The sequence below is a fragment of the Castanea sativa genome, chromosome 6 (genome assembly GCF_040712315.1).
Source record: "Castanea sativa cultivar Marrone di Chiusa Pesio chromosome 6, ASM4071231v1".
NCBI lineage: Eukaryota > Viridiplantae > Streptophyta > Magnoliopsida > Fagales > Fagaceae > Castanea > Castanea sativa.
The window spans coordinates 35,101,915-35,171,726 of NC_134018.1; the positions used below are offsets into that span (position 1 = coordinate 35,101,915).

General features: G+C 36.5%; 2 protein-coding genes across 2 annotated transcripts; both read right to left on the reverse strand.

Moving 5' to 3' along the window:
* Positions 1 to 10,020: 10,020 nt before the first annotated feature.
* On the reverse strand, positions 10,021 to 11,593 carry LOC142641202 (transcription factor MYB102-like). Its single transcript, XM_075815606.1, has 3 exons — positions 11,341 to 11,593; positions 11,109 to 11,238; positions 10,021 to 10,900 (listed from the first exon to the last, which is right to left on the reverse strand). The coding sequence occupies exons 1-3, from the start codon at positions 11,471 to 11,473 to the stop codon at positions 10,129 to 10,131; spliced, it is 1,035 nt and encodes a 344-aa protein (XP_075671721.1). The 5' UTR covers positions 11,474 to 11,593; the 3' UTR covers positions 10,021 to 10,128.
* A 30,666-nt stretch (positions 11,594 to 42,259) lies between these two features.
* LOC142639855 (coumaroyl-CoA:anthocyanidin 3-O-glucoside-6''-O-coumaroyltransferase 1-like) lies at positions 42,260 to 43,657 on the reverse strand. Its single transcript, XM_075813991.1, has one exon. The coding sequence runs from the start codon at positions 43,655 to 43,657 to the stop codon at positions 42,260 to 42,262; it is 1,398 nt and encodes a 465-aa protein (XP_075670106.1).
* Positions 43,658 to 69,812: the final 26,155 nt, after the last annotated feature.

The window sequence follows — 69,812 nt, forward strand, 5'->3', positions numbered from 1 at the left end:
CGGCCACGGCTTCTGCCGGGCAATATTCTAATCCTACGTCGCTGGGAATACGGTACTTGGCCCTAAAGCCTTCCATCCCAGCGACGGTATCAACTAGACACTTGAATCTTCCCATTATAGAGGAACGAAAGGCTAAACTCTAAAGGGGAGAATATTCACGAAGACAGCCGAGGACTGTATCCGAGGAGAAAAGGTTAAGAATTGAGAGAGCAAGAACTTACAAAGTTGAAGGTACAGGTTTCCACGGTTTTCTGCAGGTAAAGTATGATTGTTGATGTTTTGATGGGATTAGCCCCTGAGGAATTAAATGAAGGCCCAGGTTCCCGAAGCGTCACGACGTGCGAAAAGGCGGCTTCGAAATTATATTTGTCCCGCCTAAAATTTCGTGGAGTAACGAGGGCCGTTGGATGCCTATCTCACCGTTGAACGTGAGGGACAAAGTGTAACTGGCAGTAATAAATACGCGCGTTGTTGAAAATAAAACCGCCAAGTGGCATCTTCTGGGACGCGAAACGATTTCCACACGTGCCATCACTCACAAAGTGAGTGGAGTAGGTTCTCGTCGGATCAAAACCCTATTTTTCTCCTCGGACGTTGAAAAATAGAGTTTTGAGGGGCTATTGTGGGGGGTAAAAAGATCCTGATGGGAATGTGGGCCTTTTGGGCCGTGTTAAGGAAGGCCGACCTGCTCCTGGGTTTAGAATTTGTTAGTACTATGGGTCGGCCCATACGCCAAGGATCCAAGGATCCAGCCGAGAATGAGCTTACCCTCGGATGAACACCGAAGAACTCGGGATTTCATAGTAAAGATTAGGGGATGACACGGTTAAGGCCAATGGTTAAGAGGGGTGAACCCTAGAACGCCCCAGAAGCACCGGTGTTGAAGAAATGTCAAAGATAAAGGCTGCTACCTCCACATTAAAGACCCTGCACCTACCACCCTGGCCGCATTTATAGGGAAGTGACACCTGAACAGTGGAAGAGAAACTTCTGGTTACTATTCAAAGGCACTGAGAAAAGAAATATCTAGGCTAAGGGGGAGGTGAGGCAACACATGTACAAAGTATTCAAAAGAGTAGTATTTAAAAAGCAATCTAAGACAGAAAAAGGGGACGGACTTTTTGTAACCTAAAAAGAAAAAGAAACAAAGACAAAGATATAATATAAGAACAACTCTCGGTTTACATCCGAGGAAGCTGATTTACGATATTCTTTGTTGTTTCCAATTACTTGCAATCTTTAGTTTGTCATTTAATCCTCACACGCTTCTAACCTGGGTTTCAAGCCCACACTCTACAAATTCATATTGTTTAAGGCATATTGGGCCTGAGCCCATAACTGTTCTTGGGACCAGGTGCAATTGTGCACTTACAGTGCACATATATGGCGACAAAGTTAAAAAGATGCCAAGAGATTGCTTGAATTGATGTGACCACACCTGCTACAAAACTTGATACAACTCACACAACCATAAGAAGATGATGAGGTGACGAAGGAATAGATAGGAAAAAACAAACAAATTTCTTAACCTAGGGGGGATTATATCAACTTATGAATCTCCACCTTAAAAGTTCAAACAAGATAGGATTTCCACTTTAAAGCAACGGTGGGCGGCATCATCCTCAAACCACACAAAATAGGATTTCCAGTTCGTGGTTCTCGCAACACCAAAAAGTTCAAAAACAAGAGAAATGATATATCCAAAATATTTTTATAACATTTTTACAACAAATCATTGGTGTCAGGTTGTTATTGGTTATTACTGTTGAGGCAAAAAAGTAATCTTAGTGTTAGGTTCAAATTTGAACCAATAACAATTCACCACCTATGATTTGTTGTAAAAATGTTGTGAAAATGTTGTGGATGTAGCATCTCTCCAAAAACAATTGATATTATTTTTTTTTCTAAACATAAAATTTGATAACTATGATAACTATAATGGACATGTATTATAATAAATATTTATCACACACACACACACACACACATATATATATATATATATATATCAAGATTCAAATGAAGGATCTAGATATGAGATTATAAAATTAAAACTTGATTAAAAAATTTATATTAAAATAATGACATGAAAAAATATTAAATTCAAAGTTTATGTAGCAACATTCAAAATGTAAACAAAAAGTGAAATGATTTAATTTTTATATATAGAGATTAATTTCTCATTATTATTTTCATTAAACTTCTATTAGATATTCTCTCATTATCAATGATTCTCATTTGTTCTTTCAACGAACTAATTATATTTTTTTCCTTATTAGTCATTAATAAAGTACATAAAAAGTACCATCAATCTCTATGTACCGATTTTATTTGTAAATCATAATATATAAGTCCTTCTTTTAAAAAAAATTCATACCTATCATTTTAAATTGGTATTCCCATTTAAATTGTCTATAAATATTAAGTATAATAAAAATCAATTGAATTTAATAAAAGTTTTGCCAATAGAAGAAAAGAGAAAGAAAAAAAAAAGAGAAAAGATAACGGTGCATAACACTGGTTATAGATTAGTTAATTGCTTATTTTAAAGTAAAAATAATGCTATTTTGAGAAACTTTTATTGAACATTTTCTCAGAAAGTGTAATTTCCAACCTTCCATTCTAAAAATGTGATAGAAATGGTGAAATTCGAATTTTGTAAAACATTTTTGGATGAAAATTTGTGAAAGCAGCATTGTTATCAAATAAAGGCAAAAAAACTATCTTAATTCAGTTATTGAGTGGAAAGTTTTTTTTTTTTTGTTTTGTTTTTTTGTTGTTGTTGTTGTTGTTGAAGAAACCCAAAAAAAAAAAAAAAAAAAGGGATGGCACTGCCAGACAGATGAGAATTATGGGGACAAAAATGTTGGCCATAGGAATACAGTTGGGTTCGGCCCATTGACAAATTTCTTAGATTTCTTCACTGTGCATGATTGGGTTAGCCATTCATAGGCGCACGGCCCCCCTTGTTTTAGCTGGACCTGGCCCATTTCTTATTCCAGTCAAGTCAAGTGCCATACTCTCTTTCATGGTATAGTCATTTGAAATTTATTTTTGCCCATCATTTGCTCGGGTAAAAACTATTACACATGTATTTTTTTTATGTTTTAAAATCTTATCTTCCATATAAAAAAAAAAAAAAAAAAAAATCGTGTCTTCAACTCATAATTTTAGTTCAAAAAATGAGTGTTTAATTAACAAACACTACCCTACATTCTATGCTAGTGCTACGTCCCTTGATGGTTAGCCACTGATTTTTTCTTCATTTTCTCAGGTTGTTGGATCTTTCCTATGATGAGTCAGTGGTCAATTTTGCAATTAAATATGATGGTGAGCTAAAAAAATTGAACTCCAATTCATCCATAAGAGGCGTCCAGAGCAGAAAATGCATCCCACATAAGAAGGTTGTCCATATTAGGATGACTGTCCATGGGAATGAGGGTCGTCTATCAGGATGGCTCCTGAACGACCCCCTAACACTTAGGACATGTTATCGATTCAAGGAATGAGGAAAACTCAGGTTCATTTCTACAACTTCTTATTAAATACTTAACTTCCAATGACAGTTATAACTCCCATGACGGTTGTGGAAATTATTCTTGAACCCTCTGACCTCCTAAAATACAGGGGGAGTTACAAATCTCATAACCGTTTCTAGGGCACACTATATAAACACCTATTTAGACTAGATAAATGTACGTTTTTATAATTCCTAAAAATTTAGAACTCCAGAACTTGAGAGAGAAACTAATTTTGGCATTGGAGGGTTCTTGGCCGGTCCACCCCGGTCACCTTTGATGTTCTTTCTTTTTCAGGCCTTTAAAACAATCGCTAGCCCTTTGAAGCTCGAAACATCTAGTCTACTGATTTTCTTTGCATCATCAAAATATATTATTCAATTAGCAAAAAAATATAATAAAAAAATAAAATAAAAGAAAGCAAAAACAAAAGAACACCTGCATGTATGGATATTCACTACAAGAAAAGTCCTATAGTTACTGTTTTTAAAACGCGGCTATAGCTCATAAAAACATGGCTATAGGACAATTTGGCCTATAGCTGTGTTTTTTTTAGCCACGTTTACAACCGTAACCTAAAACCCGTGACTATAGACTTAAGGGGTCTATGGCCGTGTTTTTACAAATGCGGCTATAGGAGCAATATTAGCTGCATTTGTTAAACGAGGCTATAGCCTTTACATAGGCCACGTTCAATCAACGCGGCTATAGGTTTGCAACCTACAGCCACATTTAAAAAACGCGACTATAGACCCTTATATATATATATATATATATATATATATATATTTTTTTTTTTAATTTTGATTACCAAAACTTAATTTTCGGTAATCAAAAGTTTTTTTTTTTTTTTTTAAAATTAAAATTAAAAATTTTCAAATTAATGCTTTCAGAGTTTAAAATTTCAATTTTAATTAAATTAAGAAATTCAAAAAAAAAATACAAACCCAGCAAATTCAAATTCAAATTCAAACAAAAACCCAAAAAAAATTCAAAATTAATCAAAACAATATGCTCACAATACTAACACAACATGCTCTAAAATACAAGAAAATAGTACAAGAACACAAATAGAACATCTCCTTCAACAAAATCAACCCAAATTGACACAATTTATTCAAGGAAAACAAAAGCACAAGCTCAAAAATACAAAAATCCCCATAACAGAAACACATCCAAAAAGAGTCCATATGCTCAAACCCAAAATTAATCAAAACACAACCAAACAAAAGAAAATAATTTTTGGGCATGGGTAAGAGAAAAATAAAGCAAAGAGAGATAATTTTTTGAGGCAATTTGGCTTCTTTGATTCAAAATCTTCAAATCTAAAGCAAAGAGAGACTCAATCTTAAGATTTACTACAAAGAGAGACAGAAATTTAAAGGGAACAAAAATGAAAAAAACTCAAAGAAAAATGAACAAAACCCCACGTTTTCACAAACCCATTCATACAGCATCAGCGGGAAAGAGGGATCAGTAGCGTGGGTCAACACTTTTTGGATCTCCGGCGACATAGATCGTTGACAGCATGAGAGAGAGATTGAAAGAGTTTTGAGATTACTATTGGAGAGCCTTTTTTTTTTTTTTTTTTTTTTTTCTGAATGACTGTGAGAGAGCTTGATTAAAAAAAAAAATTAAAACTTGATTAAAAAATTTATATTAAAATAATGACATGAAAAAATATTAAATTTCAAAGTTTATGTAGCAACATTCAAAAATGTAAACAAAAACTAAAATGATTTAATCTTTATATATAGAGATTAATTTCTCATTATTAATTTCATTAAACTTCTATTAGATATTCTCTCATTATCAATGATTCTGATTTGTTCTTTCAATGAACTAATTATCTTTTTTCCTTATTTATTTTATACAAGATAGAATTTCTACTATAGTATAATCTAAGTGTATATGTGTGTGAAGCTCTCTTCTGGGGACTTGAACCCTGGTCCTTGTCCCCTTCACCCCACAAACATTTATACTTGTAGAGTGACCACCGCACTAAGGAAGAGCGGTGGGTATCTTTTTTCCTTATTAGTCATTAATAAAGTACATAAAAAGTACCATCAATCTCTATGTACCAATTTTATTTGTAAATCATAATATATGTCTTTTTAAAAAAAAAAAAATTCATACCTATCATTTTAAATTGGTATTCCCATTTAAATTGTCTATAAATATTAAGTATAATAAAAATCAATTGAATTTAATAAAAGTTTTGCCAATAGAAGAAAAGAGAGAGAGGAAAAAAAAAAAAAAAGCATAACACTGGTTATAGATTGGTTAATTGCTTATTTTAAAGTAAAAATAATACTATTTTGAGAAACTTTTATTGAAGATTTTCTCAGAAAGTGTAATTTCAAACCTTCCATTCTAAAAAAGTGATAGAAATGGTGAAATTCGAATTTTGTAAAACATTTTTGGATGAAAATTTGTGAAAGCAGCATTGTTATCAAATAAAAGCAAAAAAACTATCTTAATTCAGTTATTGAGTGGAAAGATTTTTTTTTTTTTTTTTGGTTGAAGAAACCCAAAAAAGAAAAAGGGGATGGCACTGCCAGAAAGATGAGAATTACGGGGACAAAAATGTTGGCCATAGGAATACAGTTGGGTTCGGCCCATTGACAAATTTCTTAGATTTCTTCACTTTGCATGATTGGGTTAGTCCTTCATAGGCGCACGGCCCCCCTTGTTTTAGCTGGATCTGGCCCATTTCTTATTCCAGTCAAGTCAAGTGCCATACTCTCTTTCATGGTATAGTCATTTGAAATTTATTTTTGCTCATCATTCTGCTAGGGTAAAAATTATTACACATGTAAATTTTTATGTTTTAAAATCGTGTCTTCCTTATAAAAAAAAAAAAAAAAATCGTGTCTTCAACTCATAATTTTAGTTCAAAAAATGAGTGTTTAATTAACAAACACCTTCATTCTATATGCTAGTGCTACGTCCCCTGATGGTTAGCCACTGATTTCTTCTTCATTTTCTCTGGTTGTTGGATCTTTCCTATGATGAGTCAGTGGTCAATTTTGCAATTAAATATATTATTCAATTAGCAAAAAAATAAAATAAAAGAAAGCAAAAACAAAAGAACACCTGCATGTATGGATATTGTCGGTCACATATATAATACTAATAGTCTCTCTCTCTCTCTCTATCTCTCAAAGTTGGCAATTTTGCACATCATATTAATTGACTACATCCACTTGCTGGCAATGTCAACAAAAACATAATCGGTTCCCTTTCCGCCACCAGATCAAAGTGATAGAGTTTAACTTTACTTGCGTTGCCTGTGCGTTTTTACTTTTTATTGTTAGGAATGAATCATTAGGAAAATAATGGAAACATATTATTGAAGAGTCCGATCTCACAAATCATAAACATATTCTAAATCGAAATGAAAATAATTATGTCATACCCAGTTTGTTTTCTTTGTGGAAACGTCAAACATGTGAGGGAAAGCGATGATCATGAAATCTTGTTCTTTTGGGTCAGTATGAAATGTATCGGACTTCCTTTTTGGTCCCAATTTTAGTAGAAAGAAAGGTTCCTTGGTTTGGAGTCTAATGATAGCATGTTGTTATTAGAAGAGCACCTTCTCTTATCACAATGTAGATGTAAACAAGTCTAAATTGGGTCTAGAACAGCTTGAGTACAGAAAAGAGTTAAGAGAGTCAAAAACATCATTCTTTACACTCCAAAACACGTTGAAATAATACAATGTAATGAGGTATCGTTCCCACTTCATATACCGAAACTCATCAGATCAGAACATGCGTATAGCCTTTTTCCCTTTTCCAATTGAAAAAGTTGGTCACTAGACCAAAAAAAGTGGCATGTAAAGACAAGAGAACCCTTTTTGAGCTTTGAAATTGAAACCCATGCCTTTTTGAATGAGAGTTGTTTGTGGCAAGGTGTTTGATAAAACAGTGCTTCGTGGATGCTTCATGTGCAAACTGCAAAGTGGTTGAGAATGAAAAGTAAGGTAGAGAAGAAAAGGGGAATAAGGCAGTGATGACAAACATGATGATGAAGAATGATGTAATCACAAAACCAAAATGATAAAAAAAACTAGGGGACCCTTTAGTTTCAGAACCGTATTTTTCTTTACTATGAATCATGTTTATATACGCAAACGACAATATATTAATGAAACAATAAAAAGTATAGAAATTTATGATGTGATAGTTTGAAGTGTTTAACAATAGGTTTGCGAATCTAAAAAACTCATTTCTCTCGGCTGGGCCATAGACATATACTAATTAATTAATTTTTATGACCTCATTTTTTGAAGCAGGGGGCAATATTGGTTGAGTTAGCCAACTATAATTGCGAACAACTTTCATACAGGTTCCTTTAGAAAAAAGAAACTTACGTACAGGTTTCAATTTTTGGACCAAAATCTTCTTTCATAAGATTTAATTATTGAAACCCAAAAATATTTATATACAAAAATTGCATATTAATTACTGATGATATTTCTTTTTCATCTGATTTGAAATTTTATGACCTTAGAGCAAAAGTCAGCCTCGAGATTAATTGAAGAAATAGATTGGGCCTGATTGAATTGGTTTTCAAAAAACAAAAATGAAAACTGTACAAAACGTGTCTAATTTAGGTAGACGTTTTACACAATAAAAATATATATAAAAACATTCTAGGAAACATTTTCTTAAAACTATTACTCAAATCTAAACCATTCCTTAATAACAATAATAATAATAATAATAATAATAATAATAATAATAATAATAATAACTAGCCTCTGAGCACGCGCACGTGCGTGCTCAGAGACTCTTTTATTTTTTGGGTAAAGATTAATAATTTGCATTTATTATAATTTGAGATTTCTACTTTTTCCAATCACCAAAAAAAAAAAAAAAAAAATCTAAAGGTGTGATGAAGACGTGGGAGTTTTGTAGATTGGAAGAGTTTTAAAACTAACAAAGGAGTGATCCTATTTTGTAGGAAGCTAGTGAGTAGAAGTAGGAATTTAAATCAACGTAAAAGTAGGAGTTTAGTAGAAGCAAGAAGACATTTTAATGTAGAAGTAAGAATTTATTATTTTTGTCAAGTTACTATTTTAACCAAATTTTTAAGTTTCAGGTAGGGGTATTTTTTACAGTAAAAAACTAACTTTCTTTTGTCAATTTACTATTTTAACCCAATTTTTAAGTGTTTGTTAATTAATTTAGGGATATTTTTAATAGGAAAAAAAAATAATAATTAACTTTCTGAATCCTCTTAATAATAATAATAATAATAATAATAATAATAATAACAACTAGCCTCTGAGCACGCGCCCACACGCGTGCTCAAAGGCTCTTCTATTTTTTGGGTAAAGATTAATAATTTGCATTTATTATAATTTGGAATTTCTACTTTTTCCAATCACAAAAAAAAAAAAAAAAATCTAAGGGTGTGATGAATACATGGGGTGAGTTTTGTAGATTGGAGGAGTTTTAAAACTAACGAAAGAGTGATCCTATTTTGTAGGGAGTTAGTGAGTAGATGTAGGAATTTAAATTTACGTAAAAGTAGGAGTTTATTAGAAGCATGAAGGCATTTCAACGTAGATGTAGGAATTTATTATTTTTGTCAATTTACTATTTTAACCCCATTTTTAAGTTTTAGGTAGATGTATTTTTGATAATAAAAAAAAGCAATAACTAACTTTCTTTTGCCAATTTACTATTTTAACCCTATTTTTAAATTGTTGATTAATTAATTTAGACGTATTTTTTACAGGAAAAACACCAATAACTAACTTTCTAAATCCTCTTAATAATAATAATAATAATAATAATAATAATAATAATAATAATCTGTAATTCAAAAATCACTTAAAAGAAAAATTGTAGGAACATCAAAATGATGTTCTTGGCTATTTCTAAGATATTGCTCCTGAAAATGGCTTGAAAATAAAAAACCAGAGTTAAAGTTTTGAGTCTTTAGACTCACTATCAGGTAGCAATTTCTAGGATCTGTCCTTCAGTGTCAATGCTAGACACATAATACATGCAAAAGTATTACTATCTTGAAAAAATTACAAATTTCAACATATAATTTTGGATATTTGTATATTGCTTGGGCTATTCAATTAATATACCAAAATATGGATGCTTTGAAGCAATTTGGACTATTTTTGTTCGAATCTTGAAAAACAATATGTTTCTCAATGTGGCTATATCACAATTATTGAAGTTTTATATTTGCGTTTTCACTCTATTTTATATATGACCGCCATTATTTCATTTCATTGACAAGCAGTTCATGTAAATGCTCATTAATTAGTTCCATTTATATTATCTTAAATAGCCTTCTACATGACTAAATTGTTTTAAAAAAATTAAGTTATATAATTATAATAAATCCCTGCTTTTTCTTGTAATTAATGAAAATATTGATGACGAAAATAAAAATTTACAATTTTGTCAAAAAAAATTTGGCTTGGGAAAGGAGGCTGCTTTTGTTTAGGTAGAGAAAGGAATAGATAAAAAAAAAAAAACAAACAAACAAATTTCATTATAGACATCAAATACAAATGAAACCCAACCAAAAAAAACAAAAAACAAAAAACAAAAAATACAATACATCTCTCATATTTTAGCTATATTAACATAAATTCATCAATGTCCAAACTCTCTGGAATTTCAAACTTCAGCAAGTTGCTGCAGTGGCTGTCTCTGTCATCTTCAGTGCTGCTATTAATGAATGTGGATGATGAATTTAAAGGAGTAGGGCTAGATTTTGGTGTTGACACAGCAGAATCAAAGGAGAAGTTCTGATAGCTATTATTTAGTGATTGAAAATTTGGATTTTCTGCTAAATCGGGAGCTATAGGATTAGAGCTACAATACGTATAGTTTGGCTGGCAAACAAAATCTTCATTTAGGTTTGAAGCTATTGAATTTTCTTGGGAATTACCAAAAGTAGCTACCTTTGACAAAAACCCTTCCACATTGGCTTGCATGAGTTGGTTTGACTCGGATGAAAATCCTTCTTGTATTGGGGCTTGATATTGATTGGGTTGTAATGGCTGTACTTGGTTTTGCAATAAGAAATTGCAAAGTTGGTTTTCTTGGAGATTTTGTGGGAAGGGTACTTGACTTTCTTGTTTTAGCGATAAGATAGTTGTGGCCAGCCTTAACAGTTCTGGATTCATGAGGGCTTGTGTACCTAACAAGTTTGACATATTAAGAATTGACTGGTTACACAAAGTTGAGCTGAGGATGGAGGACAGGTCAAGAAGATCTAGGCGAGGAGCATGAGTCACAGGATCAATTCCCATTCTTAGCAGCCTTTTTCTAATGTGGGTGTTCCAGTAATTCTTGATTTCATTGTCAGTTCTACCAGGCAAGCGAGCTGCTATGGCTGACCATCTGAGTTTTAAAAGAAGAAATTATTAGAAGGTACAAATAAACCAATCTAATGAAGATGAAGGAGAAAAGAATATATATATATATATAACATGAGCAATTGTTATGCTTCTTATTAATAAAAAATTCTCCTATAAGCATAAAGATGCAATATTAGGGTTATCTGAAAAAAAAAAATCAAATAAAACTTAGTGGAGAGTAATAATCATACTTGTTTCCTAAGATAGTGTGTAGTTGGATGATTGTCTCTTCTTCCTCGAATGAAAATCTTCCTCTCTTTATATCAGGCCTCAGATAGTTAGTCCAACGAAGACGGCAACTCTTTCCACATCTTTGCAGCCCTGTACAAGTAAAGCATTAGAACCAAAAAAAAAATTCATATGATAAACCATCAAAACATTGAAGCCTAAAAACAAGAAAGTGATGAAAAAAGTTTAACATACCAGCATTCTTTGGAAGGGTTCTCCAATTGCCTGGTCCATGGAGCTGAATATAGTTGATGAGATTATGATCTTCCTCTGGAGTCCATGGACCTTTCTTGAGTCCAGCTTTGTCACAACAAGGTGCTCTTCCCATTGGTGCTGTTATGTAATACAGGTAGTAAGGATGTAAAAGAGTTTCTAAGATAGTAGTGAACAAATTAAGGTTATAACTTATCAAAGATTGAAAGTGGCTTCTGAAACAAAAAGTGCACTTGTGGTTGATCCTAGTGGCTGTGGATGATCTCCATATATATAGTAGAGGGAGAAGTTTGAGCTATACATGGAAGTCAAAAGGATTTGGTGCCGCCCTTATGCCACGCGTCTTTCTCGTTATGTAGTATAATACATGTATGTACGTAGATGTCATGTATAAGACTTTGGGCACATATTATTTAATTCAATGGCACATATAGTTTATCATGTGTCTCATTGTTCACAATAAACAGACAGTATGATTGCCATGCATGTATTTTATGTATGTTAGATTGTTATCCATCATGCATGAATATAAGTTGACACGTATCCTGATAATGGAGCGATTATTGCGTGAAGATGCAAAAGAAAGCTAATTGTTTGACTGGGATCACAGTGAGAAATGAAAACTAAGTTTGGGTTTGACCTTTTTCATACATCTCCTAAATAAGAATGATTGGACGGTAAGGTAGTTCGGTTAATTTTCTTTCATGTCGGAGAAATCGTTCCATGCACTGCAGTTTCATTCATTGATTCAAATTGATGGGCTCTTCCCCATCAATTTCTTCATCTCTTTCCATTTTTGTTGGGATGAAATAACGTGCACACTATTTTTATCATTAACAACGAAAAGATTAAGAGCTATTACGATTTTAACTTTCTAGTCTAATCACATATTGAATGTTAAATCAATTTTGATTTAGAACCAACGTTGGGTCTAAATCAAAATTGATTATGTTGTCTTTACCCATAGTACGAATCACATATCAAGAATAATGATATAGTAGCAGTATGCTTTCGAGAATATATTATTTAGAAATTATCCAATGATTTGATGAATTGATACAAGTTCTGGCCTGAATCTTGCAGATAAGTCGATTCGATCAAATGAACATGGAATAGATCAATTCCATTAATTGTTAAGAACCTGGTAATTACAAAATGTCAGTGTTATATTACTAGGTTAATGCTTGAATATTAATACTCCTAACAAATAAGAAATTATTTTTGAACCCTACAAATATAAAAAATCTCTTACTTCCTATCAAAAAAAAAAAATCTGTTACTGAATACTGATTAGCTGACACAGTGAGCAATATATGATAGTTTGTTGGTAGTATAGGAGATGGGTCATAGTTTAAGTCCTATTTTTATGCGGAACATAACACAAGGATACGAAACACTTACTTGATGTATTATTTTAAGACATATATACGATGTCGATCACTTGGATCCTGTTTGCACAGAAACTGCACGTAAATCACACCAAGGAACTAAAATCATATATTTTCCTGGGATTTTGATTCTTTCACATTCATAAAGTACAATTATTAGTTTACCTTTTTTTTCTTGTTTATTTGTGATTATTAGTTTACATTTTTTGTCCATGTAAATTGTACACATATACATGAACATTATATAATATTGTATACTATTCATGCAAATATGTACAATGCTGTACATATTTATTTAATTTACAATTTAAAATTTATATGAACAATAAAATGTAAACTAATAATTTTTCTTTTTGAAAATGTGAACATTTTTGCGTTAATTGTGAATTTACATGTGAAAAGGTAAATATAACTTAATGTGAAAGAATACTTAGCCTATCTGCCTTGCCCTACCTCAAAACAAACAAAAGAATTCATTTCTCTTCCTTGTATCTTCTTTCCTTAATTTCCCACTCCCTTCCCCTAAGTCAGACAAATAATGCAAAACATGAGCTAAAATCAGGTACTACTATTATCCTTACCCCTTCTTGCATTTTCCTTTACTTTACTAACTTTAATAATTGTTTAATAAGTGAATGTGATGAATTGTCACTCTTTTAACACACGTCTTCCTATAGGCCGCAAGCTTTCCAAGCTGGAACCTTTTTGAATTGAGCCACTACCATCGAGCCACGTTGCTACTAGTGAAATGTGTCCTTTCTACCTCCAACAATAAAAGTCAACCAGCCTCTCTGTCTCTCTCTCTCTCTCATCTCAACTAAAGCTATCTCACTTTGACAATTGTCCCTTGCAGAAAACAAGCATGTTGCTTTATCTGCTGAAGCATAGAAGCCTTACACTCCATCTGGGAAACCAAATTCAAAGTCATTGGAAATCAGGTACTGCATCTCATCCACCTCTATCTAACAAAACAGATATTGGTCAAATACTATTATATTCAAAGACCGGTACTATAGAGATTAGCCTTACGGTAAAAATGGTGTTGTTTAATTACTTCTTCTTCTTTCTTTTTCTCTGACTAATGGTATTGTTTGCTTGCTTATCCTGCATTTGACCTTCAGTTATTGCTTCCAGAAACACTCTAGTAGACCACAAATACCAGGGACGAAAACAGAATTTCAATTTTTGGGGCAAAGCATGTTCCAAAATTTTCTTAAAGTTTAAGAATAAAAAGTCTATTAAGATTTACAAATAAATTAATATATATACATATATATATATATATATATATATATATATATATATATATATATATAATCCCCTCAGTGTTAACAAAATAAAAAACTGAAATAGTTGTTTTTCAATACATTTCTAATTAATCAACGATCTATCAAATATTCAAAATAGAACTTAGAAATCTTTTAAATCCTGAAAATCATAAATATTGATTATGTGCTAAATTTCCCAATGATTTCCATTTCAATGTAAAAATTCAGCTAGTCCCTTGAAAAGCAATTTCTTAGCTTTTGTTGCAAAGCCTAATTTGATCAATATGAATGGCTGAAAATACTCATTTAATAATGAGGAAGAAATGGTGGAAGAATAAGCACAAGGACAAACACTCATAATGAAGTTAGTTGGTTATTTCTACTAGGCAATCATTTGGCATAATTTTTTAAAAATGATTAATAAAAAAAACATATATGTTTATCAAATCTAGCTACTACATCCCTATTATTAATGGGCCATTAACATATATTGGTAAAGAAAGAGAAGCATATATATATATATATATATATGCATATTCAAAAAGAATAAAATATTATAGAAAATATATAAAAGAGTAGCATTGCTTGAAGGTCATTAATCTCTTATTTCTTTGTTGGTCCTTAATTCATCCTCGTAAGGATTTTTACTGACTAATGGATTTGAGCCGTATAAATTAAAAAAATACTAAAAACATTACGCAATTGTTAAGAAAATGTTTTATGATTAAAACTCTCTCTCTCTCTCTCTCTCTCTCTCTCTCTCTCTCTCTCTCTCTCTCTCTCTCTCTCTCTCTCAACGGACTACCTTTTTGGACTATAACTGAATTGTTGGGGTTAGGTATATTTTTGGAGCTAAATTTTATATATTTATATAAATATAAATTATAAAATATTCTTTGGGTTGGGGTTTTTGGTGTCCCTCCCAAAACAACAGACGTGTCTTATTTATACAGTTTAGATATTGCATTCTTAATATTATAAGCACATGTTTTCAAAAACACAACATCCGTACATAATATATATAGACACTAATATTAATTATACAAGCACTAAGTATGAAGCAAATCCTAATCTTTAACATGCATGCCTCCGTGTTTGGTGTACAGAAGACATCCATCTCTCTTTCAAATATCATCTATAAGACTTTAAAAATTAAAACTGTTATAGATTTCAAAACTGTTATGGATACGACGACACATATATGGGTGCATTTGAATATATATAAATAATTCAGTAGAGATTATGATTCTCTTTCTTCATTTTCGTGGCTGCTATACCTCCTCTAGAGCTTCGTGTGGGAAGTATTTCATGCAACGTTTCGTCAACATAATTGCTATTTTAAGTATTTGATAAAGAATTTGATATATGCTTACATAGCAATGCCAATTGAGGTAATTACTTGTCGCAAATCTAAGGTTTGATTGTGCATGGCTTATCCTATATAGTCATCAACGTCTGTAAAGTTGACTTAATTTATTTTATAAAATCGTGGTAGTTATATATTTGTTCATTTGTTGTTGTGAGGTGTCCAAAACTCGAACAAACTTTGAATATTACTGCTTTTGTTTAATATGAACATGGCGTATCAATGTAAGAGTTCACATACTCTAAGGTTCATAAGATACGTGATCTTAATATAATGTAGTATGTAAGTTCTTCATGCACATTTTATATACGACGTAGGTGGTAAACAAAGATTTAAAATCCAAAGTTGTACGACAAAATCTCCAATGTGTAATAACTAATAAGAGAATTATATAGTTGAGAAGAAAACCCAACTTGGCTATCCTGTCAGTTGTTGGATAAATGTAAACAGTGACAAGTGTTATAGTATTGTGGAGCTGATTTCTGGCTTGAATGGCAAATTTACACGTAGAGTTGTTGGTGACAGTATTGGCGGCGGCGATCCACTTGTTTCCTCAGCCATCATGCTGCCCCTTGATACAGTGTTAGGGATATTATCTTGTGTTTGATGATAAGCTTATAGGTTAATAGGTGTATTATCATATAGTAAATATATATTCCAACGATGGTAATTACACAAAAAATCTTTAATAAGTAACGAAAACTTCAAAAATTGGTAAATAATAATAATAATAATAATAATAATAATAATAATAATAATAAGTAAAGCTAAGAAAAAATTCAATCAGATTTCAAATTGAAATTCAATTAGAGTTTAATTTTGTACTATGTGTTCCAACTAATCTAAGTTTTTAAATTTTTATGTCAAGTGAGTTAATTCAATGTAAAAATTGAATTTCGATTAGAGTTTCATTTTACGACATGTGTCCTATATAATCTAAGTTTTCTTAATTTTTATACAAAATGAGTTAATTTAGTGTAAAAAACAAGGAATCCAATATAAGTAAAACTTAAAAAAAATAATTTTTGAATGATTTTATATCTATGGCCATTTTTTTGTATAATAAAAAACAATTCAAGTTTATAACTCATCTCTCTCTCTCTCTCTCTCTCTCTCTCTCTCTCTCTCTATATATATATATATATATATATATATATATATATATATATATCAATTAATAGGTAAAGTTGAAAGAAAATCCAATTAGATTTCACATTGAATTTAAATTAAAGTTTAATTTTACGGCACGTGTTCCATCTAATTAAACGTTTTTAATTTTTGTACCAAATGAGTTAATTTAGAGTAAAAAATGAGGAGTCTAATATAAATAAATCATAAAAAACATAATTATATATCTAACACTATAATGATTTTATATTTATGAGCCTTTTTTTTTATAACTAAAAACAATTCAAATTTATAAGTCATATATATATATATATATATATATATATATAGATAAAACTTAGAGAAAATTCAATTAGATTCTATAATTGAAGTTCAATTTTGCACCATGTGTTCTAAATTATTTATTTTTAAAGAGAGTTTTATTTCTTAATTTTGGAATCAAATGTGAGACCATATCATAAATATCCATTCAAGTAAGTTATTGTGTACAAAAATCAAAGAGTCTAGAATTAATAAAAATAAAAATATTTTAAAAAATGGACAATTAACATTTTCTACCTAATAACATGCTTACAAGATTTTTTTAAAGAGTTAAAAAAAATATAAGAATGACTTTTAATAATATTTAAATTATATATGTAAGAATTAAACTATGCATCTTAATGTGTATCTTTTAAGTATATCCATGCATATACATGGAGTTACAAGATAATAATAATAATAATAATAATAATAATAATAATAATTGTGGGGGTAAAATGATTAAAATATGTATTTGGGCGTTGGGCCTGATTTGGTGGTATAAGCCTGTTCGAGCGGGGCCTATGAGGCCCGCAAGCCAGTTCATGCTACAAGGGTTGGAGGAGTTGTCCGAGGATGAGTATCTCCTTGGATGGGTCAAGTAAAAGTCATAGGACATGTCAGGGTGTTTGGAGAGAGAATTCTGAAAGATCTGTTAGGTAAAGGCGTGATCCACACAGTTATTGGAAGGAAGAACTTATGAGAACTATCAGAGAGAAAAGGCTACTACCACCGCATTAAAGACCCTGCACCTACCTCTCTGGCCGCATTAATGGAGAAATGACCTCTGAATAGTAATATTAAGTCTTTCAACTATTGTTTGAAGACTTCAAGAAGGTGGCGGATGTGACAAGTATCTATTTTGAAAGATCTGTGTTACACGTGGAAGAAGAAATGAAGAATAATATGGATATAAGAGAACAAGAGAGGTATGAAGAAGAAAGAAGGGAAAAAAGAAAAAGAAGAAGGAGAAGAGAGAAAGGGTGGAATAGTTAAATTGTAATTGTAATATTTTTCTTAAAGAAAGAAAGACAATACAAGTGGTCCTCAGCTTACGTCCGAGGAGAGTTTTTTTGCTATTTTCATCTATTGAATACATGGATAATGGCAATCTTGCTTGTTTTTCTCTTTATCCAATATCCAGAACTTAGGTTTCAAGACCACACTTTACAAATTTTATTGTATAAGGCTCTTTGGGCCTGAGTCCATCTAGTGATTGGACCGGGTACAAATTGTGCACTTACAATTGGCGCCGTCTGTGGGAACTTAGTGCTTAAGGAATTGGAACATTATGGCAGACTTAGATTCGCATCATGTAGAGTCACAAGGGTCCCAACATGAAGATCATTTCGAACGTCTCGAGAGTCAGAGGGATTGAGAGAGAAGTGTGCATACGGTGCACCCCGGTGCAAGCCATTCGCGTGGTGGAGGCAGAGCCACCCATGAGGAGGATGCTAAGGCCATGCAGAAGGAGATTTACCACCTTAAGAAAAGTTACGCCGTGTGAGACGGAGGCGAGCATCATCTCTTTCTGATCCTTCTTTTGAGGGCTCCCAGGGAAGTAGTTACAGTCTAAGGTCTAGGACTCCTCCTAGCGAAACCTTCTCGTACGAGAAGGATGAGCTTTCGGGTTGTAGGCATAAAAAGTTTCCCTCTAGGGGCTTGGGAAACAATGCTATGAGCAGGATGTTGCACTAGATCTCCAAGTCCCCTTTCTCACGTAGGATCGAGAAGGGAAAGCTTCCACGACGGTTCACCCAGCCCATTTTCACCACTTATAATGGCAGGATAGACCTAGTTGAGCATATGAGCCATTTTAATCAGAGGATGGCGGTACATTGTCAGAACGAGACCTTGATGTGCAAAGTCTTCCCCTCTAGCTTGGGACCTGTTGCTATGAGATGGTTTAACGGACTGAAAGTGGGTTCTGTTGATTCTTTCATGGAACTCACTAGGGCATTCGCGTCTTGATTCATTACATGCAGCAGAATTCCTCAGCCTTTGGACTCATTGTTGTCTATGGCCATGAGGGAGGGTGAGACCTTGAAAACGTATTCTGACAGATACTGGGAGATGTTTAGTGAAATTGATGGCGATTTTGATGAAGTGGTGATTAACACTTTCAAGGTGAGCCTTCTAACTGATCACGACTTGAGGAAATCTCTGACCAAAAAGCCCGTATGGAGTGTACGTCGGCTCATGGATCGCATTGACGAGTATAAAAGGGTTGAGGAAGATAAACAACAAAGTAAGGGTAAGGCAAAAGTTATCACTCAAGACAGGAGGGATTTCAGGTTGGATAGGTACAACAACAACAGGCCGAGGAGAGATTTCTCTGGGCAATCTGGTTCAACCACTCCTCAAGTAGTTAGCACCGTATTCCGAGAACTAGTGCTCCAATTGCTGGAGAAAGTCCGCAAGGAATCCTACTTCAAGTGGCCTAGTAAGATAGCTGGGGATCCTACGAAGCGGAATCAGATCTTGTTTGCCAATACCATTAAGATGTAGGCCATACTACTGAGAACTACTGGACACTTTGGATGCATTTAGAGCAGCTGGTCAGTGAAGGAAAGTTGAAGCAACATTTATATCAGCCTAATGGGCAAGGAAACAATTCGAGTTCGATTAACCAAGGGAAGAATTCATCTCGGCGCCCCTTGGGAAAGATTAATGTCATCCTTGCAGCTCCAGGCAGGACCGGTTCTTGTCCTACTAGGGTGATGTCCGTATCACATATTCTCGCCGAGGAGTCCGACTCCAAGCCGAAAAGAATTAAAGGTGCTTCTCCGCCTATCTTGGGCTTCTTGGACGAAGATAAAGTTGGGACCATCCAACCACATAATGATGCCCTGGTGGTTACTCTAAGAATAGGGAACTACGATGTGAAGAGGGTGATGGTTGATCAGGGTAGTGGTGTAGATATTATGTACCCTGATTTGTTTAAGGGGCTTAATTTGAAGCTCGAAGATCTTACAGCTTACGATTCACCACTGATAAGTTTTGAAGGGAAGGCCTTCATACCAAAGGGACAAATTCGTTTGCTAGTGCAATCAGGTCTGGAAATGGTTGATGTGGATTTCATTGTGGTTGACGCTTATTCCCCATATACGGCCATCGTTGCAAGACCTTGGCTGCATGCTCTAGGAGCTGTTTCCTCAACTGTACATGTCAAAGTAAAGTTCCCGTCGGGAGGACAAATTGAGGAGATTCTTGAGAGTTAATCGGTAGCAAGGCAATGCATATCGGCTGCAATACTGCATCAGGCCGAACCAGAATCCTCGACCTCAATTGCGGAAGACTTATAGCAATTAACGACTCTAGATGCGCCTAGTGCAGTGACAGCAGAGGAGGCAACGTGTGAAGAGTTAGAAAGATTTCTTATTAATAATGACCCTGAAAGGTTCTTTCAGGTTGGGGTATGACTACCACATCGAGAGAAGATGGAATTGGTGATGTTTTTGAAAAACAATATTGATGTATTTGCATGGGATCCTTACGAGGCTCCGGGGGTTGATCCAAGTTTCATTTGCCATCATTTGAACGTTAATTCTACCGTTATTCCCAGGAGACAACCACCTCGGTGTTCTTCCAAAGAACATGCTGAGGCCGTCAAAGAGGAGGTGCTCAAGCTCAAAAGGGCTAGGGCTATTAAAGAAGTTTTCTACCCAGAATGGTTGGCGCACACGGTTGTAGTAAAAAAGAAGAACGGGAAGTAGAGAGTATGTGTAGACTTCACAGACCTAAACAAAGCCTGTCCCAAAGACTCATTTCCAATGCCTCGCATTGATTAGCTAGTGGATGCTACGGTCGGGCATCCTCGGATGAGTTTTTTAGATGCCTTCCAAGACTATCACCAAATACCTTTGGCATTGGATGATCAAGAGAAGACCGCCTTCATTACTCCTATGAAAAATTATCACTATAAAGTGATGTCATTCGGTTTGAAAAATGCAGGGGGCTACCTACCAAAGGATGATGACCAAGATGTTCGAGTCGCAGCTTGGAAAGACTATCGAGGTATATGTGGATGATATGGTGGTGAAAAGCAAGACGGTACCTATGCATGTGAAAGATTTGGATGACATCTTTCAAATGCTTAGGAAGTACAAGTTGCGCCTTAATGCCTCTAAGTGCTCTTTTGGGATGGGCTCTGGTAAGTTCCTAGGCTACATGGTGACTCATAGAGCAATAGAGGTAAATTCGGCGCAGATCAGGGCCATCCACGGCTTGCAACTACCTCAGAATCCAAAGGAAGTTTAAAAGTTAACTGGGATGACTACTGCTTTGAACAGGTTTATCTCTCGGTCGGCTGATAGGTGCAGACCTTTCTTCCAGTTGCTGAATAAGTGGAAAGGATTCAAATAGACTAAGAAGTGTGCTTTAGCTTTTCAACAACTTAAAAAGTATCTTTCCCGACCACCCATCATGTCTCAGCCAGAGGTCGATGAAGTCCTGTTTGCATATATAGTTATGGCCATTCATGCTATCAGTTTGGTTTTAATACAGGACGACAGTGGTGTACAGAGACCGGTTTACTACGTAAGCAAATCTTTGAATGAAGCTGAGGTGCGTTATTTACCATTAGAGAAAGCGATTCTGGTCGTAGTTCATGCTATACGTAAACTTCCTCATTACTTCTAATCCCACACTGTTGTGGTTTTGACTCAATTTCCTTTCAAGTCGGTATTGCGAAGTACTGATTACTCAGGAAGGATAGCCAAATGGGGAACTATTCTGGGAGCTTTTGATATCAAATATATGCCTTGTACCTCCGTGAAGGGCCAGGTCCTTACTAATTTGGTGGCAGAATTCGCCGAACCCTCATTAGAAGAAATTGCAAAGGAGTTGCACGTTGATGAAAAATCAGTTGGCATGATCATATGCAAGGGGCTTCTGGTCTGGAAAGTATATGTTGACAGAGCGGCGAACCAGAGAAGGTTGGGTATCGGACTTGTTTTGGTATCCCCTGAAGGAATTACCTTTGAGAAATGTTGAGATTAGCGTTCTCGGCCACTAATAAGGAGGTTGAGTATAAGGCTGTCTTAGTTGGCATAGATATGGTCCAGAAAATGGGGGAAAAGTCAATTCATATGTTCTCGGATTCTCAGTTAGTCGTGGGCCAAGTGATGGGAACAATAGAGGCTAGGGATCTAAGAATGCAAGAATATCTGACCAAGGTCAAATATTTATGACCCAAGTTTGATTCTTTTATCTTGACGCATGTTTCTAAAAGTGGAAACACACATGCAGACTCATTGGCCACTTTGGCAACATCCTCGGCTCAGGGTTTGCCTAGGATTATTCTCGTCGAAGACTTGTTGAAACCTGTTCTGACAACTGCAAGTGCCTTCCGTATTCATCAGGTAAGGCTCGGACCTAGCTTGATGGACCCCGTAGTTTCTTTTCTATAAGGCGATGTTTTTCTCGAGGAGAAGTCTAAAGCAGATAAAATTCGTTGAAAGGCACCTCGATTCTGGTTATCCGAGGATCAAAAGCTGTATAAGTGCTCCTTTTCCAAACCATACTTGCTGTGTGTACACCCTGAAGCCACAGAGGCACTTTTGGAAGAATTGCACGAAGGGATCTGTGGAAGTCATACTAGAGGGAGGTCCTTAGCCCATAGAGCTCTGACCTTTGGTGGCCCAATATGCAGTGAGAGGCTGAAGACTATGCGAGAAAATGTGACCAATGCCAGGGATTTGCTCCCAACATCCATCATCCTGGTGGTGTCCTTAATCCTTTGTCTAGTCCCTGGCCATTCGCTCAATAGGGACTGGATATTATAGGGCCTTTCCCGAGGGCTGTGGAAAATAAAAGGTCACTACTCGTGGGAACTGATTACTTTACCAAGTGGGTTGAAGCTGAGCATTTACCAAATATTAGGGATGTAGATGCCAAGAAGTTTGTTTGGAAGAACATTATCACTAGATTTGGGATACCTCACACACATATTTCAAATAATGGAGTGCAGTTTGATAGTAAAACTTTCAGAAAGTATTGTAGTGACTTGGGCATCACAAATAGATACTCCACTCCAGCTTATCCTTAGGAAAATAGGCAAGCTGAGGCCGTTAACAAAGTTATAGTCAGTGGACTCAAGAAGAGACTGGATGACGCAAAAGGTAGATGGGTAGAAGAGTTGCCACACGTTTTGTGGACATATCGAACTACACCACGAAGATCCACAGGAGAAACACTCTTCTCCATGACTTACGGGGCCGAGGCAGTGATACCTTTGGAATCTGGGTTTTCGACATTAAGGACAAGCTCTTTTAGCCTAGAAGATAATGATGGTTTGCTAGAGAAAAGCCTGGATCTGGTTGAGGAATGATGAGAGGTTGCCATGGTTCAACTGGCTTATTATCAGCAGAAACTCAAACGAGGATATGATGCTCATGTGAAACTAAGGCCACTTGTGCTTGGAGATTTGGTCTTGAGGAAAGTCATGGGTACTTCTAAGAATCCAGCGTGGGGAAAGCTCGCACCTACCTGGGAAGGACCATACCGAATCACTTTTATAGTGGGTATAGGGTCTTATTACTTAGTTGATCTAGATGAAAAAATTATACAACGCCCTTGGAATGTAAGTAATCTACGAAGGTATTACTATTAATGAAAGGCACTTTTGTCATTTTTGTTCAATTATCATTATGTTGCATTTCAATCTATTTATTTTAGATATCAAATAGAAACCTGGTCATGCATGGTCCTCGGACCACATACCTCGTGAAAATTGATATCTTATTGAATGTTAAACAGAACCTTAGTTACGTTAGGTTCTCAGACCTTCTACTTTGGAGAAATTAACATTTTGATTCATTATTTGAAATATCAAATAGAAACTTGGTCATGCATGGTCCTCGGACCACATACCTCGTGGAAATTGATATCTTATTGAATGTTAAACAAAACCTTAGTTACGTCGGGTCCTCAGACCTTCTCCTTTGGAAAAATTAACATTTCGATTCATTATTTTAAATATCAAACAGAAACTTGGTCATGCATGGTCCTCGGACCACATACCTCGTGGAAATTGATATCTTATTGAATGTAAAACAGAACCTTAGTTACGTCGGGTCCTCAGACCTTCTACTTTGGGGAAATTAACATTTCGATCTATTTATTTTAAATATCAAACAGAAACTTGGTCATGCATGGTCCTCGGACCTTCTACTTTGGGAAAATTAACATTTCGATTCATTATTTTAAATATCAAACAGAAACTTAGTTATGCATGGTCCTCGGACCACATACCTCATGGAAATTGATATCTTATTAAATGTTAAACAGAACCTTAGTTACTTCGGGTCCTCAGACCTTCTACTTTGGGAAAATTAATATTTCGATCCATTATTCTAAGCATCAAACAGAAACCATGCCTTGTGGTTACATGCCTCATGGAAATTGACGTATTGATAAACCATGGTAAGTTTGATGGTTTACTTTATGCCCCAAACTAAATACCAAGTTAAGTCTTAGATTGTGTGTTGTTTTACTTCATATATTACAGTTTCGATACATAATTTATCTGCTGATGATTAAGATAGATAAAGTGAATGTACTTTTATGTGGGGTTATTAAGGATTGAGGTGTTGTAAAGGCTTCACTGTGCATTGGGATATTGAGTTACTTGTTCCACGCATGTAATTTACATTATGATGAAGCGAATTAGTATTTTACTGTTGGAGATTGGAAGTCAGTTAAAGAGCAACCTTTCAAATTTCTCATTAATTCTATCAAGGGATACATTGGAAATAAAACTCTAAATAGAAAGGTTAAGGTAAAAGCCCTAATACAAAAAAATTATTACATAAAGAAAAGGGGTCCTAACTGGCCTATGCCTTAAGTCTTGGTGGGGGGGTCCTGCTTGGACTTGCTCGCAGCTTCTTTGGTTTTGTCATTCTCCTCTGTTTGTTTAAGCTCCACTTCGAATGAGGTTTAGACTTGTTTCCCTTTGTCCTTTGCCACTGGTGGAGGAACATTTGGCTCGCCATCCTTGCTCGGGCACTTCTTGGCTTCGTCACCTTGTTCCTTCTCTTTGTCAGAACCAGCAGGTTCTTTAGGAGTTGGAATGGGTTCTTGAATGGTGGATGGCTGTGTTGAAGGCACTATCTCGGGGGTAGGTGTGATAGGAGGAAGCTCTTCGAACACTTGGATATCCTGGGGAATCCAAATGTTCTCAAGTTTCCTCAATTCAGAAGTCGTGGGGATTCCTGCCACGTTTAGGGCTTCTACCTACACTTGTTGGCAATACTCCCTACATAACTCTGCCAACACCTCTATCAGTCGATTTTCTGTCACCTTGACCCCTTCATTGTAAGCAGTCTTCTTGGCAGCCTCCATGGTTTCCTTGAGGGTACGAGCCTCTTCCTTCGCTTGAGCAAGCTCCTTATTTAAGTCAGAGTTTTCTTGCTAAGCTTTGGACAAGTCCTCGTCCTTTTGGTGCAGGATTTTGCATTGCCCCTCCACCTGAGTTTTGGTCGTTTTAAGGCTAGCCTCGGCACCATTTCTCTCCCTCTTCTCATCTGCCAACTTCTTGGTCAGATCCTCATTCTCTGCCAAGGCTTGGCCTAAGGCCTTCTCGGTCTCGACTCTGACCTGGAGTTTAGCTGTAGCCTTTTTTCGAGAGTCTTCCACCCATTTCTCTGTAGCAAAGACTTCTTGAATGGCTAGCATTGAAATATTGAACAAACGCATTATTGTTGAAGCAAATTCAAAATGCGTATGAACGAATTTACGCTAAAGGGTAATGAAAGCAGTAAGATGAAGGTAATTGGAGGACACTCACCAAAGCCAAGCCCTTTTAAGGGAGAGAAAGAGATGTGGCTGAGTTATCTAGGGCTTCCATGTCCTTCGGTAGGAGAAGAGGCTACTCCAGAGCGTCAGCTAGGTGATGAGCATGTCCTTGCTAGAACGCCCTGATACTGGACTAGCAGGAAATGGAGGCCCTATCTAGTTTCAGTGCAGGAGATCAATTGGCCTGCGCACGGTGTACCTCGGCCAAGTCACGGCTTTCCCCACTCTCTACAAAAGAGGCACGCGTTTTTCCTTTGCCTACTTTTTGTTGTTGTTGTTGTTGCTTAAGTTTCTTTTGCCTCTCCATCTCTAACTCCTCGGCTTCGTTCTTCCTCTTCTTCTTAGTGTCCGGGGCGTGAATCTTAGGATCAGTGGAAGGAGGGGATGGTGGCAGTATAGAAGGGGGTTGTGATCCAATTGCATCCTTTTTAGGAGCCTGTATGCCTTTCCTGTTCATCAACTTTCTAAGGGTAGACATGTCGTCTTCCTTGGAACTAGTGTCAGCCTGTGCTATTACCAAACCCTTTATGCCAGAAGTTTTCGCAGGCACGTGTTCTTCGTCCGAGAGGATGACGAAGTGATCCTCTTGAGGTCTTTCAGCTTCTTCGAGATGAAACTGATCAATTTCCTCTTAGAGCGATTGTTGTGAGGATATTGATTCTTCTCGGATGGCTGTCGCCTAGGAATGCGCCGAGAGAGGAACTGCTGCGATAGGGCGTGAGTACAGGATGATGGAGGGGTCATCTGGAATTTCGTGGGCAGAAAGAAAGCCCTGTCTTGAAATATTTATTCTTTTACGTCTCTGGTCACCTGCGGTGATCGCGTTGCCAATCTCTTGGAAGTCATCTAATAAAGGGTCGTATCCTAATATCAGATGGGCTGCCCTCACTTGCAGATTTTCGCTTATGAACACTTCGGATCGAAGAACGTGATTGAAGTCCGCGACGCTACAAAGACTTAGACGAGGCCGTAGGTGTTGTTTGTCTGCAAAAACATCCGAGGAGACAAGTATGGTTAGGTCAGCAACGAATGCCAGCTCAAAATGTTATAACAAACAATGTAACCAGAAATGGTGAAGTTAATAAGACTAAGTCACAGGTTAGGGAATCTAACTCCTATGGAGTCACACCTGGGTCTCCCCATTTGACTGGGCAACGAGGACCGTCAAACCAGTTTCCTGAAGTGATTAGATAGTCATCTTTCATGCCTTTGTTGGATTTGGGAAGACATGATATGAGCCTAACAACGCTAGATCTGGATTTAAGGTAATACCCTACGTCTTTAAGTTTATGGCACTCGTACATGTAAGCGACATCGTGCCATGTGAGGTTCAAACCCTTTTTCTCATTTAGAGCGTCGACGTAACCTAAGATTCTAAACACGTTGGGTGTACATTGATCTGGGCATAACCTATGGTTACGTAGGTACTCGCTGGTTACCTTTTTCATGGAAATGGTCATCCCACCCTCTAAGAATGTGATAATGGGAATGATAACTTCTACCTTTTCTCTAGCGTTACCTATGGCTTCTGAAGGGCAATATATTAAGCCTATGTCTTGGGGAATATGGTACTTGGCCCGAAAACCCTCCATACAGGCGTCAGTATCTACTAAACACTTAAATCTACCCATTTGGTGGGGGTAAGAATGGATGTTTAGAGAGGGAAAGGATGTAATTGGTGGCCGAGGAGAAATGATAAAAAAGATTGAGAACTTACGGGAAATAGCTAGACGATTCTTCAAGAGCTTCTGGAGAGGAAAGAGAATAAGCAATTCTTAGATTTGATTGATTTCTGAGAGGATAGATTGAAATTCGATTTCCTAGGCATTTTGACATGTGGGAGGCGGCATTGAATCAGAGTTATCCTGCCTAAATTTTTAGAAGGGATCCAGACCATTAGATGCACATCTCACCGTTGAACGTGGGGAACAAGACGTAGCTTACAGTCATTAATGTGAACGTTACGGATTTCGAAGCGTCAGGGGCGGTTTAAAAGAAGCGAAGTGGCTCTTACACATGTGGCGATTCGCAAAGCATGTGGAGGCTGTGCTGTTGGTTCAAAACTCTATTTTTCTCCTCGGATGGGGAGAAAAATGAATTTTTGAGGGGCTATTGTGGGGGTAAAATGATTAAAATATATATTTGGGCCTTAGGCCTGATTTGGTGGTGTAAGCCTGTCCGAGCGAGGCCTGTGAGGCCCACAAGCCAGTTCATGCTACAAGGGTTGGAGGAGTTTTTCGAGGAGGAGTATCTCCTCGAATGGATCAAGTAAAAGTCATAGGACATGTCAGGGTGTTTGGAGAGAGAATTACGGAAAATTTGTTAGGTAAAGGCGTGATCCACACAGTTATTGGAAGGAAGAACGTATGAGAAATATCAAAGAGAAAAGGCTGCTCCACCGTATTAAAGACCCTACACCTACCTCCCTGGCCGCATTAATAGAGAAATGACCTCTGAACAGTAATATTCAGTGTTTCAGCTATTGTTTGAAGACTTCAAGAAGGTGGCAGATGGGACAAGTATCTATTTTGAAAGATCTGTGTTACACGTGGAAGAAGAAAGGAAGAATAAGATGGATATAAGAGAACAAGAGAGGTATGAAGAAGAAAGGAGGGAAAAAAGAAAAAGAAGAAGAAGAAGAGAGAAAGGGTGGAATACTTGAATTGTAATTGTAATTTTTTACTTAAAGAAATAAAGACAATACAAGTGGTCCTAGGCTTATGTCCGAAGAGAGTTTCTTTGCTATTTTCATCTATTGAATACATGGATAATGGCAATCTTGCCTGTTTTTTTCTTTATCCAATATCCATAACCTAGGTTTCAAGCCCACACTCTACAAATTTTATTGTATAAGGCTCTTTGGGCCTGACTCCATCTAGTGATTGGATCGGATACAAATTATGCACTTACAATAATAATAATACATCACTACAAAGTAGAACTTGCTAATTAAGGTATGAGGAAAAAAATACATGAAAGGTGAACAAACTCTTCCTTTCTCTTTATCGAAATTGAAATAGGAATCAATAGTTTTTCATTCAAATTCATTGATCCCAACATTCATAACAAAAAGATATTTAAGCATAAGAAAAATCTTCATTCAAAGTAGTTAGCCTAGACCCCAAAATGCATCTGAGCCAGCCCTATTGCATTTGGCACTTCAAATGATTTCAGTATTAGTTGATAGAATAGGAACAAAGAACTAGACAAGGGTTCTATCATATATGAAAGTTGACCACTGTCAATATTACACTCAAAAGAAAATTTTCAATGTTATATTATAGATAGAAATGCCACTTTGTTCCTTATATTTTTAGCTAATTTTCATTTTCATCCCTACTTTTAACTCTTCATATTTTGGTCCCCAAAACTAAAAAATTGTTCACAATTTAATTTATACTGTCATTTCACTAACAAAAATAGCTTATGTGGTAGATAGAGTGCATAACATACTGTGAGAATAAGTAAGCCTAGTAAGTGTGTTGGGTCGTGGGCCGTGCCCGAGAATGCATAGAAACCCGAGGATGATCATAAGGTTTGTTAAGTTTTAGGGTCAATGAGCTGAGGACAAGGGAAGATAATAACGGGCTGGTAATAATGCCCAAGGAGCCGAGCTTCCTTGGGAAAGCATTATGGAAGGTTGGAGCTCAGCCATTTCAGGAATGTTGTACATAAGGTAATCGTTCTTTTCAGGATAAGCTTCAAGGAAGGTAGCCAACAACAAAGAAAGAAATATCTAGGGAGAAGGCTGCTACCACCATATTAAATGTTTTGCACCTAATTCACAGGTCGCATTTATGTGAAAATGACACTTGAACAGTAATATCTCAGTTTACAGCTATTCACAAAGCTTCCAGGAGGTTTTTGATGGGACAAACATCCAAGAGATCGCCTACAACATCAACAAGTGGAAGGCTGGAATGAAGGAGGAAATGACTATATAAGGGAAAGACTCCCATGAAAAATGTGGCATGTAATGGAAAAAGGAGGAAAAAAGAAAAGAAGAAGACTTTGTATTCAAATAACTTGAGTGGTTATAAGAACAAGCCATCTTTGGACTTGATCGAGGAGTGTTATTTCTATCAAATCGTACTTTTATTCTTCTTGGCATGAATCCAGCTCATTATGGTCCATACTTAATTTGCTAAGACGTTTTCCTGTAAAATCCATCCTCTAATAAATTCATTGGTTTAGGCTTGTTGGGCCACCATCCTATAATTGGTAGGCTAAGGTACTAACTCAAATCCTTACAATTGGTACCGTCTATGGAAAACAGGGAAGCACTTACAATTTCAGTTACCCATGGCGGGTTCAGGACCAAATAGAGAAGAATTGTGGGGTCACAACGTGAAGGTTAGTTTGTTAATTTGGAGAGGAGGAGGGATCGTGAGGTTAATCACCCTCCTAGTGTGCATAAAAGTCATACCAGCAAGAGCCATTCTCAAACTGGAAACCATGTCTTGCATGGGGAAGAAACTCAGAACCTTAGGTTGCAAATAGATCACTTGCATAGAAAATTACGTCGTAAACAACGATAAGCATCCCCTCTAAGCTTTGGAACAGACTCAAGTGAAGATGGTAGTTACAGGACAAGGTCTAGAAAACCTCCTAGTGAATCATTTTCTATACCTTTACAGTTGGATAGAGAGGTACGATATTGCAGGAAAAGGGAAAAGGGAGGAAAGCTCGACTCCTAGGAGCTAGGGAAACGACGTTATGAGTAAGGCTCTGCGCTAGATTTCAAAGTCACCATTTACCCGTGGGATTGATATAGCTAAACTCCCTCGTCGGTTCACATAACCTACTTTCACTATATATAATGGGAGAACTGACCCTGTGGAGCACATTAGTCATTTTAATCAGATGATGGCTATTCATTCTATGAATGAAGCTCTAATGTGCAAGGTTTTTCCTTCTAACTTGGGACTTGTCGCAATGAGATGGTTTGATGGACTTAGTGAGGGCTCAATTAGCTCTTTTGAAGAGCTCACTAGGGCTTTTGAGGCCTGATTTGTTACATGTAATAGGGTTCCTAATCCTTTAGATTCTTTGCTGTCTATGGTGATAAGAGAGGGTGAGACCCTGAAAACCTATTCAGATAGATACTGGGAGATGTTTAATGAGATAGATGGAGATTTTGAAGATGTGGCAATAAGAACATTTTAGGTTGGCTTCCTACTGAGCATGATTTGAGAAAGTCCTTGACAATGAGGCCTGCGCGAAGCATGCAATAGCTAATGGATCGGATTGACAAGCACAAACGGGTCGAGAAGGATTAGCAGCAAGGGAAGGGGAAAGCAAATGTGTCTTTCTGGGGTTATGTCCCTTGACCGAAGAGACTTTTGCTCTGAGAGATATAATAAAAACTGACCCAAGATAGATTTCACCAGACATACTGGGAATCCTACTGCCCAGGTGGTTAATACAGTATTCAAGGAGCCTGTGCATCAGATTATTGAAAAGATAAAAGTTGAACCATACTTCAAGTGGCCAAATAAAATGGGAGGTGACCCCACGAAGCATAATTAGGGTCTTTACTGTCAATATCATTAAGATCGTGGATACAGTACTAAAGATAGTAGAACTCTCTATGACTATTTGAAGCAATTGGTTAAGGTCGGGAAGCTGAGACAGTTTCTGCACCAACCCTCTAGGCATAGGAGTCAAGTTGGGTCAGCATATCAAAGGGAGTCTTCCTCGAGATTGTCCTTGGGAACAATTAGTGTTATTCTTGCGGCCGTAAGTCAGTTTAGTGGATGTCTTTCTGGGGTTATGTCCATAGCAAGACCATGCATCAAGGACTCGGTCCCTGAGCCTAAACAAGGGAGAGTGCAAGTCCGACTAGCTTTAAGCTTTTCTGATAAAGACAAAGTTGAAACTTATCAACCACATGACAATGATTTAGTGGTAACCCTTCGAATTGGAGGGTATGATGTAAGAAGGGTCCTTGTAAACTAGGGTAATGGGGGTGGAGATTATGTATCCCGACCTATACAATGGACTTAACTTGAAACTCGAGGACTTAGTTAGTTATGATTCCCCCTTGGTGGGTTTGATGGGAAGACGGTCATCCCAAAGGGCTTGATCAAGTTGCCTGCTCAGATACAGAAGTGGTTGAAGTAAGCTTTATTGTGGTGGATGCTTATTCACCTTATACTACTATTTTGGCAAGACCATAGCTCTATGCCATGGGGTCTGTATCTAATGTCTAGGTAAAGTACCCTTCGAGGGGCCAGGTCGAGGAGTTGATTGGAAGCCAGGCCATGGCAAGGCAATGCCTGGTCACTGTTATTAGACATCAATCCAAGGTGAGAGTTTCGGCTACCCAAGAGAAGGCCTCGTAGCAATTAATAAAGGTAGTTGAATCCCCAAACATAGTAGATGGGGGATTAATATGTGAAGATTTGTAAAGGGTTACTGTCAATACTAATGCGGAGAAGTATTTTCAAATTGGAATTTAATTACCCCCATATTCCTTAGGAAGAATGTCGATGTTTTTTCCTAGAGTGCGTATAAAGCTCCTGGAGTGGATTCCAATTTCATTTGTTATTATTTGAATGCCAATCCAACAGTTGTCCCTAAGAAACAACCACCTTGGCGCTCTTCGAAAGAACACGCTGAGGCTGTCAAGGAAGAAGTGATTAAACTTAAGTGTGCAGGGGCAATTAAGGAGGTTTTCTATCCAGAATGGTTGGCCAATACAGTGGTGGTAAAGAAGAAGTCAGGGAAGTGGAGAGTATGTGTGGATTTTACTGATTTGAATAAAGCTTGCCTTATGTATCCCTTTTCGATTCCTCGGATTGACCAATTGGTTAATGCTACGGTCGGTCATTTTCGGATGAGCTTTTTGGGTGCCTTTCAGGGATACCATCAAATACCACTAGCTTTGGCTGACCAGGAGAAAATTGCCTTCCTGACTCCTATTGGAAATTATCACTACTGGGTAATGCCTTTTGATTTAAAGAATGTGGGGTTTACCTACCAAAGAATGGTGACTAGAAGTTTTGAGTGTCAACTTGGAAAAAATATAGAAGTATACATTGACGACTGGTCGTGAAGAGTAAAATGGTAACCGAGCATTTGAATGATCTAGGAAGTGTATTCGAGATACTGAGGAAACACAAGTTGCGTTTCAATGCCTCGAAGTGTTCCTTTGGTGTCAGTTATAGTAAATTTCTGGGATATACGATCACACATGGGGGAATTGATGTTAATTCTGATCAAATTAAGGCAATAAATGACTTACGACCTCCTTGGAATCCCAAAAAGGTACAAAAGTTGATTGGAATTATTGCTGCTCTAAATAGATTTATCTCTCAGTCAACAGATAGATGTAGACCATTCTTTTAGCTCCTTCACAAATGGAAGGGATTTGAGTAGACTGGCAATTGTAACCTTGCCTTAGAGGAGTTGAAGGAATAACTGTCTCGACCACCTATTCTTTCAAGGCCAAAAAAGGAAGAAGTTTTTTATGCTTATATTGCAGTAACGTGTCATGCAGTGAGTTTGGTTTTAGTAAGAATGGAGGCCAGGGTATAGAAACCGGTCTATTATGTGAGTAAATCTTTGCTGGAGGCAAAGATACATTACTTTCCACTAGAGATAGCCATTTTGGCCATAATGCATGTTACAAGGAAGTTCCCTCATTACTTCTAGGCGTATATCGTTGTGGTTCTCACTCAACTCCTTTTGCAGTCATTACTTCAAAGATCTGATTATACAAGAAGGATTGCCAAGTAAGGGATGATTTTGGGGGCATTTGACATAAAGTATATGCCTCGTATCGCTATTAAGGGGCAAGTGCTTGCAGACTTAGTGGCAGAATTTACTGAATACCCAAGAGCAGTTGTTGCTAAGAAGGGGGAATAAGTAGAGGTGCAGGTCACAGCAGTTGTTGTCCATAGACATCCATCATGGAAGCTTTACGTTGATAGGGCGGCTAACCAGAGGGGGTCTGGAGTTGGGATAGTGATAGTATCCCCATAAAGGATTACTATTGAGAAATCCTTGAGGTTAGGCTTTTTAGCTACTAATAATGAGGCCGAATATGAAGCCTTATTAACTGGGGTAGCTATGGTGAAGAAACTGGGTGGAAGAACTATTGAGATCTTTTCATACTCAAGGTTGGTCGTCGGGCAAGTTAAGGGTGAGCTGGAAGCTAGGGATCATAGGATGTAGAGATATCTTTATAAGGCTCAATAATTATAGTCTGGTTTTGAAGCTTTCTATACAGCAAGTCCTGAGGAGCAAAAAATACTCATGTAGACTCTTTAGCAACTTTAGCAACTTCTTTAAAGTAGGGCCTTCCTCGGGTTATTCTCGTCGAGGATTTATTAATGCCTGCCGAGGTGGGATTGATGAGGGTTAGAGTACACTAGGTAAGGGTTGGTCTAAGTTGGATGGATCCTATAGTTGCGTTCTTGAAGGAAGGAACGTTACCCATTGAGAAAGGAGAGGTAGAGAAAATACGAATAAAAGCTCCCCGCTTTTGGTTGTCCAAGGAGTAGAAATTGTATAAGCGCTCTTTTTCAGGGCTGTATTTACTTTGCATTTACCCTGAAGCGGTGGAACCATTACTGGAGGAATTGCATGAAGGAATCTATGGTAATCATATAGGAGGCAGATCGATATTGCATAGGGCTCTTACTTAGGGTTACTGGTAACCAAGTATGCAGAAAGAAGCACAAGATTACGTTAAAAAGTTTGATTAGTGCCAGAGGTTTGCTCCAAGCATCCATCAGCCTAGGAGCATTCTAAATCCTCTTTCTAGTCCGTGGTTGTTTGCACAAAGAGGCTTGGATATTGTAGGACCATTTCTTATAGTAGTGGGAAACCGAAGATGGCTTCTTGTTGGAACAAATTACTTCACAAAGTGGGTTGAGGCTGAGCCGTTGTCTAATATTAGGGATGTTGATGCAAAAAACCTCGTTTGGAAGAATATCGTTACCAGATGTGGGATTCCTCATATCCTTATCTTGGACAATGGGCTCCAGTTTGATAGTAAGGCATTTAGGAGGTACTATGGGGAGTTAGGCATCAGAAATAGGTACTCGACCTCAGCTTTTTTGCAAGGGAATGGACAAGCTGAGGCAGTTAATAAGGTAATAGTTAATGGGTTGAAGAAGAGGTTAGATGAAGCTAAAGGTAGATAGGCTGATGAGCTTCCGCATGTACTTTGGACATATTGAACCACTCCTCGTCGATCAACTGGGGAAACCCCGTTTTCCATGACCTATGGTGTCGAGGCCATTATCCCTTTGGAGACAGGATTTTCGATGTTACGAGCCAGTTTATTTGATCCCAGCACAAATGATCAGTTACTCTGGGAGAGTTTAGATCTAGTTGATGAGCGGAGGGAAATGGCTATGGTACAGTTGGCGAATTATCAACAGAAGCTTAAGCAAGGGTATGACATAGGTGTAAAGGTCTGAACATTAATATAAGGGGATTTGGTATTGAGAAAAGTGGTAGGGACTGCAAGGAGCCTATCATTGGGAAATTAGGAGCTAACTTGGAGGGGTCATATCGCATCACCTCAGTAGCTGGAATAAGTGCTTATTTTTTGGAAAATCTGAATGAAAATGTTGTACCACGTCCGTGGAATGTAAATGATCTTAGAATGTATTATTATTAATAAAAGGCAGTGTTGCTATCTTTTAGTTCAATTATTATTGTTAAGAATTCTTTTCGCCTATATAAGTGTTAAATAGAACCTCAGCCATACTTGGTTCCTCAGACCACATGCCTTGGGTAACTTAATACTTTTTATATATGATTAAGTGTTAAACAAAATCTCGGCCATGCTTGGTTTCTCAGACCAAATGCCTTGGGTAAATTAATACTCTTTATATGGTTAAGTGTTAAATAGAACCTCGGCCATGCCTGGTTCCTTGGACCACATGCCTTGGGTAAATTAATACACATTATATGGTTAAGTGGTAAACAAAACATTGGCCATACCTAGTTCCTCGGACCACATGCCTTGGGTAAATTAATACTCTTTATATAATTAAGTGTTAAAAAGAACCTCGGCCATACTTGGTTTCTCGGACCACATGCCTTGGGTAAATTAATACTTTGTATTTGACTAAGTGTTAAATAGAAATTTGATCACACGTGATTCCTCGGATCACGTACCTTGGGTAAGTTAAAGCTGTTTATTTGGTTAAGTGTTGGTTTGCTACTTGCTTGGGTTTATGTAAGCATATTGGGGCATTTTTGTGTTAGTTTTCAATCTTTGGAAGCTTACAGTTCAGTGTCACAATTTAAAACTTAGTGATATCTGAAAGTAGATTGTTAACTATATAGATTGTTAATAGTATAGATTATGCCTTACTTGAATATGTTGTCTTTTTTCCTTAAAAAAAATAGTACATGATTTGAGGGAAAAGGAACTGAAACTTCTCATTGAATTCCTCCTTGATAAGACAGGGGGAGTACATTTACATTTTCTTTCTAAAACAAAAAAAAAAAAAAAATCCAACGAAATAAAAGGGGTGAAACAAAAGTAGTGAGGAGCAATGGCGTCCTAGTTGCCAATAGATGGTGGAGGATCAGTTTTAGCTACTAGTGGTGGCTTGGACTGTTCAACTTCTTTCTCTTTAGAGACCTCTTTTTCCTTAGTTGGTGCCTTTGTTGGTTCTGAGGTGACTTTGGTGGTGCCTACATTAGTAGGTTGAGTAGTTGTAGGAGCTTTGCCCCTTTTTGGGGCTCGAGGTCTTTAGAGGGAACAACTTGACCCTCCTCATATACTTCTTTACCCTTTCTGTCCCTTTTCCTCTTCTTTTCTGGTTGTTCGGAAGGGGAAGTATGGGTAGGAAGGGGAGTTGGGGGTCAAGGTTGAATGGCTACTTCAGGTTTGGACCCTTCTAAATTCGATTCTAGTAGCTCGAGGAGATTAGTGCCCTTCCTACGTTGGAGTACCATAGCTTCAGGGATATCAGCTAGCTCTTGGTTGCTGTTGATTTAAGTGGAGGGTAGAGGCCGAGAAGTGGTGCTTGGAGACTCTATAGGGACTGGTCGGTCAAAGACTTCGAAGTCTTCTTTTGAATCAACTACCTCAATTACTTGAGTGCTTCTTCCTCTTGTGCTGGCCCTAAAAAAGTCGCTTCTTCTTCAGCTATGTGTTGAATGGGCAGCACGACTTAATGAGTACCTTCAGGAGGAGGATCGGAGAGGAACCCAAGTACTGCAATGTTAATTTGGCGCAATTGAGGATCCTTTACTTTGATGAAGTTCTTTGGGGACTAAAAGCTGGATGAAATCCTTGTACCCAAGGATTGCGTGGGCGGGCTGCAATTGTCCATCCGTGTGGTGAAAGATCTTGGATTGAAGGATTTTGTTGAGATCAGGTTCATTGACCAAGTTGAAGTTGGGGGCAGTAAAGTACTTATCTGTAGAAACCGAAGCTAAAAGCACAATTAAGAGGGGATATGAAGTTGGAATTTCTACTATCTGAAGGGTTGCTTAAGCCTAGAAAATCCCACTTGGTTGTCCATCCCACGTTGGACAATGTTGGCCATCATGCCATTCACCCGAGGCAATCAAGAAGTCTTGATCCAAGCCCTTATTGGATTCGGGGAGACATGAAATGAGTCTGATCGAGGGAACCCTAGTTTTGAGGTAATACCCGGTGTCCTTAAGGTATTGGTAATTATATACTCAGTTAACATCGTGGTGGGTAAGGTTTACTTCCATTTTTTGGTTAAGGTCATCAACGCTACTTAGTATCCTAAACAGATTTGAAGAACATTGGGTTGGGCAAAGTCTATGGGTAATTAAAAAATCCCACTTACCCTTCCTATAGGGTTTGCATCCCCCTCTATAAAAGCTATCATGGGGATCACCACAGCCCCTTCTGGCCTAAAAGCATGCCATTCCCCTAAAAGGCAATGCCTTATGGTGACCCTAGGTGGTATATTATATCGGGTTTTAAAGGCTTCTATGCCCTCCGGAGTATCTACCAAACTAGCGAACCTACCCATCTAAGAGGTAAAAGGAAAAACTGCTAAAGAATAAGGAAAAGAATTTTAGGCTGAGGAAGAATAGGAACCTAAGTCAATATATGAACTAGATTGTAATTATAAAGAAGAATGAAGGGAGCACCTCAGGTTGCTTCTTTAGAAGATTGAAGATTCAAGGAAGTGGGAGAAATGGACCCCCCCCCCCCCCTCGCTTCCTTTCAATAGGGAGGCAAAGTGAGCAGGAAGATTCCCGCTCTAATTTCCATGGAGAATCTCCACCGTAGGATTTCCATCGCGTCGAAGAAAGTGGGGGACATAGTGTTGTGCAAAGAAATAAATGAGACGTCATAGATGCTGAAGCGTCAGGAGCGCGTTCAGAGCAGGTGAAAAGACGTTGTCACGTGGGAATATTCACAGGTATGTGAAGTTTTGAAGAAAAAATCAAAGCCCCACTTTCATCAATAGAGAAAAAAGGTGGTGTTTTGAGGGGCTATTGTGAGCATAAGTAAGCCAAGTAATTATCAATCCTCGTTTTTTGTGGCTTCCGCTTATCCAATAATTGTATTCAGGATCCTTTGTATCAACACTACTACCGGCCACTTTACAGGGTCCATCACTATTTATTTCTTATCATGGATAGTGTTTAGAACAAATGTTTTTTTTTTTTAATAATGCATTCTATATGATTTCAACTACATTCAATGGGCACATGGTTCTATTTTTACACTTAGGCCACTTGGTTTTTGGCTTTCCTTAAAATCAAGAATTTTCTATCAATTTTCTTTCTAGTCATGCATCTTCATCTTCATATATGCCACACCTAATTAGTTACCTCTAAAAGTATGACATGCACTGTTCTTAACTAGCATTCAAACCTAGAGCATTGTACTTATCTGGCCATAATTCGAATCTTTTATCTGCACTTCATTTAATTGGGTAGCTAGCTTGGTGAACAACACATCCAATCTGTTTACATTTTCTTGCATGGTCTCACCTTCTTTCCAAAGTTAATTTGAATCGAAACTTCCAATCTTAATTAAAGCCCAAGTTTGTTATATAACTCTAATCTAAGTTTATTGTACCTAACTTTATTGGAAATGAAAGTAAAGTAATTCTAGTCTTTTACTTTCAAAACAAATGTTAATCATATTAATACTTATAGTTTAAGTATTGTTAGTCTAGGAGCCTGCTATAAATAATCATAAATGCATGACTTCATTCTTTAGCATTTACATCTGAAATGTTATAAAAAAAACATTTTGCATCACTAAAACCTACTTTATTGTATTTTACATAACCACTTCAACAATACATTTTACAACCCATTTTTTTATTATACATTAATCATATTAAAATAATGTTACTTTATCAACAAAAAAAAGAAAAAAAAGAAAGAAAGAGAGGACATAGAGTGTGGGAGAGGAGAGAGGAAGAGAGAAATAAAAAATAGAAAAGAATGATATGTTAGAATTAGTGCCCTAAAATCCTATTGTATGCTATGTATGACATTATGTTTAACATTATGTTATATGTAATAAAGGTGTTTTATTATTATCTAAAATAATGGTAACATAAATATTTGAACATTATCATATAGTCCTTGAGATGCATAGTATGTGATTTGTGTGATTTAGTCCTAGAAGATATAAATCAGAAGTTCTTTGTAAACTTAAAATCTTAGTTCGTAGCTAGTGATGAAGTTGAACATTTTATCTGCGAAAACTATGACATGTCAATTAAGATAATTTGTCTTGATCATGGAAGTGAAGACTTCTAATTGATATGTTAATATGTTTTAAGTGTATAAAATATATTGAACTAGACCACTGTGAAATTTATTATTCTATTAACGACTATCAAATAAATAATAATTCTCACGACTTTCATTTACATAAACTCTCAATCTTCAGGGAATAGTGAATTTGATCATGAAATATAAGTTGCTTTAATATATCAGGAGTAAGATCTAAATAAACGGTCAAAACATCAGTTTGTTGGAAAACCACACGTAATGTTGAAGGAACACATATTCTCAAGATGGAATTCAAAGTCTCTTTATAAATATATAAAATATTCCATTTAGATAAGTTTAATGAGTTTGGTTATTTAGAATATTAAGATTAACCACTTTAGTAAAGAGTAACTAAAGTATATATTTTATGAAATCTAATTTCATAAAATATATATGAATAACTTAAAGGATTAAATCGGGTACTCAAAGATCAAGATGTAAAAATATTCAAAGTGACAGTTATATATTATGACTTTGTATTATTACGAATATTTTCATGAAGGAGTTAAATGTTTAATAAAGTCTTGGGATATAATTTATTAATAAGGTTTAGAGTATAATTATATTTATATAGTGATATTAAATAGAATTAATGGTAACTTTGGGCTTGTCAAGAGTTGACAGATAAGTCAAAAGCCCATTGGAGCTAGACCTTTATTTGTCATTTTGGTCCCACTCCAAGCTACACATTAAAGTCCAATTAGGCTGACCCAAAAATGCTAATCTAATTAAATAATTAGTTATTTATTTAATAAAAATTACTAAATAGAGTAATTGTCAAGTGCAAAAATATACGTATGATTAAAAAGAGAAATATTCAGGATTTTTTCTCAAGACACTTGGTTATTCTCTTAAACAAGTACGTATAGAACTGATTGAGAGAAAACACATTTTGGGTAAAATTGTAGAATTGGAGTGAAAATTAAAAGTCTTCTAAAGTTTAATCTTTATTTGTTTTGAATTTCATTTCATTAAAGTACGCCTTCTTGTTTTATGTTATCTAAAATTCAGATGTTGCATATTGTCTTACATGAATGAAGTAGATCCGTTTATATTCCGCTGCGTGTTTTTATATGAGATACAAAATTGTATTTTTCATTTGTTTTTCCAACATGATATGCATAAACTACAGTACTTGTAAAAATAGATGATATTGTAGTATTATGTAAAAATTTGAGTTGTGATGCATAATCTAATGTAGTCTGTGTTTTTGGTGATTTTATGCTACAATATCATCTAAACTGCATTTATATGCATTTTGTATAACTGGATGTGAGTGCTCTACTTAGACCTTGATTGTAAAGATATAATCATCGAGGTAATATCTAATGAAATGTAGGTCTAGGCTCAATCACACTTATTCCGTGTTTTTTTTCCTTCATATTTTTAAATATTTTTTCATAAATCTCATTATGGTGTCAAAATTATGTCATATCTTTTCTACATTGGTATGGGAGTTATGTTTAATTCTTTATTATATAAGTAACGAGTGGATTCATAGTGGCCACATTGTATTTACAAAGATTTTGGTGGCATGTGAATTTAATGAATGGTAGGAATGGATATGTAGGGGACCATATATAATATTGTTGCAATTAGAAAAAGGACCACATAAATGCCTTATACCCCTTTTTCTTTTTTGCTTTTTCTGTTTTTTATTAAGATACAATAAAAGTGTAACTAATGATATTCACTTTATGATAATTGTTCTTTATTATAAGGATAAGACATTAATTAGTTTTTTTGTATATACAGGATTGGAACCCCAAATTTCTTGTTTGATAATATTCGACAATAAAAAATTTCACTAATAAAATTAATTAGAATCAATGCCTTATTGGTTACTACCCAACACATCTTTAAAAGCATACGTTGTTGTGTGTTTTTTATTTGTGAAAAAAATTAATTAAATTGGAGACAATCATCCAAATTAGCTTTATATTTTTCAATAAAATCATTATTGGCAAGAAGGGAAAAAGAAGGCTTAATTCATATCAATCACAAGTCACAACTTCACTTTTTTTTTTCTTGTAACTATCATATATCTAATCTTTTAAAAATCTATTTAACATTTAAATAAATATATAGATAATCTTCTATTTAGCTTGCTCATGATAAATATTCGTGAATCTTTTCCAAACTTAGAACAACTGATGGAAGACTGTAAATTACCAAATTAATTGGATTGAAATATTTTTTTCAAACGGATCCAATCCACACACAAAAAATAAATAAATAAAAACCAATCCAAGTACTGAAAAATAAAAAATAAAACCTATCAGAATCCATCAACCTGACAAAAATCAATTAGAGGGGTCGAGTTCATTATCAGGCATGACCTACACACCTCTTTTTAAGATGGAATGGCAGTTCAACTGCCGCTTTCGTGAAAAGATGAAATTGTCTGTTGAGTTGTTGACTTCAAATGTGGTATAGTCTCTTCACATGCGCTGAAATTAGCTCTTCATGTGCCCATATTAGCATCGTTCCTCTAAATTTTATTTTCTTTGAAACCCTCAACAAAATGTTAAAAGCTTAAAATTTAATCAATATTCCGCCAAAACCATCGTGCATGGAAGATGTGTAAATAACATTCCCATTAATTTTAGTATTTATCAAGTTAGACTAATCAAAACTGAAACTTTTCGTATATTAATAGCTCCCACTTCACTTACTAATAACAGAAAAACAAATTAAAGCAAACCTTCTGCCCAAGGACAATATGGAACAATCATTAAGCAAAAGAACAGAGGAACAAATCAGTTTCCAAGAAAAGTAACAAACCGCAATTGAAAAGAAAGGAACTGATTTATTTAGATGAACACAAAATACGCTTGCAAGAAATATGACTCAGATAACATTGCTACATGCAGCTGTGTAGCTAGACATAAGCGTCCATATCAATGTAGAAAATTTAGGCTTTGTTCAAACATAGAACTGAAAGTGTCCATTGCAGACTTGGTTAGTAACAATCCAATCTCGATGCCATCTTTCTCATTTCCACACTCAGCAAGAGAAATGTTCATTGGACGGGTCACTACTTCGACTTTCTTTGGTCTCCCCCACCCAAAATCACTCTCATAAAAGCCCAAACTTGGTGACCCACTAACAGTGCAAAGACGCCCAAGTTTTAACAGATTCATTAAATCAGAAATCCATCTCTCAGCACCTTTTAATGGTTCACTTTGTATCATAGAAATTGTTTTTTCTATAGCTCTTGCTGCTACAACCACACCATTTTCTGCCAATAGCTCACTCTTCTTGGCTGCTGAAACAGAAAGAGCTAAGCAGTTTCCAAAGTACGTCATGGGCACTGGAATCTCGAGGCGTTCTCGGCAGTCAGCTGGAAAGACAAAGTGGTAAATCTCATCAACATCATTGGAACTAATAGCTCCAATTTGAGCTTGAGTCTTGATCAAGCAAACCCATATGAAAGCACATGTTACCACAAATCTTGATAAATGTTGTGGGGTTGAACCATTTTCATTCTTGCTCTGAGCGAACAGCCACTTTTTTAGGCTTTGGATTTGGGCCCGACTTAGAACAAATGTTGCCTGGACATGGTCTAAAGGAAGAGCATTGGTGTTACCTAGAATAGAATCTTTCCATGTTGATCTCAATCCGAAATACTCATTCATCAAAATGGCCTCCACACCATTTATGTCTTTGATCACATCCCTATCATAGTATGGTAGGAACTTTTCAAGACGAGTCATGATCGATTCTCCTCCAGCACTTACAATTGACGCCCATGATTTTATGAAATTGAGAGAGGTCCATCCATCAACTACGTGCAGATTTGTAATTCCAACGCAAATACCAGAGTTGGGAAAAATGGTAATTTTTAAGGCTAGAAGAGGGAACGCAAATGTTTCATTGGAAATTTGAATTGGTGGTAACTTTGGAACAAGATGATCTAATTCTACGATATCTCGCGGATGGTTCCCAATAAGGTGGCTGAAGTTGTTTGTGGACTCCACAATGGTTAATGGGATTGAGTCACCATTGTTGTATAGGATATAAGGTTTGGTGGGAGGTGGAGGGCACAAGAGATTTCCAACAAGTGGGTAAAAGTGTTGGAGAGTGAGGGAGAGAGAGTGTTTGAGAGTGGGGAGGATAGGTTGTGTGAAATGTTGTGTAGGGTTGGAGAACTCGTAGAAGTAAAGGCATTCTACGTGAATATCACCAACCCATGGTATGTCAAAGAATGTGAGTGGAAGAGAGGTTGTGGGAACTGAGCCAGGAGGCGGAGAAATCTGGCAATGTTCAAGAACCTTATGAGTGCAAGTTGAAGCCATGGCACTGTGTCTTTTTGACCCTTACTAATTCTTTGATGAAAGCCCTTCTCTTATAGTCCATTTTGAAGTATTTTTAAAGCAATTTATGAAAAAGATAGATTCCTAACTCTTAAATACAGCGCTTCTCTTACGATGCGTACAATTGAAATTTGATGATTCCACCCCAACTCTAGTGAAATAATAGCTCCAATATGATCTATATCGCCAACAATGTAATACTTTGCTAATTCCTTTTGTACGATGCATTTAAATAGTCTAAGGTTTAATTCAAAGCAACTAATATATTTGGAACACTTCGGTCACTGCAGTTGGCAAACTAGGCCTAACCAATCCAATTTACAAGCAAATTAAAAGATCACCAAACACGATAAATATAGGACATTTTCCCCCAAAAATCGAAGTTGAATCCTCTCAAGAAGGGAAGCAGGTTTTTGGGTGAAAATCAGCGGAATCCCAATTTTGCTCTATAGTTAGGTTTTCTATTAGATGTAAAGAAATTAATTGCCACAATCTACAGCCCAATGTAAAAGCATTGGTATTAGCTCACCAAATTCTCTCTATTTCAGGGTAATAACCTTTCTTTTTTCTTTTTTTTTTTAGCTAACTATTTGTTTTTTTTATATTACTGATCATATCCGATTTCCTATTATGAATCTTATTTCATTTAAATATCATTTTTTTAAAAAAAAAATTTGTTATTATTTCTCTCAATTTTCAATAAATTCACTATTTGTTATCACAGTTATCAAGATATAAAAACTATAAAATACTGAGAATAAACAATGCTAAAATAGGTAAGGATAGGTAGTTAGACGTGTGTTGTTTTTTGGGATTTAAAAAAAAAAACAAAAATATTTTCTTCCCTATTTTCTCCTCTTACTGTATTTTAGAGAATCTGATACCAGTCCTCTTAGAAGAGCCTCTAATCACATAAAATCTAAAATTTAGATTCATATAAAGTAGCCACCTTATAAACATTTATAATCAAGATTTTTTTTTTGTTTTTTTTTTTTGGTGCTAGTGAACGAGCACATTTAGGGAATAGATTCACAAAGGGAGGGGCATAACACACAAGAAAGATTTTATATATATGATATGCGTATCATCTCTTTCATTGTGTCACACAACTATGAGACCAACACACTATAAAGAGTAGGATGAACATATCAAGTACATAAGATAATTATTAATTAGCGCCATATACGGCAATCATTATTGACTATTATAATGTGTATTACTAATTTTTTTTATATGGTTAACTACCTCTTTACAATTTTGTCTTTTTGATAGTTGGCCATAGTAAGAGTAGCTACAAATTTCATTACCACTAGTGATTCCAAAAAAAAAAAAAAATGTAAAAGACGTGCAACGCTCCCCTAACATAAAGGTGCGACCAACCCTATGTAATAAAAGACATATACCTATATTATATCCTCGCTTGGTCGACAGCTATAATATCAATTTTAATGGGTTGGTATGAGTCAGTTTTATCGTAAACCAATTTCTTCAAGCAAACCAATCAGGTTAAATTGCGCAATTAATATTGTAAGCACCTTATGCGTGCAAGCCATGGCCACGTATCTTAAATACAACCCTTCTTTTACAAAGATGTTATTGTGGCGGGGAAAAAGCGAAATGGTATTTATTTCATTGATGTTCAGTTTGTAAGTTAAGGAAAAACACAAGTGTTGGTTCTCGGGTCTATTCCGAGAAAAAGGTTACAAGATGGATGAACTCTCTTTCTTTCTTTTTTTGCACACTTTTTTCTGCCCCCCAATTCAGATCTTTTTCTTGCTTTATATATCCAGCTTCAATGTATTTGGATCCTACACTTAGAGGGCTGGGATCACACTCCTAGGACTCTTGTCCCATCTAGAACATACTAGCAAGTTTTACACTAAAATCTTAGTTGTGTCATCACTGTTCATGGTCATTTCCTCATTAATGCGGTTAAATAAGTGGTTGTCTTGTATTTAATGCGAAGGAGATGACTTTTATACCTTTATTTCTTCATCCTTCTTGTATTCCGTGCCAAGTCAATTTTCTTTTTTTTTTGGCAGTTTAGCTATGTGCCTTTCATATAACTAGTGCTCGTCCCTTCAAGGTCTGAGGTATGTTCTTGAAATCTTCATCAGGTATGTTACCCCAATCCCTTTTCAAATCGTGAGATCACTGCCCTAGATCAATGGTCAGATTTTAGCTTCTCGGAAATAACTTTGACTGCCTATTTACCTGTTTTTGGATCCTTGTCCCCCCACAATAGCCCCCCAGAACCTCATTTTTCATTTTTAACTTAGAAAAGTGAGGTTTTGGTTAATTAAGGTTGTCTGCTGTAACACGCTTGCAAGAGGTTCCCACGTGAGCGCGTCCTTTCAGCTGACTATGACATGCTCTTGACGCTTCGGAATCCACAACTCCATAATAAATGCAATGCCTTGCTGTCCCCTACGTTCTACGGTGCAATCACGATCAAACGACTCTTAATCCTCCACAAAAGGGGTGGGAGAATTACCACTACCTTTTTACATCCTATATATAGGGAAGTGGGGGGGGGATTCTTATCTCCATTTCACTTCCCTAAAAGCGAAAAATAAAAACAAGTACGCTCCTCATTATTGGTAACTTTGTCCGAGAAGACCTTTTTCACCAAATTCATAAGTGTGCATTTTTATTAAAAGGATTCTTCCCTTATTCTTTCGTACAAGTAGATTTTTCCTTTTTCCCAAATGGGTAGATTCTTTAGTTTGGTTGATACTCCTGAACATTGAGAGGAATTTAAGAGATACTATAGGGTCCCCAGCAATGTGTCAATACATCATTGCAACTTAGGTGAATGGCACAAAAAAAGGCCTACTGAAGCTGTTGTAATTCTTATGATTGTCTTCATTGAAGAGGGCATGAGGATTCCCATAGGTAGAGTCACTCGGGACTTTTTGAATCTTTTTAGACTTTTTCCCACCCAATGCGTCCTAAACATGTTTAGGATATTAGGTGGTGTAAATGCATTGAAAGAAAAGTTGGGTATATACCTCACCCATCATGACGTAAACTGGGTCTATAGTTGTTAGAAGAATAATGAGGCAGGGTATTACCTAAAAACTAGGGTTCCTGCCATTACGTAATCTCTTGCCTCCCCAAGATGAACAAAGGCATGGATGAGGATTTTCTCATCATTTCTAGTGAGTGGCATGATGGACTTCATTGCCCTAGCACGGACTAAACTCTAAGTGGGATGGCTTAGGAACACTCAAAAGACTCTTTACTAACTTAGGAAATACTACAAACAATTTACATTCATGCAAGCTATTTTTTTTTTTATTTACTAAAGTTTGATTTTATTCGACCTAAAGACTAACATCAATTCTCAATTTATCTTTTTCAGAGAAAAAAGCCACTATCAAGAGATGAAGTTTGGTGAACTTCGACTTATTGAATTGAGTTTTGAGGTCTGAGATCTTCCTACACCGGGACGGTCAACTCCGTGCAGCTCATGTTATTCTGGGCGTCAAGCCTATCTCCAACCGCTTCCAAGTATCCAAGCACATGATCAAAGCCTAAGATTCTCATCTTGCTTAAGTTGACATGGTCGTTGAAGGATTCATTAGAAAACCTCCTCCAGCAGGAACACAATTAGTTGAGCTTCCTACATTCAAGGACCCTCAACCAATCGTTGAAGAAATTACATCTCAGACGAAAAAGCTGAGGCCGAGATCGAGGAAAGTGCTTCAAAAGAAAGTACCGAAAGCCTTGTCTAAAATGAGGATTTCGAGGTTTTATATCGTACCGACGAGACTGAGGAGGAGGCATCCAGCCTGCATCTAGCTGCAACCCTCATTAGTGAAAACCAAGAGGCAACCGAAGTACCTGAAGCAATGGTGATAGAAAAAAGGCTTCCACACTTACTTTCTTTGTTAGAATCCCATGCTGGGACTACTACCTTTGAAATCCTAATAGTTCCTAGACCCCCCACGCCAATTGCTCCTCCCCTCCACAAATTGGTCCGACAGAGAAAAAACGGAAAAGGGATAAAAAAGGAGGAAAAGTCTCTATTGAGAAGGGCAAAGTCTAGGAGGATAATCCTACTGAGCTCACCAAGGTGCCTAAGACAAACTGAGCCCAATAAAGAAGGGGAGGGGAGAGCTCGAAAGCGGTTATCGAGTGCCGATCTTGGGTTCCAAACTAGAACCCCTCATTTGTGCTGGACAGCTCGCCTCTCCCTGAAGATTCTTCAATCTGTAACTTTGACAACGGGAAAGCGGGCTATGTGGCCAATGCAGTGGAGCAATCACTTCTCCTTCCCAGAGACATGGATGAACTCCGGGACTTGAAGAAGCACAAACTATCCCTATCCATAGAGAGGGACTTAGCTTTGGTAAGACCTCCTTATCCTTATTCTTTTATTTCTGCAACTTTATTATCATAATCTCATCAATTTTGTGCATACTTACTTACTAATCCCTATCTTGATTTTTATGCACAGGCCACCCAAGTGGTGCATGTAGCGAAAGAATGGGTTGATCAAGCCTTCCATGATCAAAAGGAAGAAGAATCCAAACGCTATGCTACGTAGAAGTCTCTTGCCCAAACTGATAAGAAGTTAAAGGAGACTCTCCTTAAACTATCAAATTGTGACAAGGCTAGGAAGAGCGCTGAGGCTTCAATAAAGAGCTCAAATAGACAAGCCCGAGAGCAGCTCCTACATTTGAGGGAGGTAGAGTGCCTGCTTACGATTGTTTAGACAACCATTTCAGAGCTGGCGAAAGAACTAAATCAGAAGAACGAGGAAACGAGTAAGGTCGAGAAAGTTGCTTACAAGCAAAGGCAAAAAGAGACTGAGTCCCATCTTAAGTCTCAAATCCCAGTGGTGTGCCGTAGTTTTTGCCTTCAGACCAAAGTCAAGGCCCTTAACGCTGCAGGAGTAGACCCTTCCTCTGAGTTGAGGAATCCGAAAAAGGCGTTCTACCCTCCAGCAATTAGGGCATGCCCAACCACTTAGCCCCCTGCCAACACTTCTACTCCAAAACAAACTACCAAGAACCCACCACCCAAGTCTAGCACTAGTGCCTCGGCCAAATCCAAATCAGTTGAGCAGCCTACCTCAAAGCCCAGTGCAACTGCTCCTCAAGGCTCTAAGGTGGTGACCGAGGTGTCTCCAGTGGAAGAAAGCTCCTCCACAACTAAGGCGGTTCGTCCTACTCCAACTCCAACTAACGAGGCACAACCCTCCAAGGAAGCAGGAAGCAGGAAGCAGAAGACTCTTAAGGCCTAAGGAGTGTAATAGTTAGACTGCCTTGTTACTTTTGTTTTTTTTTTTTTTTTGTGGGCCATTTTATCTTTATTATTATATTTGTTTTTTATGTACACATCTGAACTCTATTTAATGAAGAACTTTTGCTAGGACTTTGATTTATTCAAATATACTCATATTTTATGATTTCCTGTTTGTATACCATGCCCATGTACAAATAATGAACTTGGTACCAATTCACACATAGTTAAATGAACTTGGTACCATGCCTAAGTGTTAATTTACCCGAGGTGGATGATATGAGAAATCGAACCTAACTAAGGTTAGATTGAACACTAAATATAGTCAAAGTGTTAATTAACCCAAGACAGGTGATCCGATGAATTGAACCTGGCAAAGGTTCTGTTTAATATAAAAAATAATCTAAGTGTTAATTTACCTAAGGCAGATGATCCGAGAAATCAAACTTGGTCAAGGTTCTGTTTAACATAAGAAATGATCTAAGTGTTAATTTACCCAAGGTAGGTGATCCGATGAATCGAACCTGGCTGAGATTTTGTTTAACATAAAAAAAAAAAAATGATCTAAGTGTTAATTTACCCAAGGCATGTGATCCGAGAAATTGAACCTGACCGAGGTTTTGTTTAACATAAAAATGATCTAAGTAAGACAACAAAAATCATACAAATACATCTGACTGCATATAATATATGATTCCTTACAATACTGTTGAACTAAAAATAATACTTTCGTAAGTTGTTCACATTCCATGGGCGAGGTATAATAAGTCCATTTAGATCTTCTAGCTGATAAGTCCCCACTCCTACTACTGAAGTTACTTGATAAGGCCCCTCCCAATTAGGGTCCAATTTTCCCTAAGAGGGATTCCTTGCACTTCCAACGACCTTTCGCAAGACCAGATCTCCAGGAATGAAAGTCCTAACTTTTACCCTTTTTTCAAACCCCTGCCTAAGCTTTTATTGGTGTGCCAATCTAACTACGGCCACTTCCCTTAGTTCCTCAGCCAAATCAAGGTTATGGGCAAGGAACTGCTCGTTGCCGTCACCAAGCGGTTGGTCGGACCTCAGAGTTGGGATTCCTATTTCTGTAGGAATAACTGCTTCGAATCCATAGGTCATGGAAAAAGGGGTCTCACTAGTATATTTTCTAGGTGTTGTACGGTAGGTCCACAGAATATGAGGTAGCTCGTCTACCCACTTTCCCTTTGCATCCTCTAATCTCTTCTTTAAACTATCCACAATAACTTTATTGATGGCCTCTGCCTGCCCATTACTTTAGGAGTATAACGGAGTAGAGTATCTGTTCTTTATTCCTAAATCACAGCAATACTTCCGAAAGGCTTTGTTATCGAACTGACGTCCATTGTCCGAAATAAAAGTGCTCGAGACCCCAAACCTTGTGATGATATTCCGCCATATAAACCTTTTCACATCTTGATCTCGGAAGTTTGCTAGAGGTTCAGCTTCCACCCACTTCGTGAGATAGTCAGTAGCAACAAAGGTACCTATGATTCCCCGTGGCTCTAGGGAAAATTCCAACAATGTCCAAACCCCATTAGGCAAAAGGCCAAGGGCTACTTAGTGGATTCAATATTCCTCCTGGCTTATGAATGTTCAAAGGATACCTTTGACATTGGTCACACTTTTTAACATAATCCTGCAAGCATTTTTGCATTCTCGGCTACCAATATCCTTGTGTCAAAACTCTATGAACAAGTGACCTGCCCCCTGTATGGCTGCCACAAATTCCCTCATGTAACTTTTCTAGCAACATCTCTACTACTGACTTTTCTAGCAACATCTCTACTACCTCAGGATGAACACACAGCAAGTATGGTCCCAAGTATGAGTGTTTGTATCATTTTTGGTCTTCAGAAAGCCAATACCTTAGTGCCTTTCTACAAACTTTCTCCACCTCGACCTTTTCCTCGAGTAAAATCCCATCTTTCAGGAACGCGATTGATGGATCCTGCCAACAAGGGCCTATCCTCGTAAAATTAATTCCTACTAGAGGTAGCTCATAATAAGCAAGAGACACATAACTCTCAATGAGTACGATCCGAGGCAAATCCTCCCTACTAACCATAGCCAGAGTTGCAAGCAAATCAGCATGGGAATTCTTGCCTCGAGGGACTTGCTCAAGCGTAAAGGAATGAAAGTCCCTTGACAATCGCTTAATCGATCTAAGTACCAAAGCATCCTCGGATTCTTCGCCTCATACTCACCCTGGACTTATCCAACTACAAGCCTTGAATCACAATATGCTCTTAAAGTCTTGCCCCCAAGCTTTTGCACAGCAATCAAACCTGCCAATAAAGCTTCATACTGCGTTTCATTATTTGTTGCCAAAAAATTGAGCATAAGTGACTTCTCCAAATTAATTCCATCTGGTGAAATCATCACGATTCCTATTTCTGATCCCTTCTTGTTGGCTGCACCATCCACAAATAATTGCCAGGTACATTAAACTACTACAGTTTCCACATGCATTGCCTCTCCAGGTCTTACCCCCTCCTCCAAGTTTCCTAGTTCCTTGGTAAACTCTGCCGCTAAATCCGCCAAAACTTGGCCTTTCACAGTTGTTCAGGGCATATACTTGACATCGAATGCTTTGAGCATGGCTCCCCATTTGGCCACTCTTCCCGTATAGTCTGATTTTCAGAGCAATGCCTGTAAGGGCAACTGAGTCAAAACAACCATAATGTGTGCTTGAAAGTAATGAGGCAGCTACTTGGTGGCATGAATGGTTGCAAGAATTGCCTTCTCCAAATGAAGATACCTAACCTTGGCCTCTTATAGGGATTTGCTGACATAATATACTAGTTTCTAAACTCCTTCGTCTATTCGTACCAAAACCAAACTCACTGCATGCTGAGCCACATCCACATAGGCATACAAAACCTCCTCTTTCTCTAGCCTGGACAAGACTGATGGATGGGCCAAATACGCCTTCAACTCCGCAAAGGCCCTATCACATTCTTCAGACCATGTAAAATCCTGTCACTTATGCAATAGTTGGAAAAATAATTTACACCATTCTGCATATCTTGATATAAACTTGTTCAGAGCCGCTATCTACCCAGTTAGGCGTTGAACTTCCTTCAGGTTCCGAGGAGGATGCAAACCATAAATAGCCTTAATCTGATCAGGGTTAACCTCAATCCCACAATAGGTTATCATATAGCCTAAAAACTTTCCAGACCCCACTCCAAGAGAGCATTTTGAAGCATTTAAACGTAGCTTGTGTTTTCTGAGGATTGCAAAAATGTCACCGAGGTCTGGCGGATGGTCGGTCTTTTCTTTACTTTTCACCATCGTATCATCAATATAGGCTTTCACATTCTTTCCCAACTGACTCTCAAACATTCTCATTACCATTCTTTGATACGTGGACCCAGCATTCTTTAGTCCGAATGGCATTACTCTATAATAGTAGTTTCCCGTTGGAGTAAGGAAGACAGTTTTCTCTTGATCCGACAACGCCAATGAGATTTCGTGGTAACCTTGGAAAGCGTCCAAGAAGCTCACCCTAGGGTGTCCAAATGTTGCATCCACCAACTGATCTATCTTGGGAATCGAAAACGGGTCTTTTGGACAAGCCTTATTGAGATCCGTGAAATCTACACATATTCTTCACTTTCTTGACTTCTTCTTCACCACCACCTTATTGGCCAACCATTCACGGTAGAAAACATCTTTGATTACTCCAGCCTATTTAAGCTTATAGACCTCGTCTTTTATAGCTTCAGCATGTTCTTTAGATGACCGCCGAGGTAATTGTTTCTTTGGTGTTGCACTAGGGTTAACATTCAAATGATAACAGATAAATTCTGGATCAATCATAGGTGCTTTGTATGCATTCCATGCAAGAACATCAAGATTATCCTTCAAAAAATCTACCAGTTACGCTTTGTTATTCGCTGGTAGTAGAGTCCCGACCTGAAAATATTTTTCTATGTCTTCCCCAATAATGACCCTCTCCAACTCCTCGCATGATATTGAATTGTCCGAGGATGCTAGCGACTCGAGCTGTGATTGCTACAACATCGGGGCCACTTCAAAAGAACTCAACTGAGTACACGACGATCAATCACTGCAACCATGCATTGCCTAGCCGTTGATTGACATCCCACTAATTCAACCACCCCTCCATTAGTGGATACTTCACCTTAACATGCAACGCGGATGCAACTGCTCCCATTGCATGCAGCCATGGTCTAGCCAAGATGGCGACGTACGACAAAAAGGCATCAACTACTATGAAATCCACATTCACCATTCTATCCCCAATCAGAACTGGCAATCAGATTCTCCCTATTGGGATAGTGGCGTTCTCATCAAACTCAAACAACTGGGCGTCATATTGGTTTAAATCTTCGAGTTTGAGCCCTAGACCTTTAAACAAGTCTAGGTACATTATCTCAGCCCTACTAACTTGATCAATCATCACCCTTTTAACATCATACCCCGCTATCCGCAAGTCTAGGTACATCGAATTCACCACCTAAGGAGCTGCAACATTATGGGATGCTTGATTATAATACTCTTTCCTCAGTTGGAAGGACAAGAACCGGCCACCTGAGCTATCCCTTTGGTCGGTGATGGAAACCCTAGCTTTTCCCTTGGTAGAGCTTTCATTGTCCTCAACCTTTTTTTGCTCTTCGATCCGGCCCATCAATTGGTGCATATTCTGGGGTGGTTTCATGGTAAGTGACTTCCACAAATCAGAGTTTGTAGGAAGGCCCACCTTAAAAGTTCGTATAGCAACGTCATTAAAATCTCTGTCAATTTCGTTATAAATCTCCCAGTAATGGTCAGAATAAGTCTTTAATGTTTCTCCCTCCCTCATTGACATTGAAAGTAAAGAGTCCAAAGGTTTAGGGACTCGACTACAGGTCAAGAATCTTGCCCCAAAGGCCCTAGTTAACTCCTCATAAGAATGTATCGACCCTTCTTGATAGGCCAAAAATGTATTGACCCTTTTGACAAATTAATTAATTAATTATCCAAGTTAATTATTTAAGTCAATTTAACATGCAATAGCGTGGTAGTACAAGCAAATCACCAATTAAACTAAATGCAGAGGAAAATAAATTTGACACGATAATTTGTTTACAAATGAAGAAACCCTCCGAGGCAAAATCCGATTGGGTGAATTTAAGGTCACCACTGCTGAGAATCCACTATTATCAATCACAAACGATTACAAGTAAAATGATTCCCAGTACCTATTACCAACATACAGTTTAACTCTTACCCCAATACTCAATTGGACTTCTATTGTAATGGCAATCTCTCCATTCAATGCATGGATCTTAATACATGACTAACACACCAACTTGAAAAAGATGTTGGCTGCAAAGTTCATCAGTTCATCAACATGAAGATCAAGAAGCTTCTTGGTCACAAAACCCTTAGTGTAAAAACGCAACAACTTCTACAGAGAGAAAGATGAACTAGAGCAATTTCTGTCTCCGGTCACAATATGCGTGTAACAACAAGTGCAACAACCTTTGCATCATCTATGACGAATCTTAAAACAATCTTTATATATATCTAGGGTTGTGAGTAAAGAAACCCTACACAAATACTCAAGGATATGCGTGTAATCAAATCTGAAAATTCTAATTTCGTAATTCTCGATAGATACAGCTTGTGTCGAGCTTCAACATTAATCCTCGATAGAAATGATTCTGTCGAGACATCTATAAAGCTTTAATGAAAAACACTTCTTCGCTTGTTTCTTGAACAGATTTGCATGGCTTTAACACTTGACTTGAACAACATATTTCTTGAAGTCTTAAACTATCCTAGATCTACCCAATTACAAGTAAAGTGCGTTTTGTCAAAGGATTAACCAATCACATCAAATATGTTCCTAACAATCTCTCCCTTTTGCAAATCCATGACAAAACCACAACAAACAAATGAATCATGAGAGAAGTCTTAAATCACTCAACTCATAATCACTTGTTGAATTTAAAAAATAAAATAAAATAAAATAAAAAATCTAACCCTAACACAGATCTTGAAAAACTTTGCAAGAAGAGAGTTCATGGCTTGGTAGAGTTTAACAACTTGTCTTTTTGAAACACTTAAACAAAACTCATCATGGCATTTTGTGTGAAACAGAAATAAAAGATTGCATATATAAAGAAACATGTGTATAAAGATAGAAAAGAAACAACACATGGAGAGATAGGTGAAGAACAACATACATCATCATATATATGTAAATTGATAAATGGTCACAGGACTAGTATACATGAGGTAAAAGTAAAGAAAGAAAGGAAATACATAAGAACCTCACTACATCCCTCAAAAATGTATAGACACTCCCCTTATCAAAAATGTCCTATACTAACTTTCCCTCTAAGTATAAAACTACTCTCATCCCAAAACTACTCCCCTTTTTTGTCACGAATGACAAAGGGTAAGTCACTCAAAGGGCGTCATCTTGTGATCACTGGAAGAGTTACCATCCTCATCCTCATCCTCATCATCAACATCATCACCATCCTCATCAACCGAAGCCTCTAGAGAAGGAGATGGAGAAGTAGCGACACCACCAAGGAGAGCTTGTCGTATGCTATACGACTGAAACGGGTGTTCACCTGACACAACTTATCAGAGAGAGTGTCAAGGCGAGCATCCATGCGCTAAAGCTGCACCGTGATAGCCTGCAGGGTCACATCACCAATTAAGGAGGAAGGATGGAAGGAACAGTGAAAGCTGCAGGACCAGTAGACTCCACACGTGGCTACTTCGGTCAAAGTTGAGCCTCGCTCCGTCGTATAGAAGCGGCATCGATGGCACCCATGGTGGTGTAGTAAAGAGAATCAGGAATAGGAATGGAAAAATGGCTAAGGATCCATGTGATAGCCGAAGGAAAGATGAGCTTATCACGGGTCGTCGTATCCTAATAAACATCAAGGATAGAAGTGATGAAGTGAGAGGGGAAGTTTATGGAGAGGTCCTCAAGAAGAAACAAAAGAAAACAAGCACGAGGCTCTATGATAGAGTTATAGTGAGATAATGGAGTAAGAGTGAATGTGTTAGGAACCTCTATAAGCATATGGATAATAATTGGTGTATTGAGATTTAGTTAGTTAGTTAATTAGTTACAATTCCAAGCATGTTAATTACATTTAGCACATGTTGGAATTATTAATGCACATGGGGAATAATAGTTACAATAGGATAAGGCCATGTGGGCCAATGAGATTAGAGCTAGTCTTCTACAAATACATGATTATAATCCAATATGAGATATCAATGAAGAAGAAATCAACTTCTTAGTGCATTAGTGCATCTTTCTCTCTCTCTCTTAATCTCTCTCTTTCTCTATAGAGGGTGACTACCTCAAATTAAGTTAATTTTCCTACAATTCTCATCAATCCTCCTATAATTCATACCCATTCCCATTAGGAACCTCTAGGTTCCTAACATTTGGTATTAGAGTCGTCGATCTCGAGATGGGTGAATATGACCGACAAGAAATCTTGAAGGACTTACAACAAATGGTGAATGAAGTTTTAGAGAAGGTTAAGGTCTTGGTTGAATCTAACATGGCCATGAAGGAAGGGCTTTCAAGAGTGCAAGAAGATCTTGAGAACATATCCGAAGAAGAGTTACAATCTCTTGATTCAATGAAACTCGAAGACCAAATCAAGTTCCAAGAATCTACTACTGTTGTTGCAAGCCAAGATGTTGATTTCTGTATCAAAGTGGATGATGATATACACGTACATGTTGCCCTTGAAGTTCAGTCAAAAGAACCAACAAAGAAGGTGATCATGATCTTCCAAGAACCAATTCTTGATGCACCAATGGAGGCTTCCATTCAAGAGTCTATGATTCAAGAATTGGAAATCCAAGTGTCGGTAATCCAAGAATCTAAGATACAAGCGCCAAGAATTTTAATAGTTCTAGAATCAAATGAGGTCTTAAGGATACAAGAATATTTCAAGGTTCAAAGAACCAATGAGACCTTGAAGATTGAAGAACCATTAAAGACTCAAGAATTTGAGCAAAGTTTGAAGATCTACAAAAAGGAAACCTTCAAGTGCACGGGATCGCTTGTTAAAGAGAAATGCATGAATATGGTGATCAAAACGTCACTAAGGTATTGGTCTGTTGGAAGATCTCCTTTAATGAAGATGCTATTTCACAACACCTTGTGAGCAAGGTGTTTTCAAGGGGAGGAAAATGTTAGAAACCTCTATAAGCCTATGGATAATAATTGTTCTATTGAGATTTGAACCTCTATAAGCATGTAGATAATAATTTTTGTATTGAGATTTAGTTAGTTAGTTAGTTACAATTCCAAGCATGTTAATCATATTTAGCACATGTATAATTATTAATGCACATGGGGAATAATAGTTACAATAGGATAAGACCATATGGGCCAATGAGATTAGAGCTAGTCTTCTATAAATACATGATTGTTATCCAATATGAGATATCAATGAAGAATAAACCAACTTCTTAGTGCATTAATGCATCTCTCTCTCTCTTAATCTCTCTCTTTCTCTATGAAGAGTGACTACCTCGAATTAAGTCAATTTCCCTAAAATTCTCATCAATCCTCCTATAATTTATACCCATCCCCATTAGGAACCTCTAGGTTTCTAACAGAATGTCATCACCATGTTAAGGAATCTCAATCCTTTTGCAAAGCTTGAGCATGGGGTGTTTAGCTTACCACCCCATGTGCAAGGCATCTAACAAAAATGAGACAGAAGCTCGTCTCTGGACACAGTTCAAAGACGATCACAGCTAGGGTAGTCAGGATGCGCTACCCTTGGAACGTGTAGTACCTCGAATATAAGATCCAGGGTAACTACGAGACGTGTACCTCGAATGTAAGTAGCAAACTGAGGCACAAAGGTATTGATGCCATGTATATTGGAGTAAAACTCCTATATAAACACGACGTGAAGCCTCAACAGACTCTGATAGAGAGAAGCCTAATCTCAAGTCCGAATGACATCGGGGAGAGGAGTGTTGGAAAAGTCTGACAGAATGACTTAGCGCTTAGGATGAACGCCACGTCACTGAAAGTTCTCCGAGAAGTTCTTTTGAGCCTTCTCATCACAGAACCAAACGTGAGGAGGAAAACAGAATCAAAAGAAGAAGAACCGAAACCTTGAAGAGGATTCCAGCCATGAGTGGATTTTTGCGCTTTAGGTGCCATGTGTAGTCTATCTAAGAGAGAGAGAGAGAGAGAGAGAGAGAGAGAGAGAGAGAGAGAAAGATAAAGAAAGAGAGAAAAACACATCATAAACTAGAAATAGAGAAAAGAAAGGATACGTATGCATGAACATGTGGTGCAAAATTTAAGTGCATCATAGGTAAAACCCAATCCAAACCTACCAGTACACAATCCACATTTAATCAAACACACATCTAAAATGCATGAAACATGGTTATAATGCAATGCATGATCATATAACATCAAATCAAAAATACCTAACCCAACAATTTCACAAAAAAAAAAAAAAAAACTCAAAAACCCCAAAACCTAGGCCTAAAATGCATGAATGCATGAGAAATGAGGGTTTTAGGAATCTTAGCAAGTGATTTGATCTTGATATTGGCCAAAAATGTAGTGGGTAGAGAGATTTGAGTGAGAAAAAGGTGTTAAGAGGAAGAGAAAGAGGTTTTCTGTCAAGAGAGAGAAGTGAGAAATGAATCTAATTCGTGCTCAGACCTTGAATAGAAATTGCAGCTCGATGGATCGAGATATCTGTCAAGCACTAATTCTCGATAGAAATGAATCTGTCGAGATGCTGTCGAGGATCTGTCGACAGCAAAAACACCTCGATGGATCAAGAAGTTGTTAAGAATCTATCGGCCAAACAGAAAGTTGCTCAACGGATCAAAGAAGCTGTCAAGCATCTATCAAGAAGAAACCCAAAAACCTCAATGGATCGAGATTGGGTTAAGATTTGTCGAGAAAAGAAGAAAGAGGGGCTCTATAAAAGAGAATTTGTCGAGGATCTGTTGAGCTTAAAGAAAAGGAGTTTTTCGAAGAAAGGAAAAATATATAAAGATGAATGCAATAAGCAAGCAACTCAAACAGAGATCCAATCAACATATTAAGCTCTCAAAACATCTCTCAACATATATGTAAAGCATTCAAGATCCAAAACACACATACACACCCACACACACACACATTAAACAAGTTTAACCAATTTTATATTTCAAAAACAAGTTAAGACAGTTTAGTGAGCATATATTAACACATGTATTCCTTGTGATGGCCAAATCATATTGTACCTGCACATGTATCAAAAGTAGCAAAGAATTTGTGTGTTGTGTGTGAAAATATAACAAGTGTGCACAAGTTTCTCATATTGTGACAATTTGAGATACGAGAACATCAAAGTACATTCACACATAATCATAACTATTTGATGGGGACCTATCACTTTTAAGATACATCCTATAACTCCCACATCTCCTAGAAACACGCTCGCAACCATATTTAAAAGAATTTTGATTCTTTTTTCTTTTGATTTTCTTTGCATATTTTTCTTTTTCTTTTTGAGCATAACATGCATGGGCATATAAGAGAGAGAAAATAAATTCCCAATTATGTAAGCTTAAACATCACAATTTTGCTATGCTAAAGCACACAAATGTTATACATGATTGGCAGGTTTTAGAAGTGAGATGGTTATTTATATCTTTCTTTTACGATTTTTTAGTCCTTCCCGTAAAAAAGAGTGTTATGAGTGTTAAGTATAAGAGATTACTTAATCGTACTCATCTCAAACATGAGCCACAAAGCTCACTTGCTTAGTTGTGTATTGAAGTGCTCATCTAAGCTACAAGAGATACAAAGATTAGAAAACTTTACTTCAATGGCCATCCAAGGTATACAAGTACCAATATACATAAACACACACTATTTTTGTATTTTTATGATTTTTCAATTTTTTATTTTTATGAAAAACAAATAAAACAAAAACTGAAAAGCAATCAAACAAAAACATAAAGAAACACACAAAGCATAAAACTAGACTGACTCAAAAATAGGAAAGCAAAACAAATAAGTAATGCATAACCACAATGGGAGAGAGAGATAGAAAAAGTGACTAAATCACTTTGAGCCTTTTTCCTTCCACACCTTGGAAGAACCTTTGCTATGCGCGAACCTTTGATCCAGAGGTGAGGGGGAAGAATTGAAACCGTTCAAGTTTAAAAGGTACATGAGGGCCTTAAGAAGATCTCCAAGAGGGGCCAGAGAGAATGGAAACTGATTCTGGTTTCCAGACGAGAGCATACTATTGCTTTGTTAAGTGGCTAACCACTTGTAGCAATTTGGACGAGTATGCCCTAAAGCTCCACAGTGATGACAGAATGCGGCTTCTTTGGTTGAGACTTCTTATTTTTAGCCTTGTTGTCTTTCTTAGCCCTAGGATTTCTAGTCTCTTTCTTCTCTATCTTAGAGGGTACTCCTAGAATAGATTTGCTATTATCTATGTTCTCACTAGCTATATCAGTTTTAGATTCATTGTTCTCAACATTATTAGTAGGTGAAACAAAAACATTTCTACTAAAAGAGGCAATATGAGAAAAGTTAGAAAGTTCATACTGCAAGCTGGTTCTGTCAGAAGCTGATTTCTGGAGGTTCAGCATTTCATCCAACTTTGCACTGAAAGTCCTTTCCAATTGAGCTCAAACTTGGAACAATTCTGCTTCAAGCTTCTTTGTTCTTTTAGCTAAGAATTATTCTCAAAACGCAGTGCTCCAATGACTTGGTTGGCTTCATCAACCATAGTAGAAAGCTCCTCTTGTTCTAGCTCCACTTCATTAAGCTTCTTAGTGCACAGCCTATACAAATTCTCATGCTTTTAAGACACCTTGTATAACTTTATATAGGCTGTATGGATGTCATTCTAATCATCCATCTTCTCAAACTTGGATTCCACCAAGTCCTCCTCTTTATCCACATCTTCTATGGTCCCCTCAGTAGGACCAACTGTGGCAGTGAAAGCATTCAAGATTCCCTCATCATCATTGTCATCTGACTTAGTATCAGGTTCGGCAATAAGAGCCTTGTTTTTCCCAATCGACTTGAAATATGTTAGATATTTTTGTTTCATGTATCCAAAACCTTGACATCTGAAACACTTTAGTCCGGAGGGAATGGTGTACAGACCGCCATCCTTAGCATCCATCTTCCCTCTATCTTGACTTTTAAATTGAAAGGAACTAGATTGCTTGCGGTCCTTGTCAAAGCCTTTCACTTTGGCATTCTTCATGAAGTTCTTGAATTGCCTTGTGATCTAGGACTTCTTCTTAGAATCTTCGTCATTTGAAGACTCATCTGTCTCATTACTCTTGGCCTTCAGTGCCATGCTCTTGCCTTTGCTTCCTTTCCTAAGTCTAGTCAAACCCAATTCATAGGTTTGCAAGTTACCAACAAGTCCATTAAAGAAATAGAATCAATATCCTTTGATTCTTCAATAGTAGTGATCTTGGCATGAAATCTCTTAGGCAGAGACCTTAGTACCTTTCTTACAACCTTAGGTTCGGGAATAGTTTCCCCAAGATTAAAGACTAAGTTGACTATGTCCTTTAGCTTGGCATAGAACTCATCAAACGACTCATCCTCCTCCATTTTTATCTCCTCAAAGCTAGTAGTGAGCTTTTGGAGCTTTGAATCCTTGATAGCTTTAGTCCCTTCATAGGTTGTTTGAAGGATAGTCTATGTTTCCTTCGCAGTATCAGTAAAGGATATCTTCTTGAATTCTTCATTGGTGACCACACTGAAAATGACATTCAATGCTCTGCTATTGAAGTTTGTCGCTTTGATCTTTGCATCATCCTAATCAGCTAGCGCTTCCTTTGGCTTAGGCTAGCCAATCTCCACAGCTTGCCACACCTTTTCATCTAAAGACTACAAGAAAGTTCTCATGCGTACTTTCTAGTATGCATAGTTAGTGACATCAAATAAAGGAGGTATAATAAGAGATTGTCCTCTACCTATGACAAACAGGGGTCAATGGATCACACAACAAAGATTAACCCTAATTAAATTGTGTCCATTCTGATACCATTTGATAGGCATAAAATGTATTGACCTTTTTGGCAAATTAATTAATTAATTATTCAAGTTAATTAATTAAGTCAATTTAACATGCAATAACGTGATAGCACAAAAACTCACCAATTAAACTAACTACAGCAGAAAATAAATTTGACTCAGTAATTTGTTTACGAATGAGGAAAACCTCCAAAGCAAAACCCTATCGAGTAAATTTAAGGTCACCACTCCCGAGAATCCATTATTATTAATTACAAGCGGTTACAATTAAAAGGAATCCCGGTACCTAATACCAATCTACAGTTGAACCCATACTCCAATACCCAATTCTTAGCAGCAATCTCTTAGCGGCTCTTTCCCTTACTTGATTTCCTAATCCTTGTCAAACCCAACTCATAAGTTTGCAGATTGCCAACCAACTTTGTCAAAGAAATTTTGTCAATGTCCCTTGATTCCTCAATTGCAGTGATCTTGGCATGAAATCTCTCGGGTAGAGATCTGAGTACTTTTCTGACAATCTTGGGTTCAGGAATAGTTTCCCCAAGATTAAAGGCTGAGTTCACTATGTCCTTGAGCTTGGCATAGAACTCATCGAACGACTCATCATCCTCTATCTTGATCTTTTCAAAGCTTGTAGTAAGCCTTTGAAACTTCAAATCCTTGACAGCCTTGGTTCCTTCATAGGTTGTCTAGAGGATGGTTCATGCTTCCTTGGCAGTTTCGGTAAAGGATATCTTCTTAAACTCCTCATTCGTGACCGCACTGAAAAAAGCATTCGATGCCTTGCTGTCGAAGTTAGCCACCTTGATCTTAGCATCATCCCAATCGGCCAGCACTTCCTTTGGCTTGGTTTAGCCTATCTCTACAACTTGCAACATTTTTTCATCTAATGACTGCAAGAAAGCTCTCATGCATACTTTCCAGTATGCATAGTTAATACCATCAAATAAATGAGGTATAATCAATGATTGTCCTCTATTCATGACAACAAGGGTCAATGGATCACACAACAAAAATTAACCCTAATCAGAGTGTGCTTACTCTGATACCATTTGATAAGCCAAGAATGTATTGACCCATTGTGATAAATTAACCAATTAATTAGCCAAGTTAATTTATTGATTCAATTAACATGCAATACGTGTGGTAGCACAAACAAATCACCAACTAAGTTAATAAGTAGCAGAAAATAAAGTTGACAAGGTGATTTGTTTACGAATGAAGAAAACCTCCAAGACAAAAATCTCACCGGATGATTTCAAGGTCACCACTTTCAAGAATCCACTATTATCACAACAAGTGGTTACAAGTAAAAGAATCATAATACCTTATACCAACCTACAGTTGAACCCTTACTCCAATACACAATTGAACTTGTTCTGTAGTGACAATTTCTCATTTTCAATGCACAGCTCCCAGTACATGATTAACCAATTGATGCGCGGATCCTAGTACGTGGCTTACTCACCAACTTGAGAAAGATGTTGGTTGCAAGGTTCTTTAGTTCATCAATGCACGGCTCCCAATACGTGACTAACCAATTAATGCGCAGATCCTAGTAAGCAGTTTACTTACCAACTTGAAAAAGATGTTGGTTGCAAAGTTCTTCAATTCATCAACACGATGAAGATCACGAAACTCCTTGATTACAAAACCCAATGGCGTACAAACACAGCACCTTCTTCAAGAAAAAGATGAATTAGGGTAAATTCTGTCTCCGGTCACAATTTGCATAAACAAAACTTTGCTTCACACTTACACAACCTTTGATGGCCCTTAAAATAATTCTTATATATGTTTAAGGTTGTGAGAAAAGAAAGTCTAAACATATATATACGGATTGGTGTGAAATCAGATCTGAAAAACTGATTTTCATAAAACTGATTTTCATAAATCTTGATAGATAGGTTATCTATTGAGTAGTTGTCAAGCATCGAACTAGCTAAACTGCCTTTTAAACCTCAATAGATGCTATTTGTCGAGCTAATTGTCGAGCTTTAAAATTCAGCACTTCTTCACTTGTTTCTTGGACAGATTTACATAGCTTTAATACTTGGACTTGAACTCTTATTCTTTGAAGTATTAAATACATTCTAGATCTACCCAATTACAAATAAAGTGTATTTTGTCATAGGATTAGCCAATTTTAAATGACATATGTTCTTAACATGATTCACATATATTCTAACATTTACCACATTTGGAAAGCTATTCAACATGGAAAATGATATTTAATCCAAGGTATGAGATGGGTTATAGGTAATGGTAATAACATCCAAGTTTGGGAGGATAAATGGCTTCTTAATGCCACATTAAGAGCTCAAGTGGAGGGACTGTTACCAATTACTGAATTTTCTCAAAACATAGACTCCTTATATCATCACAGCAAGTGGCATTTAGAAGATCTCCCTATACCTATCCCACATGATCTTGAAGAACTTATTCGAGGTTTACTTACTGCCATGGTGTCTTCTCAACAGGATCAATTAATATGGCCTACTATTGTGGGTAAGTGCACTATTAAAGAAGCAACTAGATATCTATACAAAATCAACGATACAACAGCTAGCCCTAGGGATTGGAATTATACAGAAAATTCAATTTTTCATATGGAAATGTTGCCATAATCGTCTCCCTACTAGATCCTTTTTAGAAAATATCCACCATGATATTGACCCTACTTGTCCTCGATGCAGTCATGTTGAAACAACTTCACATGTTATTAGATGTTGTCCTTGGGCTAAAGAATTTTGGATAAATTTACCAGGACAGAGAAATTTTCTTTTTTCACTCTCTTTTGGTTAATTGGTTAAAAGAAAATCTCACCAATACAAACCTTGTAGGGTCTTCTTTTACACCTTGGAACATTATATTTGCTTATGGTCTTTAGCACCTCTGGCTTGCTCGTAATGACAGGATTTTTCGTTCCCCTTCGGCTTCTCTCTATCAATGCATTTACACAACAACTAGCCTCAGAATTTTTCTATTTAGCATACTCCTCTATTCTTACAAAAACTAAAATCACCACACATATTTCATGACAGCCCCCACAGATTAGCGTGCAAATTATACTGTTCATATATATTAATTACAATTTACAAATTATCCAATGAATTTCATTTTATGGATACAACAGTGCATGTTGGGATAGGGCATCTATAGTAAGTGAATAAGGCGGTTCTCTAAAGCCTCCAAACTTTAACCAATAGGCAATAGGGTAACTTAAACTCTATTAATTAAATCTAAGTATTAGCAAATAAATAAAATTATATTTTTTATCAAATGAAAAAAAAATACTATGTCCATAATATTTTTCACAACAAATTCTAAATGTCCAATTGTTATTGGTTGTTATTGGTGAGCAAAAAGTAATTTCAGTGGTGGGTAGAATTAGTAACAACTTAAGATTTGTTACGAAAATGTTATAAATGTAGCATTTTCCTTCTAGGTCCATCACAAACATCACATTTTTATCTACCACTATCAATCTGTCACATCAACAGGTACGCAAAATTTTTGTCAAATTTTTTATATCTATAGAGTTTCCCAAAAAAAAAAAAAAAATTCTACGTTCTTAATTAATAATTTTCCATCTAAAACAAGAAAATAGAGTTTATGTAATATTAATTTTTTTTAACAAAAAAATCATATTTAAATATATAAAAGGCCTTAATTCAACTTTTGTCTAGAACCCCAAATACATCAAGCTGCCATTTGTTGGAATGATCAATGGTGAATAAATTCTTCTAGTTGTTGAAAATGAGCAAGTGTAATTTGTCTTCCAGCAACTCCTGCAGAATAATTATTTTATAATTATAAAATAATTATGGAATAACAAAAGCTGAGTAACCATGGTGTGAGGCAATCTAAGAATCAAAAACAATTTGATCCAAAAAATCCTACTAAAGTAAGAGTATGTTCTAAGCACATTGAATCAAAAAGAGTCTGTTCAAAACAAACAGATAAAATATATATATATATATATATATATATATATACAATGTATCTTGAATGTGTAGATAATTAGTTTTGCAACCGATAACAAATCCAAATTTGATGGTAGAATGGTCATTTATCATGTTCGAGACTAAAGGTCAGTTTGTACCAAGGAAGTCAATACCGTACCGGAGGCTATACCGGTTTGGCCACCGGTACGATATATTTCGGATACCGGTCAATACCGGTGTACCGTTTTGGATTTACCGCTATTTTATATACACACATACACACACACCAAAATCTCTAGAACCATGTTTATAAACATATAATATTTCACTTATATTATAGTAAATATAAAAGTTTATTATAAAACATTACCTCAATTCAGAACAAATTATTCATAGTTTTAGACTTTAGTATCAAATAAAAGAAAAAAAAACACAATATAAAAAATAGAAAGCTTAGTTGTTCATTGCATACTAAGAAAACAAATAATACTAAGAAGTTAATGTAAATAAGTTACCATTATGCCTTTACAAAAATTCAAAAATTACAAAACTAAAAAAAAAAAAAAAGTTTTTTTCTGTACCGGCCGGTATTGCCCGAAATTGGCCGATACGGCCGGTATTTTTTCCGGTACAATATAGAAATGTACCGGTACCGGTGCACTGGCCGGTACGGTATGTACCGGCCGTATCGGCCACACTGGTTTGTACCACTAAAATACTCGAGATCCAATTTAAGACATGAACAAAATCTTTAATGATCTATAGGTCACTTCTCACGTAGAAAAATGAGATCATTTTATTGAAAGATTATGCAAAATAAACTTTTCTTGGATTATACAAATTCAAAGAAAGGATAAACATCAATGCATGGAATAACTAATGTGGGACACACGTTAAGTTTTGGACCTTTTGGTTTTGGGTTCATGAATCACATTGGCATAGCTGATCTATTATTATCTCATCTAATATTTGGTCCCCAGTTAACGCCCCTACTCCCTAGCCTAAACTTAGAATGCAAGGTATTAAAACATTGGGCCAATCCGTGCTATATGAGAGAAAGGAGTTTTCAATTTTCAAAACACATTCCTCATTCTGCTTCAGAAATTCCAAAACACAAATTTGTCAATTCTCAAAACTAATGGGCCATAACTTGGTGTGAATGCCAAATAACAATAATTATGGAGCCGCCCATGACCCTTGTGCTCCGATGACACTTTTTTGTCGTATTAAACCTATATTGTAGTTGCATCCTGATAAAGTTGTTTTTGGAGCATTTGTTAATGGACAATTTTAAGAAAGTTTTAATACTATTTATATAGAAAACATAAAAAGCCATTAAAAAAAATCAATTACCTTTTTTCTTTTTCCATGAAAAATTTCTAAAAATATTTCATAAACAAATGTTCTTAGGATATTCATTAACTTTTTTCTTTGTAGTTTAATTGGTATTTCTTGACGCTTTCAACCGAAGACAATCGGGGTTTAAATCATTCATTTCCCATTGTTACTATTTAATTTACCCAAAAAAAAAACTTAAAGCAGAAAAAAAATGTATGTAGTTCAAATCCTGTTTGGGAGCACATAAATATAACCAAAAAGAGCCCACTCTATAAATTTAAATTATATATTACTAGGTTGTAACTCATGCTTATGCATAAATCATTCAACAGTAGTGATGTTGGGGTGGTCTTACATATATGAGTGAGGTGATCATCTTGGTATTCATATTGAGTTTGATACCAAACTTAAGAAAATTAAATTGGACACATAGTGCAAATTTATACATAAATTAGAAACTAATTTGAATTCAATTGAGATTCTGAGTGTGATTCAAGTTTAATGTAATATATTCTATGTGTGCTTCAAGTTTAAATTCATATTTTTTTTTTAAAGTGTGTTTCAATGAAAATCCTTAAATGAAAATAGTTTTATGCATTTTCTTATATGTGGTAGTATAAAAAAGAAAAGAAAAAAAGAGTCAAATGAAAACTCTTTTACCTTTCTTTATTTAACTTGACATGAGATAGAATTGTTTTTCGCTAAAATTTTATGAGAAACAACTCCATCTCATGCGAAGTTAATTAAGGGAAGTCAAGAGGAGTTTTTCAACTCATTTTAAGGCTACTAGTACCACCGCACACACTTAGTGCGAAGCTTGTTTCACAAGTATTAAGTACTTGTGTTGTGTGACTGGCGAGGATCAGGGTTCAAGTCTCCAAGAGGAAGCTTCACACACATATACGCTTAGATTAAGTTAGAGTAAAATTTATATCTTGTATAAAAAAATACATTTACACTTAGCTTAGGTTAGAGTAAAATTTATATCTTGTATAAATAAAAAAATAGCTACTACTAAATATAGGAAAATAAAATAGTTTTCTAGAAATCACTTTTTAGAAAGTGATTCATTTTTCAAAAAAAAAAAAAAGGCTACTATTAAATATAGAAAAATAAAATAATTTTTTAGAAAATGATTCATTTTTCAGAAAATATTAACATTGAAACAAAGAAATCACGTAGTATTTTAAATTTATTTCATATTTTACCTATGGCACGTTCAACTAGGATGATGGAGGTCAATAATTCAGTATGGTCCATAGCATTTAATTTTATTTCCATTTTTTTCCTTCTCTTGTGGTTGTTAAATATTAGCTATGATATATTTCATGTTGAATATGCTTCAATATATATAGAAGAAAGAAGCATAAAATAGGAACATAAGAACACAAGGCTTACGTGGTTTAGCCTTACGGCCTACGTCTGTGGAGGAAACCCTTAAGGATTACATCTTTATTATATAAGAGTGTAGTACAAAACCTGTGTTACAATGAACCATAACATACGTATATATAGTAGACTAAACCCTAAATTAATAGACATCTAATACAAGTAGGAAACTTGACTTGCACACATAGTAGAATTAGGCTTGGGCCTATGCTAATGAGCTAATATATCTCTAACCCCTCTCAAACTCAAGATTTGATAAGAGTAAAAAAATCCCTTGAATGAATCTTGGCTCTGTGACAGTGGTTTGAGGAAGACAATGGTTTTGTAGTGTTGATGCGACTTTTAACGGTGGCATAACTATACCGGAGAGTTTTGACGGCAGCAGTGGGAAGCCAAAGAAAATGAACACAGTGAAGAAACACCGAAGAAAACATAGATTATTCTTAAACATACCGTCTGGACAGAAAATCATGGCCACAGAAAGGTGATTCTGATACCATGTTAAATATTAGCTATGATATATTACATGTTGAATATGCTTGAATATATGCAAAAGAGAAAGGTATAAAATAAGAATACAATAACACAAAGCTTACGTGGTTCAGCTTTACGGCCTACATCCACAAAGGAAACCTTAAAAACTACATCTTTATTATATACAACACCTGTGTTACAATTAACCATAACATAGGTATATATAATAGACTAAACCTTAAACTAATAGATTTCTAATACAAGTAAGAGACTTAACTTACACATAAAATAAAATTAAGTTTGAGCCTATACTAATCGGTTAATATATCTCTAACCGTAGTTATGATTATAAAAGTGGTGAGCCTTGGTCAATTATGTAATTTAGTTATTTCATTAAGTTATCCAAAGGAATCAAAACATCAACATCAAGGGACACTTGGTTTTGGATAAAAGAAAGCACCTCCTCCATCCTAAGTTCTCAACAACCAAGTCCGAAACGTATGAGCCTGCCTGGCGAACTTTATGGGCTAATACATATATTTATTTCTCTCAATAATATTATAATGAAAACCTCACATCGCTCAAATCTTCTAAATAGTGACTTTAGCTTTTGCAATTTCATTTCCCAGCCACAAAATCATCTAAATCATCTTTCTACAACACCACCAGAATATGC

What these genes read in the sequence shown, in the direction of transcription:
- LOC142641202 (XM_075815606.1), bottom strand. Translation starts at nt 11,473, where the DNA reads ATGGGAAGAGCACCTTGTTGTGACAAAGCTGGACTCAAGAAAGGTCCA. An exon ending in AACCCTTCCAAAGAATGCTG is followed by an intron (nt 11,239 to 11,340) that starts GTATGTTAAACT and finishes TTACTTGTACAG; the next exon opens with GGCTGCAAAGATGTGGAAAG. An exon ending in CACACTATCTTAGGAAACAA is followed by an intron (nt 10,901 to 11,108) that starts GTATGATTATTA and finishes TTTAAAACTCAG; the next exon opens with ATGGTCAGCCATAGCAGCTC.
- LOC142639855 (XM_075813991.1), bottom strand. Translation starts at nt 43,657, where the DNA reads ATGGCTTCAACTTGCACTCATAAGGTTCTTGAACATTGCCAGATTTCT.